This window comes from Dermacentor silvarum, chromosome 2 (assembly GCF_013339745.2).
Source record: "Dermacentor silvarum isolate Dsil-2018 chromosome 2, BIME_Dsil_1.4, whole genome shotgun sequence".
NCBI classification, from domain to species: domain Eukaryota; kingdom Metazoa; phylum Arthropoda; class Arachnida; order Ixodida; family Ixodidae; genus Dermacentor; species Dermacentor silvarum.
In genome coordinates this window covers 190,331,606-190,403,694 of record NC_051155.1, presented here as the reverse complement: position 1 = coordinate 190,403,694, position 72,089 = coordinate 190,331,606, and the positions used below count along the sequence as shown (strand labels likewise).

The 72,089-nt window shown below is 45.0% G+C and overlaps 2 protein-coding genes across 2 annotated transcripts; one reads left to right on the top strand and one right to left on the bottom strand.

Moving 5' to 3' along the window:
- Positions 1-13,162: 13,162 nt before the first annotated feature.
- On the bottom strand, positions 13,163-23,620 carry LOC119442338 (peptide-N(4)-(N-acetyl-beta-glucosaminyl)asparagine amidase). The gene is made up of 4 exons (XM_037707181.2): positions 23,498-23,620; positions 21,824-22,939; positions 17,004-17,199; positions 13,163-13,621 (listed from the first exon to the last, which is right to left on the bottom strand). The coding sequence occupies exons 2-4, from the start codon at positions 22,925-22,927 to the stop codon at positions 13,452-13,454; spliced, it is 1,470 nt and encodes a 489-aa protein (XP_037563109.1). The 5' UTR covers positions 22,928-22,939; positions 23,498-23,620; the 3' UTR covers positions 13,163-13,451.
- A 190-nt stretch (positions 23,621-23,810) lies between these two features.
- On the top strand, positions 23,811-55,358 carry LOC119442337 (actin-related protein 2/3 complex subunit 2-like). Its single transcript, XM_037707179.2, has 10 exons — positions 23,811-23,968; positions 25,539-25,632; positions 28,976-29,029; positions 30,478-30,523; positions 33,025-33,211; positions 39,598-39,691; positions 48,239-48,365; positions 50,509-50,609; positions 51,890-51,990; positions 54,847-55,358. The coding sequence occupies exons 1-10, from the start codon at positions 23,895-23,897 to the stop codon at positions 54,869-54,871; spliced, it is 903 nt and encodes a 300-aa protein (XP_037563107.1). The 5' UTR covers positions 23,811-23,894; the 3' UTR covers positions 54,872-55,358.
- The last annotated feature ends 16,731 nt before the right edge of the window (positions 55,359-72,089 follow it).

The following is a 72,089-nucleotide window of genomic DNA, read 5'->3' as shown; positions in this document are numbered from 1 at the left end:
CATGTTTCACGTACGTCACAGTACAGCACTCCAGCGGTGGTCCAAGGAGCGAGCTGTCCTGGAAGCTGCGGAACAGCACGTAGCCTTCGTGACCGCTTACGCCAGGAACCTTGGGACAAGCAACGCCGAAGAAATCGACCGCGCGGTTCAGGACGTCGTAGAAACGGAGCCGGAGATAGAAAAATTTCTCGCCGACTACACACGCGAACGGGAGCTCGCCAGCGACAGTTCCAAGCTGAAGAAAACAGAAACTGACGACGAGCGCTGGAGAAGCGCTGTTCACCGTAGCCTGGGACATTCCGCTTACAACGTCACCACAGGGGACATCGCATTTCATCTCCAGCCAAGGCCTCATAGCCGCGGTGGCCATTTTGCTGTCCAGAGACGCCAAAAGGGAGAAATATTATTCATCCATAGGCTGGACGGTCGCCAGAGAGCTGGGTCGCCTCGTCAGTGGCAGTTTTAGGGAACTCCACGGCATGATGGGCACCGACCTGCTGCTGTGGTGTTGGGACAGGATGGACAAGTTGACCAGCACCGCTCTCGTAGCGCCGTTCTACAGGAGCACGCCACTGGGCAGCGCAGCTGCATTATCGCGAGAGCTTTTCGACAAGTTTCGAATCAGCGTCTCTCTGGCCCTTAGCAAAAATTCGTGGATGGACAACCGGACAAAAAAAATTCGCGTCCTCGAAGGTAGCGGCCCTCTCACTCGCCTTCGGGTTTGCCAAGGGAATTGTTCCTCACGTTCCACGCCTTGACCAGCCGTCAAAAAGTAACGGAAACGAAACACTATTCGGAGCTTGGAAAAGAGCAGCCAGTATTTACCAATCGGTACGTTGTTGCATATCTCATTGCATGCTAAATCCACTAACAAATGCCGTTTTATTGCGGTAGCAATTATATGGACTCTTCAGTCACATTTCCGCCGTCGGCGTTGCCGGGGTATTCTGTATAAAGTCCGAATGCGATAACATCGTGGCCGTGCGCCCTATGCTGAGGGTGCGAGGATGAGCCTATGGTGGCTTGATGTTGCGCGCGCTAGGGAGGAAGGCGGGGAGGAAGCACGCCGTCTTCCCTCGCGCGCAAGGCGCCGGCGGGGGAGGGTGGGCTTCTACTCCGGTGGCAGCTGCGTTCGGTGCGACTGAGCGCGGCCGCGCGGTCCCTAACTAGAAAACAATCTGCGGTAGGTACAGAGTATAGATGCACCGAGGGCTTTTAGCTTCGTGGGCAGTGTTCTCGCGCGGCATAGTTCGCGTTGAAGCGACAGGCAGCACGGAGGTCAATTCGCTCGCTGCTGCGGCCGTTTTTCCTCACGCCAGCGTTTTCGCAGCGAGTATCAGCGGTCATCGAGTGAGATGTGTTCATGTTTGCCTGTGCCACCGCCGCCGCCTTGCACGCCTAGTCATGAGGTGGTTCAGAGCGTGTATATAGGTACATGGCCGAAGCGCGGCAGAGAGAAAAGGCGACCTGAGAAACTCGCCACAATGCCCTCTGGAACTCCCTGGGCGTCGCCACAATACCCTCTAGACAGCTGTAATTATCCATGACCCTCCGCAAAAGCATTGCAGAAACTTCAGCTCTTACCTTTGTACTATAACGTGCAACAGTCCAGAGGGCAGGTAGAATCAACTCACCACTCTAGTATTGCACTAACCCCTAATGAACTTGAACATTTGCCGTCAACATCGCAACCAATTGTCGTCAATAAACGCAAACAGCACAGAAAGCTTCGCTTACATCGATTCTCACAGTGCGTGGGATCCGCATAATTTTATATCGTAGTGCCAATCTGGGCGCCTCAGGATACGATCACCGCGTGCTCTACACTATAGACGTCATACATGCGTCCTGAACTGTAAACTGACGATAAGCTGCATACCGCTGGCCGCACTCGTCCTACTAGTGTTCCAACCCGTTCAATTAGCACTAATATTGGGGGCACTGCCATGCATCAACAAAGTCACGCACTTCATGTGCGGCGGCGAGTGCTTTTCCCTAACCAATTCGAGGGTCTCATGTGTGTACGGCTCTTTCTTTCCTGTGCTGTTCACATCCAGTTGTCCTTGGAGGCGAAGGCGAGCTTGCATTCCTACGAGCTGCTCATGAGCAACGCCTTCTTCCACGGCGACACGGCCACGGTGCGGCTGCAGCCAGCGCTGCTGCAGATGCCCCTGTACGCAGACACATTGCCTGTCAGCTTGCGGTACTCGGGCCTTGGATATGTCCTCGTGCACCAGATGATGCACGCCCTAAGCGACATCTTCCCCTTACTGGAAGAAGACTTGCGAGACCCAAATTTGCAGAGTCATCCATCAATTCAGTAAGTTGGCGTTAGTTGTTGAGGAGTAGAAAACGCACTTTCACGTAGTTTTAGGCGCACGTTGTGAAAATAAAACGCACTTTCACTTAGATTTAGGCGAACTATGAGAAAGTAAAACGCACTTTCACTTAGATTGAGGCGCACGTTGAGAAAGTAAAAACGCATTCTCACTTAAATTTAGGCGAACATTGAGAAAATAAGCCGAACTTTCACTTAGATTTAGGCCACGTTGAGGGACCACGGGTGGTCGGAATTAATCCAAATCCTTGCGCTGCGGAGTCCCTCGAGACACGCCGTGGAACAGCTTTGGGAAGTTGTACACCAGACCATGGGGCCAACTGAGATTTCACTGTTCAAAAACATGTGAAACGCACAAATGCTGGTACAGATAAATTTTAATGAAATGTGTTCCATTTGGGAGCTATAATAAGCTGAATGCCGTCTGTAGAAACAGAATTTTAATTTAAGGACTCAAAAGTTTTACACAAATTGACGAATATCAGCAACTTATGACTCGTTAGACAGATGTAACAGTCCCGTAAAATGCATCTGTTAAGGTATCTGAAGCGGTCCAAATGTGATACATGGATTTACAGTTTACGTGAAATTGTTGAAATAGTCCTACTCACAAATTAGTGGAATATTTCATAGCGGTGTACATTTTCATTTAGGCCATATTTTTTTTAATTGACGGCCTCAATTAAAAATATGCTTCCTGCACTAGGCGGATTCTTACTTTTTTTTTAATACATCGAAGCTAATCAAATTAGGCGCAGTGGATTCCGAGCAAAACGATTTCTCCATTGAAGTTAAGGAGTCGGTGAGCTTGAGCTAGAGCTTCTGCTTAGGCTGTAACAGTTGTTAGCTTTTGAGCATTGTCGGGGTTAGGGTTCCTTCAAGTCGCTTCTGTGGCTTTTTTTTTTCTAAACACTTCCATTCTTTATAAAAACGATAAAGAAAGAAAAAAAAGGAAAAGAAAGGCATGCCACTCTCACATGTTCTATGGCAATATTGTCCTCCCTGTTAGCTTGCGTTTTGTATCCACGGTTGCATCCGACACAGCGTAAAGGTATAATATAGGGAAATAGGGAGCTTGGAACAAATGCAAAACAGCAAATTACAGACAGAGCTTGGAATGCAGTTTGACTTGGGAGGCCGACATTCATTAATTTTAACTCACCCTGCAATCTGGCTAAAGCGATCCAAGAGAAGAAATATAAAGGGTGTTTCAGCGAACACATTGAAAAAATTTTAAAGGTTGTGTGTGACAGATAACACAACTCTTGTTCATGAGCTAGTCTACACAAAAATGCGGGAATTACTTGCACAAAAAATTGAAATGCTTAATCGACTAATTACCTTATGGCCCATATTGCAGTTTACGAATTCTAGCCGTGGAGTTCGCAAGGCGGGTCCACTTGGAACAAATTCTCAGGATGACACCAGTTTCGAGATATTAATTCCCTAACTTCGCGGGAAAATGCATTGGCGTTCCAGTTAATCTTGTGCTTCAATGCATAAAACGATGTTTTCTTAAATAATTGGAACGCCAATGCATTTATTCGCAAAGTTCGGGAATTGATATCTCGAAACTAGTGTCATCCTGAGAATTCGTTCCAAGTCGATCCGCCTTTGAATGCCACGACTAGAATTTGTAAATTGCAGTATAAGGTAATTATGTAAAAGCGTAATTAGTACATTATTGTTAATTAGTCGATTAGGCATTTCAATTTTCTGTGCAAGTAATGTCCGACTCTTCGAGTAGACCAGCTCATGAACTAGAATTGTGCTATCTGCCATAGGCAACTTTTAAAATTTTTTTGAAAGTTCGCTGAAACACCCTGTATACAGGGTCGTCAAAGCTCGGAAGCACCCTCTTCGCAGTACTCCATATGCTTGTCCACAGCCTAACGGAACCCTTTCAACTTTCGGTCATACTATCAGAAGCTTGTTCAACTGGGAGTGGGCTGCTTCTTACCGACCGTGAAGCACTACACATAGGTTCACCAACAGCCAGAATATCGCACTTCTGTAGGGCCGCGCCGCGACTTCCATGAAACGTAATTCCGGCCGCATTTTCAACGCGGCGTCGGCGCCTCCACTATTGCGCCGGATTTCGCGCACGCCGATGATCACGGCTGAAGCGCGTTCCTAATGGTCGCTGCAAAATAACACACACGCGCGCGCACACACACGCGCACACACGCACGCACACACGCGCGCGCCCGCAGTCGTAGTTTCGCCCGAAAGGCGAAGCATTGATTGCGATAGCAAATTATTAGGCGGCTATACGCAGTAAAGTTAGTAGTTTTATTAGCTGTACAAACTGCTGCTAACATTCGCTTACCAAATAAATTAACAAGCACGGTGCCACGCGCGCACAGGTAGACATGAACTCATCTCACTCAATGACCGCGAACACTCGCTGTTAGAACGCTGGCGTGATGAAGAGCGGCAGCAGCGGCGAGCGAATTCCCCGCCGTGCTGCCTCTCGCTTTAAAGCGAACTAGGCGAGCGAGAACACAGCGCCGGCGAAGCTATCAGCTGCTGCCTGGGATCGGCTAGCCCTCGAAACCACCGCAGATTACCTCCAAGACAGGACGCGTGCGGCCGTGCTCAACCGCGCCATTAGCAGCCGCGGCCGGAGTGGAATCCGAGGCGCGCGCTACCGTGCCCCCCTCCCCTCCCGCCCTTGCTCGCGCGAAAGTCGACACGTGCTCTCCCCGCGTTCCTCCCTTGCGCGCTCAAGAAGACGCCGCCGCACCAAGCCACCATCCTTCTCGGCTCACCCTCGCATGATTTCCCTCGCACCTACAGCACACGGCGTATGGCCGCGATCTTATCGCACTTGGAATTTATACAGAACATCACGGCGACGCCGACGGTGGAAATTCGCCTGGAGTGTCCGTATAACTGATATCGCAATAAAAAAAAGGAAAACGCAGGAGCAATGTGAAGCTTGACCTTAAATACAATGTGGCCATCGCGCGTAGCGAGACAGACGCACCGATAAAAAATGTCGCAGTTTCGCCGAAGCATCAATTGCGATAGCAAATTAGTAGAGAGCAATTCGGAGTAGGGATAGTAGTTTTATCGGCTGCATAAACTTGGACACATTCACTTACTAACTGAATTAACAAGCGTGGTGTCAGCGCGCACAAGCAAACATGAACAGATGATACTCGATGACCGCAGACAACCACTGTCAAAACGCTTGGCAGCAAGCGAAGCTTCGTGCGGTCTATCGCTTCAATGGAAACTGAGTGACCGAATGCACAGCCCATACAAAGGTCAGAGCCGTGTGGAGATCGCTTGCAAGATACGGTGCGCGCGACAACACCGGCAGCCCGTACCGGCGCAAACTTTAATAAAGAACCAAGCGCAAAGCGCAAAGTACATGAACGCATTTGTTGGCAGAGTAAGAGCCGCCCCCCCCCCCCCTTCCCTCCCACACTGCCTTCCCGCGCTTTGCTCCTTTCGCGTAGAAGATTGCGTCGCCAGTTCCCCTTGCGCCTGGTTGCAAGATACGCATTTGGTGCCGCAGCAAAGCGTCGCCCCCCCCCCTCCCTCCCTCCCTCTCATACCACCACGGCGTATCGCGCCACGGAAGTCGCGTTTACTTTCCGCCGTGCGTTCGTTCTCCGTGATAGCGCGCGTCCCACGCGCGCTCTCACTCGCACATACGGCGCGCGGCGACGATTTTATCGCCCTTGGACTTTATACGGAACCTCACGGCGACGGCGACGCCAACGGCAGAAATCTGCTTGAAGTGTCCATATAATTGTTATCGCAATAAAATGAGGACAAAATGGCGATGCATGTGGTTGGCAAAAACACCAAAGCTATCATTACGCAGTTCGCCAGACCTATAGCAGAGATAGTAAATGAGCTGTATGCAGAAAAAGTGCGCGCCGTATGTCATTGTGGTATGCGTTCTCTTCATATCGTGTAATTCGATAACGGGGTAGAATCCTCCCTTTCAGCTATAGGAAGCACGCAGAGAGGTACATTGACGCAAGGCCTTCTGGAGGAATATGATTCGGTTTATGACACTTTAATTTATCCTGTCCTTCCGCTCACTATATTGATATGATTCAAACTCGGGCATTGTATAAACACGTTGTGCTTCTTAACTGTGTGTTTAAGCATTGACCGTAAAGATTTATGCGACTTGCTCTCCCTGTAGGCATCATCTGTCATGGCTCTCTAGTGTATATAATGCTAGGCTTGTACCTAGGTTGGGATCCTAACGGAACTCGGTTGTTTTTCTGATATTTTCTTTCCGAGACTTGGGCTGGAAGAATCATACTACAACGTCACTCAAATACGGGTTGAGGAATCCGTACCGTTGTAAACGACAGCGACGGAACGCAGGGAACGCAACCGACGCGTCCAGTGCCTGCGGAGCTTCCATCGAGAAGCGTCGGCGACTCTGGGCGAAACCTTCAGCCGTCACAACTACTCGGACTGGTTCTGCGACTTCGCCACCGCGCCGCACCTCTTCGACGCGGTGTTCGGGCCGCCGGGGTCGGGGAACTCCGGGCGTCCGAGCCGCGCCCAGCAGGAGGAAAGGCTCGCAGGTATCGAAGAGCTGAGCGCCGAGCAGCTCTTCTTCGTGGGTCTCTGCTCGACGCTGTGCGCAAACCGCGACCCCGACAGCGGCCCTTCGCCAGCCGAGGCGAGGTGCAACGTGCCGCTCATGCACATGCCGCAGTTCGAGAGCGCCTTCCAATGTGCACCGGGGCTACCCATGACCCCGACCACGCGTTGTTCCTTCTGGTGACGCTTTCGCAGTGTTACAGAAGCCGCATAAGCGAATAGACGCTGTAGCGACTACATCGCGGTTACTCAGTTGGTACGTTTGCATTCCACTGACAGGGTTTGTTTTGTTGCCCGAACACGGAGCGCTGCAACCGCGGCGCTACTGTCGCAATGGTACCAGCCGCATGGGACCGTGGCACGCAAAATAGGATGTTCGCGCGTGCCAGATGTTGTACATCATCGTAAGGCTGCGTACCTTATTTCTATGTAATTTAGTCATACCTGTGATGTTGTGCACCTTATAAGCAAGTGTTTGCTGAATTTGTAATGCCCCTTCAGCTACGATGTTGGGCGAAATTGATTGCGGCATTATTTCGTGCTTTTCTAGGCGCGAAAGCTTTTTATGTTCGTGTCCGCACTTTCTCGACAATATCCTGCCGGGACAGGTGTTTGCTGTGGGCCAAGAGTACTCAAGTGGTAAAAAGTTACATCAGAAACAATTTTTATATGGTCTTTTATATAGCGCTTTAGTTTGTTCCATATTGCAATAAAATAGCGTTTCTAGGTTGGTGCTTGCTTTCAAATGCCCTTCGCGCGTTGGCCCCACCACCGTTTACGCCCTGAAAAGCGAGCTCCGCTGCACACATATAGTTCGCGAGGTGAAGCCCACAGTGCATGAACGAAATGGGTTTTTAATGACATACCGGGTGTTTCTATGTAGAATTGAAGTAATATTTAAAAATAGCCCTTTTTCAGAGATATGCCGTCACTGGCGGCGGCCGTGGGGACGGTTATAGGTGGTAGTTAGTCTCTAATTAACAAAATTTCATTAAGTAACTTTGAAACCTTTAGTTTCAGCGTGCTCCATGGTCGCCATCAATGACGACATGTTTCGAAGGAACCGTCCTTTTATTTCAAAACGGCTATTTTTAAATATTACTTAAAATCTTTCTAGAAATACCCGGTACAATCGACGCATCGTGGGTGCATACAATTCTCCTGGGCAGGTATTCTCGGAGGATCGCTTTCGGCGATACTATCACTTTCGTGTGACGTAGTACACGGTGCGTTGGATGACTCGACCGCTCTTTCTCAACCAGCCGATCAGCACGCACTGAAAGTAATATCTCCGAAAGTGATCGTCCGGGAATACGGCCCCAGGTTTTCCTTAATACTCACGAAACTACAACCAATCTACGCGTTAAGAAGCGTGGTTAGTTACTATTAACGTAGCAGTGTGAGTAACTCAGCGTATTTTAGTGAAATTGCAAGCACGTCACTCGTTTTCATAAAGTGTTTTCCTACACCTTTCCAAATCCTTCAGCTGTTGATCTTACCAGGCTACTGCTGTTCAGTGCAAATAAAGATTATCATTATTAATGTTGTCGACATAGCCAAACGAAAATTGGAACCACGAATCGCCAAGCTAGGGTTGGTGGTGCGATTTGAAATATTTCAAGGAATGGATGGATGGAAAAACTTCATTATGGTCTATTGGGTCGCGCTAGTTTCCAAGCCCGAAGCGGGCCGCTCCCACGTTGGGACCGAAAGGCCTAGCCTATCGGCCGCTTCGCGGGCCCGTTGGACTGCCCATTTCAAGGAATATATACTTTAAATTGCAACATATACTACGAGACGTCACATATCAGTTTAATTTACGGTATGTTAAATGCAAGCAAGTTGCAGGCGCAAGTTGGAATCAGCTAGTACAAGACATGGGGTAATGGGAGAAAGCAGGGAAAGGCCTTCGTCCTGCAGTGGGCATAAATATAGGCTGATGATGAAATGCAAGCAATGCTGAAGTATTCAATTAAATGTTTTCCAGCGATTGCTTGTTCAATCAGATGCAAAATTTGAAACAAGCACTCAAAACGAGAAGAAAACAACGGGAACTTGAGTAATCACTTGTGGTTTTGCTAATATTCAAAAATCTGCAGCATTCTTGGTGTTTTTCATGGGCAGTGCAATTATACCCAACGCGACACCAGCCTGTAACGAGTGGAGATGATGTACCTCTGTAATAATGAAAGATAATTTTTTCTCTAATATCGTAGACCTTTCTATCCAGTGTCCTTTTCATAGCACAGCTTTCATTCCTCTTGGTTGTGCGGTTCATGGGACGCAATGCGGCCTTCTCTGCGTTCAGCCTAATTAACTCATAAAGCTGATCTATTCTGGTATTTCGAGACCACTCAAGAGCTTTCAGATGATATATCGTGTTAAGTCACCAAAGCATTATTAAATGACACCGGTTATCCAATGTACGGGGTCAAGCGCAAGCACAAAATGCCTGCACTGTATGCCTGCATTATTTCAACCCATTTTATATCTTGTACATTTGCATTCACAAATCCACCTTATCCTATCACCACATTGGCTTATCTTCCAGCTTCGGCTGCCTCCCGTTCTTTACTTGTTGGTGCCATGCTTCGCGAGGATGTTGCAGCACTAGCTGTCTGGTGTCCTCTCCTCGCTGCGTGTTTTCCCTATTCAGATTGTGTTGCCCCGCTCGCCCTGGGCAGTTGGTCGACTAACCTTCCGATTCCCTATGAATGGTTTAATCGCAATCGAATTTTTTACGCGATTTATCGTTTGAGGTCACGAGTAAAATAAGACAAACGCCAATGCCCCAGCTTCGCTTGCTCAACGGCAAGAGAACGACAGACTGAGATTCAATGTTCTATAAGACAGCGTCAGTGGGTCTCTAAGGACAGAATTCACCCGTGTACGCTACACTTCGAGACAGCTGAGGAAAAATCCGACACCATGCGGGCACCTCTTTAATGCAGCTGGAATGACTGCTGGAATCAAAGAAGCTTTCACAACCGCGTGGGCCTACCATTGCGTGCAAGTGAGCTTAATTGCGATTGATACAGAAAACACTCGTTAACTCGAACTCTGCTATCTCAAAATATCGGTTAAGTCAAACTTTTTTTCCGGCCCTGGTGTCAACCCATTTGAATGTACCCCTTATTTCGAAAAGTTATTGAGCCCATACTTCGGATATCTCGAAATCTCGACTTCGAAACTACCCAGGAAAATGAGGCAGCGTCGCTTGCACTCGCTTGCAACGTCGAGGCAGCTCGCTAGCCGAGCCGGGCGCCGCGCGGTCCGCGCTCCCCGTTTATCTCTCCCTCTCCTTTCTGCCTATCACCGCTCGCGCGCGCTTGCTCAGCTGCTCGCTGCCATTTCGTGGTCTCACGCAGCAGAGGTGAGCTCGAAGCCGGTCTTGTTTTTAGAGCGCAGCGGGAGATGAAAGACGGCGATAGCGAAGCGAGCGCGAGGAGGATCCATTAGGCGGAACATTAGGCGGAAGGAGGGTCTGGTGAAAGCGTGAGAAACGTAGTGTCGCCACTGGGGCGACGACATGGCGCCAGAGTATTGCGCCATCGTCTGTTCACCGATGACATGCGGCAAGCGTGTCCAACGATACCATGTATGGAAACAAAGCGCTGCATGAGTGGTCTGAATGCGAAACGCGCGTCAACGTGCAGCCTCTCGCGATCGCCCGATTAGCGAGGCAGTCACGCCGCACTTCGCTCCGTTTGCAACGTGCCGTACGAGACAGATTGTCCGCGCCAGCCAATATATCGCGAAACGAAGACACATATAGAGCTGTGCTCAAATTTCGCGTGAGGAAGTATCGTAATCGTCGGTAAATTTGTTCCGCTCATTTAGGAACGCTGTCAGTGACGCATCAATGTGGTCATGGCGTATTGAAGTTCAGTTTCAGTTTTCGAAGTCAGTGACCGGGATCTATTACGATAAAGAAAGTAACAGGGTCAGCTTTTTTTAGGATTTCTGGAACCAATTATGCTAGGCTTCAAATATTGCATTAGAATAAATCGTCCCGACTCAGTGCCAAGCACGCCGTCTGTGCATAGTGCCAGTAATGCCGTTGCCCGTAGACGCCGACGTGTCTAGTGCCAACGCATGCGGAAGTGACCGAGAATATTACTGGCGGCATTTTGAAAAGGTTCCACGTGGTACATGTGCGACCAGCGGGCTTCTATTTTCGTATCTTGCTTATCTCGAAACTACGCTTATCTCGTACAGTTCTGGTGTTTTCAGCCTCGAGTTAATGGGTGTTTACTGCATGTCCGCTCACGCACGCTCACAGGCAAGTGTTGATTCAAATGACACAAATTAAGGATAACCAACTGTTCAAAAAAGATTTTCATTCTAAATTTTTATTGCAGTTTACACAAAGTAAGTTCTTGTGAGATAATCAGTTTGCAAAAAAAATGAATTTTGCTGTTGCACAATGCATGAGTGACTATATACATTACATGGGATGCAGCAGGTATTTGAGACAAACTCATGAGTGAAGCAAAATGCCGCTCCTCTTTTAGAAAAGCCAACAACTTGCAACCAGATCTGATACGTTGCAACCTCCTTTGTACTGAATTTCATGCAATGAATCTACTATTAGCTTTAATTACGGCCTCACTACAGCTCTGAAAGCCTCTAAAGGCCCTAGTAGCACACTTCCTATGAATGCTGGCCATCGTGCTCACAATAGCTGCCTTCAAGGACTAATTGTTGATACATAATAGTAAGTTCAGGTCCAGAAAATTAGGGGGCCACATGTTCAAAGTGACGTAGTCATGAAAATTTTCAGGCAGCCCCTCTTGCACTAATGAAGCTATGTGTGCCACCACAAAGTCTCATCAGATGATGTCTGTTGATCCCTGGGCAACTTGATCAATCTATGGTAAACACCGTTACGAGCACTTCAACATGTGCAACAATGTTAACTCGGAGATCCTCACGGAAGTAATGTGCCAGCATGATGTCAACACATTCTGCCACAATTCGAACAGTGCACTGTGCAATACCTTGATCTTTAGTAATAACTAATGACTTCCACAAACTTTTCTCAAACACTAGCAATTTTCACCATATTTTATTTGCTTCTGCCATCCAAGGATTTCTCAATACTGACCATCTCGATTCATAGGTGGCATGGCTGAGATAATTGAACAGAATGCCCTGGAATGTAACAGCTCAAGCTGTAAAATGCTGAAAATGTTTGCCAGCATGTTGCAAATCCGTGAACCAAATTTATATATATATCCTGAGGGGTAAGAAAAAATTTAACCTTCGTTACTGTATAATAATGGTATTTCACTAAATATATTTTTCTTTTCATATTTGAGCAGAAGTAACTATTATGCATTCTTTGTATCAACACACCTGCTAATGTAGCTGCAGATCTGCGACAATAAACTGTGACGCAGTGTGTCAGAACAGAACGATACAAAAACGAAACGAAACAATAGTTTCGACCGGAATGAAAACATAACCGAAACGTTATGTGTTTCGGAGTGAAACCAAAATATTTTTGATTAGTTTTCGGTTCAAGGGGAAAGTCAGCAATCCGAAACAACCAACGCCAGGCAACGTCGGAATGAGTGCGTATCTTAGGTGTCCACATAAGCATCTTAGGAAGGCATAGTGTGAGCGATAGCCGGTTGAGCACTCCACTAATCTAAGCCTGCTGCAGGCTCGGTGTACTAGCAGATCGGCATCGTAGCTAAAGCCAGGGCTTACGCGCTAAGAGCTTATTGTTTCGTTTTCTACGGGTTTCTTCTTCGTTTTCTCTTTGCTACCGAAGTTTTATCCTTTGTTTGTGTTATCGGAACAGCGGTCTCGAATTATGACGAGTACACTCGATGACATGCTGCTTCTGAGATCATGCTCAGTGCCTTGAAAACGGAATGGAAAAAAAATTATCCGTAACGGTTCATAACGGTTTTGGTTTGCATGCAGAAATTTTCGAACCGATAACGGTTTTGGTTTGCATGCAGAAATTTTCGAACCGTTATCGTTATGAACAGTTACAGATTATTTTTTTCATTCCGTTTTCCCTTCCGGAGCATAACCAAAACAGACCTTTTTTTAGTGGAATGAACCTCAAACCGGAACGAAAAACAATTAGTTCTAAGACCCTGCTATGAGGTAACATTGCTGATAATTCTGTACAAAACGATGGAGATAATTAACCGTCTTTTGTCATTTGAGTGGTGTTTTTTTTAAATAATGCCCATACTTAAGCAACTGCCAGAACAGTGAAGAGAGTTTTGAGGATTAAAACTTTTATTTGTGCAGCAATTTTCTCGAACTGCTATAAAAATGCATGTTTAATGACACGACTTGATGCAGTGCAAGTGCATTAGATATTCCACTCATGGTGTTCCACTGATAGAGATTGTGCTCATGGTGTAAAAGCCTAAGTACAACAAACATAAGATTTTGATTCAGCCCAGTAAACACAATTTGGTTTCTAATTTGAGCACCTCTTAACTCCTGAGGAGTTATTCATATATGCTTTGGAAATTGAAGACACTTGGTGTAGAGTTCTGTCTCTTCAGTCTGAAAGTGTCACAGCCATCTCTAAACTGTAGTGTTGGTTGTCTAATGATTCCCTGCACAACTGTGCATGTTGCCAGGCATTGGTTCCTTGGCCACCAGTGACTACTGCTTTCAAACACACAAACTTCGCTGTCTTCAGCGATGTTATAGAATGTACTCCATTGGCTGAAAAGAACAAGAAAAGATATGGATCAGTCGAAACAGTAATTAAAATTGATGAAAGGTCTCTTACACTGCCTACAAGTATAAAAACAGCTGCACATTTGTGCTTAATCTAATCCCTTTATATACCTCTGTGTCTACTGCATAGGCACAGAGATTTCATCACTCTTTGGATGCCCCTAATGTAGTGCAGGACCCCTATACAGGAACTATACAAGAAGATAGGCAATGAGAGCCCTCACCGCAGCTGTCACAAAACAAGTGCACCAGCAGATGACAAAGTTTGCTGGCACTCCTGTTCTACTGTATATTCTCATTTAAGACCCCCAACCCCCATTTTCGAGGTCAAAATGTTTTTATGTTCTGCCAAACATTTTATTTTGAATGCGTGGCTTTCGATATCAGTTTACGTGATCATTGAATGTTTTAAGGTTGCTGGAATATGTAAAACCATAGACGGCACCAAGGATGAGCATATTTTAGAGTGTGCTGATGAGGTAAGGGCACTAGTAAACGCCGGTGACAACCGGAGCAACATCGAGAGAGGGAGTGGCGAAGAATGAAGCAGAACTTGATGAGTATGTATTGAATTTTAAATATATACGTGTTTAGAATGTAACCGCTGTTTGCATTATTCTGTACATTGTTCACAACATTGTTCAAAGCTTTAGCATATAGTCGAAAGCCCAACTTGTGTAAGAGCAGTCGCCGACGTTTTTTTTTTTTTTTTTAAGTGCACGTCTTACACAAGCAAATACAGTATTAATCTGGTGTGAAGGGAACTGGCAGGCCACTGCTACCAAAGATGTTGCTCAACAGGTTATATATCAAATGCCACATCTGCTGCTCTTTAGCTTCTGTACTTTCTGCCAGGAGCAAGTTTATGTTGTAAAGATAAGCGTTAACCCTGTGTTGTTGCAGACCCTGCTGCGGCACTAACCAGCTCAACCATGCAGTGGCACTATACCTTTGTTTACTAGATGGCCTGGCAGGCATAGACATATGTAATGAATGGTGTGGTTTGACAGTCCAAAAATACAAAGCTGTGCAACACATGTGCGATGCAGCTCCTTTCATCATCTGGGCTTTGAGGTACAGATCATGCGTCGAATGTTGAAACAGCATCACTGGTACGTCTCATGGTATGAAGGCACTTACTTTTCAACTGGACCATAGACTCAACCAGACTGCGATTAGCTTTTTGAAAATATGTTTGCTCATATTGTGCAAGAAGGTTTGCCTTGTGCAAAAGTGTCACTTGATGAAAATGCTGTTGCTTTTACCTCAACTAGCACACTAGGCAGGCAAGCTACCAAGAAAAACTCTCCAGGAGCCCCATTTTGTAAAGATCCATTTCATTTTTCATACTTCTTTTCCCATCATCTGCCACACTGCTGCTGATGCAATGCAATAGTGACAATAATGCTGAATATTTATTCATGCATAATGTGAACCTTAAGTAGCCACAGCCAGATCACATGGCTTCAAAAGCTAGAGCTAAATAAGACATTTCTGTACCGAGAGCCAATAAATAGCACAGGTACGCATATAAAACCACTGGCAGTGCTGCAATGCTGAGTGGTCGTTCCCAGTGACAACCTAGCCAATGAAGAAGCAATGGGATGAAAAAAAAAAGGGCAGATTCGCCCAAGGGGTGACGCACAGAAAGTGACAGCAAGGTTTAGCGCTCTGCTCAAGCTTCTAGGTCTGTGTTCTAACAATATGTGGGGGTGACATGCTGGCGTAACGCCGCACACTGCTGCGCAGCAGCAGTGCCTCACAACGCTGCCACGATAAGGAACGCTGTCAGTGGCATTACAGACACCCCACCTCAATGGTACTGGAGACGAGACGAACAGAAAACCATTGGCGTTTGTCAGCATCCAATGAAACGATTGGAAAGCTCTAGCTTGACGTTTGCTGTCCGTTTCGCTCAGGCCAGTGTATGCACCACAGTGTGGTAGGCACACAGCTGATCGGCAGGCATGCTAGTTTGTGTGCACACAACATTCACGTCAGCAGCGAAAGGCAGAACGCTGCCCTGTCTCCCATGGGGAGCTTATTGAGTGGAGCAGGACTTGGCTAGGTCGTTCTTGCAGTCAAATGCATTGTGCATTGCTTGCATCTCTGGATAGCTTCTAAACCTCCACATACCAGTGGCACATGCACCATCCATACCTTGAGGCTTGATAGAAGGGTAGTAACAATGGTACCGCCAAAAATGCGCTTCAAGTGTCCTTTAATTGCTATGAAAATAAAATTTAGCAAGCCATTATTATGAAGCCTTGCTAAATTCAACAATGAGTTGCTCTCTATCTCTTACTTCGTGCCTGCCAACTGTGCAGTTGGCAGGCTTCGAGCCACACCACTATCTCAGTTTTCTTTTTTTTATCATAAATGTAATAATCATTTCAAATTCTACACTTATAAATAAGAGACCATCAGCCGCTTAGAATTCACAAGTATTGGTAAGCACAAGCTACACCTGCATGAAAATACTATATTTGCTGCTGCTTCTGAAATAATGTTTGTCTCAAAATTTCCAGGAAATAGACAATAAAGAAAAAAGATAAGATGCAACTTATCTAGGTAAGTTGGACACCAGCAGGTGAGAAATTGAGGCGATGGACAGCATACATGATAACAGATTCCACAAAACACTGCTTCAATTCATACACAACACAGGCCTCACAGCACACATATAATACACATATACACATCAAGAATTATGCCTTAACGGCAAGTCTTTATCGCAATAAAAAAAAAAAAAAGACAGCATTAAAGATTATGACATGGCATTGTAGTTTTTCGTTCTCTACACATGAATCTTTGCAGTGCTTGCCGGTCCGTCTGAATTTCGCCACCCGAGTTTCTCTTACATTGGGCGCAGCATGGCCCCAGACACAAGTATTGTTGAATTTTATATGGCGGCTACATAAATATCCAGCCTTCAGATGGACCGTAACGCGCATATTGTTTGTGCACTGCTGCGAATGTGCACTGCAACTGATACTGCACTAGCTATAGCTGTTTCCCATTTTGCACGAAGCTGTATATACCTAAATTTTTAGGAAGCTATAGGCTGACTAACAATGAACGCTGAATACCAGTTGTCACAGCCACTACAAAATACACTGAACATCAGCTCACAAATAGTCAGAATGCAACAAACTGTGCTTTGTAAGACAACGGTGCGTGAATGACAGAGTTATTAAACACACTGTGAACTCCAATTAGAAGAAAATTTGTGCTACACTCATTTACAAAAAGAGACATGAGCGTAGAAAACTTGGCTGTCACATTAAAAAGTGAATGCCTTGCATGCACCTTGTCTATAAACTGTTGGCAGGGTCTAGGGAAAACAACTGAAACTGATAATACTTACAGCCCTCAATGGGAATATTTTCCTCGTCTGTGGACACGGACCAGTTGACTGATCCATTCTCATACGTGGTTCCCACACACGTCAAGTCCAGCCTCTCCAGCGTCCTTCCAGGCAAGAGCTCAAGCCTCCAAGACAGCGACCCTTCTGGAGAGCCCTCCTGTCTTGCCAAGTAGCTCATCTTCCAGTCTTGTTCTACCTTGCAAACAGCACAACATCACTTGTCAGAAGAGAAACCTCCACCACAGAAATCTTTAATTTAATTTTGGGGTTTTACATACCAAAACCATGCTATGATTATGAGGCACGCTGTAGTGGGAGAGTACAGATTAATTTTGAGCACCTCAGGGGCTCTTCAATGTGCACCCAACGGTGTTATTGCAAAGGTGTTATTGCATTTCGCCCCCGTCGAAATGCGGCCATTGCAGCCAGCATACTATTCTGGGCCCTTGGGCTTAACAGCGCAACAACAAAGCCACTATGCCACCACAGCAGGTACGACAGAAATGATGCGCTTCTTGTTTCTTAACAGTACTAAAGAAAGTTCGCCCGAAGGTCACAACAGCTAGAAACAGCTTCCTATGTGCTGCTACATGCAGTGTGAATTATAATACAAGACACCTTCAGCAGCAAAAAGAATTTTGAATAAAGAAGAATGACAGAGCACCCATTGACACCTCAGGCCATTCTTTACCCCTCTTCCTAACTAACCCTTCTTTCCCCCCTTATGCTCATCTCCTCTGGGGTTCTCAAGTGGCGATTCTGAAATCAGCATGCCCTGACGTGATGAAACTCATTCACGCCAGACATCAATGCATTGTTTCAATGAAGACCTTCACCAGAAGCTATGTGTGGTGGTGACCCATCAATGGAGAAATTGAGCAAATTGCAGCACGGTGCATGGTATGCCGAGAGCCACAAAAAGAAAAGCTGAAAGTACCCCTGCCGAATTCAAAATGGAATGGGACAGCATTACCAAAGTGGCAGCGGTGTCCTGCCCAAAGTCTATTCACACAGGCATCCTATGCCCATCAATGACACATGGAGCCGTTGACCAACAGGGGAAGGATGCTATGTACACAACATGGCTTTACCTAGTCCCACCCCAGGCACCCAGGTTGCGCTGGCCGCACAGAGATTTGGGTGAAGGTATCTGGTAAACCTAGGCCGAGCCGCAGAGCTTTGGGAGTGCCAGTAACTAAAGCAACCAGAGCACCGCAGCCGCCAGGCAATACACTTCCATGCATAGCTGAGTAAGGAGTTTTCTAAAGGATATAACAACCATGCATTAAACCTCCTTTCACTTTACATTGATGCAAGTACCCACTAATACCAATGCAAAAGGCACTCAAAGGTAAGCAGCAGTACCGATACAAGGAAGCATGCTACATGAAGCTTCAGCAAACTGCAAACAGAGTTCCACCAAAATGGATCAGACTGTTCCTCCATTTTATTATAACTATTCCTACTCTACAGATGGAAGAAGTTCTGGGCTTTCAGCAGATCGCCTGTTAGGAATAACCAGATGCACTATTCAGAAGAACCCCAAGACCACTGGACAACACACTAACTACAAGTCTGGAATAACAAGGCACTTTGACAATAGGCATTATTGTACGTTCCCTGCAATTCAACTTTGAAGTTCAATCCTCGTTAATAAAAGACCCAGCAGCCAAGTGACAATTTAGTGGCCCATACATAGTTACCAAGAATGGCCAGCAAGAAATTATCAAGTCAGTCTACTACGAGATTCCTGGGAAGACGACTGAAGCTAGCTCCATTGGGAACAATGTTCTGTACTATTCCAGCAGGGCTTGAATCACAGGCCCCAGATAATTTTGAGAGCCACGAGGATGAAAACAAAGTGGGCGGCATGCTGTAAGTGAAGAGAAAGAGAATGAGAGCTATAATAAAAATTGAGGAATGTTTTGATATGTCTCTGTTAATTCTTTACAATATTCAAGTTTACTTCCACTCTGCTCTGCATTAAAAATGGGCAATTCCAAGTTTGGATCTGATTACAATGTCTGCATGTCTTTAAGTGGTAGCTTTCACATTCATTAGGTGCAATTTTCAGCTCTCTGCTAGCACAGGAGAGAGAGAAAAAAAGGTAAAGGAAATACAGGGACGTTAACCAGAGATTATCTCCGGTTGGCTACCCTGTACTGGGGGAGGGGTAGAGGGGAGGAGGAGCACAAAGCCCCTTTGTTACAACTGGGGCTCGGCAGTTTCAGTTTAAACTCAAGAAAAAAGAACGAAAAAGGTATGCCAATTTGTTTTTTTCTTTTCAGTAATTTGCTTTTCATCTAGAAGGGCCAGTAAAAGCAAATTTACCAGAGAGCTCTCATGGCAATTAGGCGCAGAGCTGTGTGCCTACACGCACTCCAATAAAAGGAGCCTGATGACATCAAGGTCACATGTCAGCCTGCCACCAAAACACAATTTTTTTATTATTTCCATGTTATTTGCATCCTTTAATCTTACAAGTTTTGTTCTTTTTCTGCAACAGCTCGAAAGACTAAGTCATATGTACCTGTACAAAGTCATTTTTTTCTGTATAAATTTTTTGGGCTCTGTACCTACATGGCTATGAATAAAGTCCCATTCTAATTTGTGCTCAAATTTCAAATGCACTCACTCCTAATTCCCACATAGTCACGTCACCATATGGCATTGTGCTCTTGCTAGACTCTTTCTCTAAAACTTTGTAATTTTGTGTATATTGGATCCAATCACAACATCGAAGAGCAGGATCTGCAGATATACAGCACATTTCAGCATCGACAAAGTATGTGAGCTGTATATTCACCCAAAATTTGTTTTTAAGATACGGTAAGTTCCAACACGAAAAAATTATGCATCGAAAAATGCAGGGAAAGTTCATTTGGAAGAATTATTTAAAAAAAAAAAACTTTTTGGGTAGACATAAAAACTAAAGATATGTTGAACTATACAACAATTAAAACTCAAAATGCTGAACCATAGCTATAACCAATACCATACTGGACCATTCATAAAACAGCAAGACAGCAACTGATCTTAGGACTAAACAGCAAGAAAAAAATTAAAAGAGGCAGCACATGTGTTGTCTATGGCCTTTAGTACATTACTTTTTTTCATGCTGTTTAGTCACTTTCATTTTCAATGACCCAAAGAATTTTACATTCACTTCACTGTATCCGACACCATCATTTCTTCTTCATTGGAAATGCAAAACAGAATTCTTGCCATATTCAAGAAAAGCAAAACATCCAGAAATATATTTAAAGCCAAGCGTCAACCAACCTAATGAAGCTGTATCCTTACATCGCAGCGAAATGCGCTACTTATCAAATGTATGAAGAAGTAGTAGTTTATTGATTTGAAAATGTAGAGAGGTCGGCCGGAATATGGAGCATCTGGCCTGCTACTCCACGTAAGGGAAGGTGAAGAAAGAGGGTCACAATGGGGGATGATAATGGGAGGAACTAGGTGAAAGGACACATTGCATAAATGTTATCAGAAGCGTGAGTCCACGCCCGTGTCACCTATGAAACGTGAAAAAGCACGCATTGCCTCTATTGTCTGCCAACTCTGTGGCCCTGCGCCTAGCAAGAGGTCCTCCGACAGTGGTATATTATATAAATGCCTCAAGGTGGCTGCCAGTGTGAGTCTTTCGCGCGCATACTCAGGGCACACCAAACAAATGTATGATAAACTGCAGACAACAATGGCATGTCATATATACATTTCTGTACCTTACTGCACATAGGAATTTTATATATATTGCAACTGAAAATGCAATAAAGAGTGGTTGTCAGTCAGCACCATGTACATCGTCTCTGCTTTCGCCCTGTCCTTCGTGCTGTTTTTAACCCCTTCATCATGAAGCAACTATCCAAAATTAGAACACCCGTACCATTTTGTGAAAACTCAAGGAAACCTCAGGCAGAAAACTGGAATTGGGCTTCACCCCAAGCCACCTAAGGCTTCTTTTCGAATTTGTATAGACGGCTCTAAACATATGTGAACTATAGGTGAACATTTAATTTGTTTTACATCACATGTGTAACACCACGGCAGCAAGATATCTTGCATTAATCTGTCTCCTATGACAATGCTTTCAAAAAAAAGCGAGTTGCATGACAAGCTTCCTTCTTTCTCATTCAACATTCCTGCTTTAAACTGGAGATAACGCTTGTTGTCTGTCATTCAGTGTTGGCCGAAGACATTTAGCTAGAATCTTTGTACTCGATACCGAAACTTGGCAAGAAAAATATTTTCTGCTATACTGCCTGTACGCAGCACTAGTCAGTAAAGAGTTATGAAAGTGGATGGTAGAGCCAACCCTCAAGTGAAGCTGTCACTGCACTTATAATGCATAGCATTTACTGAACAGAAATTTTCTAACAAGGCTTTCCTGGCTGCTATACAAATGCATTGAAGTGACGACGTTTCTCAAGTATCTCGCTTGTCACAGGAACCGGCTGAGTCCATTACGTATCTCACTTGTCACAGGAATCAGCTGAGAACATTACTGAAGTGCAATTTCTTCAGTCAAGAAGTGGTGGTCTGCTCTGCTCAGTAGATCTGAGGGCGAGCTTCGAGTTGAGGCCCATTTCTGCATAATGGGGTATCAGCATCTATGTACTCTGCATGCAACAGATAGTTTTAGTTTAGTTGTTCTTTTTTGGATAACAGACCCCTCATTGTTAAGCAGCTAAAAAAAGTCTAAAGAATGTTTAAGCCAGAGGCGTCAATCACACGCATATGATAAAGCTATAAAAACAAATTCACAGTGATTCAATTTTTTACCAAAGTGACTGCACTGAAGCATCTCTAACCTTCCTAAACATCTTCTCGATACTGAAGGCTCCTTTTTCCCAGCCTGAAATCTGGTTCGTTTCCACACCATCCTCCCAGATGGAGTACTTGTCCATTGCTGATGAGTACTTGAAAATAATGTTTCTGCACTTGCAGCTGATTGGCTTGTATGAAAAGGGCACCCAGTTTCCAAGCTCTCCCCTTTGTTGGCGCCATGCCAAAGCCCCTGACAATCTTCCCTGCAATTCATTCTCAGTTGCTTTCCTAGGTGTCAGGAACTCTGCCAGCTCCAGCACTCTTCTCAGCATCAACTCTTCCTTGCGTTTCTGATTGTATGTCTCTTGACATTGCCGGGTCAGTGCAAGCATAAGCTGAATGAGTTCCATTTCTGAGTAAGTTGTGCGCCTCGCTCGAACAGCTTCAAAGTTTGACGTGTAGCGCCAAGTGACGTCCTGTACTTCATCCTTGGAGAAGGCAAGAATGTAGGAGAGCTTCTTTCCCCAACCCGCCTCATAAACGAGGGGCGTGTCACAGAGAGCTTCGCATGAGTCACAGTGAAGCCAGCGCTGTTGGCTGTCTGAGTAGACTTCAGTCCAAACATGATCAGTCCAGTCGAGCACATACCGAGCATCAAAGGCCAGCGACCTGGCAAAAAATGTAAAGCAGTTGGCCCATTCTCCACAACGCCCCCTCCGCGTTTCCAGCAGCTTAGCAGGGTGGTTAAACCGAGGAAACCTTTCGTGGGTCCCGCATTTTGAACAGCTGTGTAGTTCCACACGCGACGCCCCGCCGGCTATTTCGTCAGCAGTAGGCTCTCCAGGTCCAGCATTTGTTGTGGTGCCACCGCAACGGCTGCACTTTAGTGTATCCACCCAAGAAAAGAAGGACTCCTTAAACCAATGCAACAGTTCCATTAATAAAAAGTCTCTGAACCCTGGGTCGCGCTTCTCTTTGGCAGGGGTATTGCGAGATGAGTAGTTAAGCATCGTGAGCTGTGCTCTGCGTGTAAGATCTGAAACGGGTATGCACGCCAACGCTTTCTCTTGCAGGTCACGCCTCTCGTATATTTGCACCCGTGAGAGATTTGTTTTTATCTTGGGGTACATGTCTTCGCCAACCTCCATGGCGATTGCCTCCTGAAAACAAAATATTGCGATCAGCATACGTTAAACCACGGTGTACATCGTGACACGTACGGTTCTGCCCACTAATCACTGACATACACGTCATCACAACCTTTCAATATCTTAACGAAGCTCCACGTGTCTGTAGAGAGCACAACTTTGAATACAAAGGACATTAAAGGCAAAGCTCTGCCACTTGATCGGACCGATTATAAGGCAGTTACTAGGCGTCTACACTAGTGAAATCGTGTAATAGCGTTCACAGGCGGGTATATTGAGCGACAACCGGGTACAACCTACCAGTTAGGTAGCCTTGGCGTTCCGGCTGAATAGGCTGGAAGCAGCACTTTTAAATTATGCAGGCAAACAAATGCTACAAGAGCAAATAAAGTGCAGTGCCTCAGGACCCAAACAGCCAAACAGCATCCCAACTCAAATTTATATTTTTGGTTTCGCGTTGCACATGTGCTAAGGGCGGACGTTTTATTGCGTAAAATCATAGAATAAAGGTAAAATGACGTTTGCGGCACCTTTAGTTGAAACGACATAACATTGGAAAACCATATTTACCAGTTTTATGCAGGTGATCTTCTCAAAAAGAACTGTTGTAGTGGCTCAGTTATTTACAGAAGCTTCTAAATAACAAACAGCGCGATGCGTTCACCACTCGCTGACGACTCTCCCCCGAATACGCGAATAGCGTTTCCTAACTTGATATTTTGCTTTGTTGTTGTTGTTGTTGGATGTGCTAAACACGTACCTCTTTGGGACACAGTATCATATTCGTATTAAAAAACAATAATTGATTGCAAAAATATTATGTTTATGTTTTCGTTTGATTTTACGCAACAAACTTGAATTTATACGAGACTAGCGGAGGCTTTATCGTCACGTTCTCGCGTCCGGCCGGTGGGTTTCCGGTGTAGTTGTTCGGGGTGTTGTGTGAAGTTTATATTTACCGGTTAAGATGATATTATTGGAAATCAACAACAGAATAATAGAAGAAACATTACGGCTAAAGTTCAAAAATGCCCAGTCAGCGTGAGTACCTTGAACTTGACTCTTCGAGAATTCAATTCACTTCTATCTGAACGCGGCAGGGTACTTCGCCGATCGTCCATTTCTGATAAGAGTTTAAAAATGCAGTGTTTTAATCATTCACATCGACTGGTTCAGTTCCATGTAGTTTTCTACGTCATGTGACAGGTTTTCGTCACTTTTTTACTGGCTAATGGCTTTTTTTATTCTAATCTATAACGTTGCACCTGGCAATGACAGCATGCACCTGTGCGCTTCCTGCCCTACCCACTTAGCGACGTGAATCATTTGCTTTCTTTAAATTGTGTCACGTTGTTGCGAAACCGCCTCCGATCGTTTCTCTCCAGAGTTTCGGTCATTGTTTCGTTTTACCTTTGCCTGTAAAATAGTTGCTCGACTGCTTCGGTCACAAATTAGCACTGAGGAAGAAAGTTAACGCTTAGCGAAACAATATCTCTGGTATGATTGGAAGTTCGCCTGCATTCTAACGTCGGGGCGAGCACGCCAAGTTACTATGCTTAGCGACTTGTTGATCGTCACCAGCACCAAGCGAAGTGCGACGCGAGAACTGTCGCACTAGGCGCGAGCGTGCTGGTTATAGAAAAAAGTCCGCACACCTTTCCGAGTGTTCAACGAGAACAGTTCAGAGTGTTGAACTGCTGTTGCAAAGCACTTCGGACAAATAGCTATTTGCATCACGCCGCACGATAACGGTATATATAAATTGCACATTTTGAACATGATGTGAAAGTGCTTTCTGTCGTACCCCCCCCCCCCCCCTCCCCTATCTTTATCAGTTTCATAAATGCATTCATCCGCGTAATTTGTTTGATAATGCCAAAAACTAACAGTGCTGACACGGAGTAATAAAACAGATTATCCTTCCGTTGAGAATATACATCAGTTGCAAGTACACAATGTTTCTAATCTTGTCATCCGCAGAAATTAAAGTGTGTAAAAAAAAAGTGCATTTATCTCTTTGTGCCATTGTTACGTAAGTGCACTTTGACAAGGTCAAGATTGCTTTTAGAATTTTCACCATTTGTCTGAATGTGTAGTCAGCCACAAGCTCATCGAGGTGAGAGGCAGCCACCAGTAGGTCACACCGCCTGTCTCAGCAGTCGAATAAATTATGAACACAGTCAAGCGTGTCAGCTTCTTGGGCGTATCTTAAACTGATGACTCAGCAGGCCGATCACTCGCCCAATGGTGGAGAAAGACAGGCCTCCCTACGGGCATTCTGCATGGTCGTGGTTGCCACATTATGTAATGAGTGCTTATGCTTTCTTTCTATTGTTAATGCTGCCTTCCGAGTCTGAATAAAGTTACTACTGTACGCAGCAACTATGTCCCACTGACTGATTGGAGCAAAATTTCTTGTGTAGTGTGAAACAAGTAGAGCTTTAATAGCAGGAATAAATGTTTTCACCACTGCCTGTTTGCTTAGTATTATTCTGTATTTCTTTTTCTCACAGAAAGACAGGGTGTCTGAATAAGCAGAAATTTATGTGCTTGAGTAAATGCACACTCCCCATTTCACTGCTTCTAATATGTTGTGTTCTCTATACTCCAGCAACAAGCCAGAGGCTGTTGATGTCAAAATTGCCGACTTCGATGGAGTTCTGTACCATATATCCAACCCAAATGGTGACAAGACAAAGATAAGGGTGAGTTGCTGCACTGTTTTGTCCTGTGCCAGGCAGTTTCTGAACAGCGTTTCTTTTCGTCTAAGTTTTGTCTACTGAAATTTTTAAGTGTTTAATATTTGTGTTGGAGAGCATTCTGGTAGGTTTCTGCAGAGAGTGTAAGGTACTACCAAATCAAATTTTTTTTAAAATTTACCTTTGGTGTGCCTTGATGCCTCACATCATTTTTCATGCATGCAGGTTATGTTTTGATGAAAGAGAGAGTGAAAGGTTAATGAAGGAATGAGCATGATGAAGCTGTATCACATTGAGTCGACACCTCTGCTGTGCTACTGGGAGAAGAAATCGTCAAAAGAAAAGCATATTTGGAATGCAGCTGCTTTAGTACTTCATCTAGTTCCTTGAGGAAAACAATATCTTCTGACCTCCTTTATTCACTTTTTGCCATTTAAATCCATGAGAAAAAATATTTACATAAGCATATGCATAATGTTGTGCAAAGCACTTCTATTGATTAAGCTAATGTCACATCCACACTGTACCTATTTTTGGAATTTCATTGCAGTTAACTGCATTGATTTTGCTTAAATGAGCCCTTTAAACGAGCCCTGAACCACTTTTTAAAAATTGTGGGGTTTTTACATGCCAGAACCACGATCTGATTATGAGGCACGCCGTTAAGGGGGACTCCGAAATTTGGACCACCTGGGGTTCTTTAATGTGCACCTAAATCTAAGTAGACGGGTGTTTTCGCATTTCGCCCCTATCGAAATGCGGCCGCCGTGGCCAGGATTCGATTCCGCGACCTCGTGCTCAGCAGACCAACAGCATAGCCACTGAGCAACCACGGCGGGTCTGAACTGTTTTTATGGAAGTCGAGAAATGCGTTTGGTTAAAATAGACTACTTTAGAAATTCTTTGCCGCGAAAAGTACTTCAGTGCATTCTAAAGAAGTGGAGTTATTGGCAATCAAAGGTCTCATATGATCCCGTTCTCTGTGCTCTCCATCCTTCTTCAATGCCTTGCACTACGAAGGCTTGCTGCAGTCTAAAGGAATCTTATATGCAACATCGCATACACTTTAGACTGTGGCAAGGTATACATCTGCCAAACTGGCCATTGTATAAATGATTGCCTACAAGAGCATGCATTATCAATCAACAGTGGGGCAGGCTCGCATTTGCCTTATCACTGCAAAGCATGCACGTGTAAACCTTTGTTGGAAAACACATGCATATTACGGAAAAGTAAGGATACGGTGGCACGGGAACTAGCAGGGGTGATGTATATAATAAGGTTTGGTGACCAGTGTATCAGCGTTCCATCGTTGTGACGATTTTATCGCCATTGGACTTTCTACGAAACTTCATGGCGACGGCGACAGAAATCCACTTGGAGTGTCCACATAATTGCTATCGTAATAAAATTAATTGTGAGTGTGCGCCAGTAGGTGTCTTTTATTCTGTCGTCCTTGTCTTATCTCTTGAGCCTAAAACCACTTTTACTGAATGTCACCGTGTCACGCAGTTCAAATCTGTCCATATAATTGTTATCGCAATAAAATTAATTGTGAGTGTGTACCAGTAGGTGTCTTTTATTCTGTCATCCGTGTGTTATTTCTTGCGCCTAAAACAATTTTTACTGAATGTCACCGTGGCATGCAGTTCAAATCTGATTTTGGATGTTAACGTAGATGCCATTACTTTCGATTTCGACGCCTACGACGCGCCAAACATAGTCAAACGCTGAGGTTGACCTCAGCAAACCACAATGCACTCAGCCAGGAGACTCGTTGCAGCACCCCGCGGCAGCCACAGTATCTATGCTACGTAGCAGACCGCAGCTACATGCAAGTGGATATGCACAAGCATTTGCTTTGTGCACGTCAGGGCTTGAGTGCATGCTCGCGCTCATATGCTGCAGTCTTGCCATGCTACATGGTGCAGACCGGCTTTGTCCTACACCATCTTGACTGACGGATGGTAGCCACTTCCAACTTGTACATTTTAAAGTGCTATCACACTCAATACGAAGCGAAGTCTGCCAGACATCAAACCAGGAGTGAGTGCGCGCTGGCAAGCATGCGTGTGGCCTGACCTTAAGTTTCGCATGGTTCGAGGCTAGTTGAGTGTTCGAAACTAGTCGAAATTAGTGAGACCTGACGGGGGCTACGACACCGATAAGCCGGGTGGCTAAAGTTGAATTCCTACACGGGCGGCTGCGGCCAAGCGTGAGCAGACGATAGTTGGCTTCTTCAGGAAGTACGTAATTCTTATCAAAATTCAAATGCAGATTTTCGCTTACTTCAGCCTGTTTATTAAACTGCGTCAGTAAATATACGCAGTAACAGTAGGAAGAAGCGCACTGATCCAGACTCCTTTCTTGATTGATGTCAGCTATTGGCCAATAGCAGCCACATATGGGAATCTGTATATTACGAAATAAAGCATCAAGAAAAGAGTGAGGAGCAGGCTTTTGTTAAAAAGAGCACGTTTGAAAGAAAAAAAAAAAAGATGACTTCGCAATCTGCTTGCAAGCCCACGCGCTGCCCACAACTGCAAAATTTGACTCAGATGTTCACAGCAGCGTATGCTATCTGCAAACTGTGTTTTTTCACCAAGCCCAAGGGGTAGTTCAGGACCTCTTTAAACGCTTATTGCCTCAGTGACTGTAATGCTTTTCTGCCAAGCAGAAGCTCATAGGTACAGTTCCTAGACACAGCAGCTGCATTTGGAGAACAGGGAAGTGTACAAAGGCTAACACTGTGTTTTTAAAACTTATCAGAGAACTGTCAGTGGTGAAGTTAATCCGTAATTTTTCGCTGCACTATTTTCATAGCTTGTGTATAGGGAATTTATATTCCATTTTCACCCTAAAATAACCAACTTTCCTATTTTGTCAATAACTCTACTTTACATGCTGCAGAATATGCAGCTCCTCATTATAAATGAGTACAGTTACTTTGACTCACTAATTATATGCAGCATTAGTAAATCTGAGAGGGCTAAATGCAGCTGCATTCATGAGTAGGTGACAGTGGTCGTGCATATAGAAAGCTAGACAGTGCAGAAACAAAGATATAAAGACAAATTCTTATGCTGTTGGATTTCAAGACCCAAATCTATACTTTGTCTGCCAATAGCAATGACTTTCCTTACTTAGATTCAGACTCCGTAAATTTAGAAATGTACTCCTGCCAAACTTACTAACATTAGAACATATAGGTAGCTTAAAAAAAAAAATAAACTTCCTTGCAAGTATAAAAAAACAGGTATATGTTGCCCTCATCCTCTCCTGTGCCACAGAAATAATCACGTTTGTAATTTCTGTCACAGAGATCTAAATGTCATTCTGTCTTTCACAGGTCAGCATTTCATTGAAATTCTACAAGGAACTCCAAGAACATGGTGCAGATGAGGTAACAGATCATCTCATTGCATCCGATTTTTTTACTTCAATTTTCTTATATTATGACTACAGGGCTTCATATCTTGTTGATCGACATATGATAGCCTCATTGGTAACATCTCCGGCTAAGAGCAATAACCTTAGCATCACAGATATGCTTGTCAAGCAACTGTAAGTGTGAATGAATATTTATACACACTGTACTCTTAAAAAGTGCTTGCAGATTATTGTAGACGTGTCAACAAGGTCATTTTGTTGAGCATACTCTTTTATTTTGGCATGGTAAGTTTGCAGGTTTATTGTTGTTCATTAAGTCATTCAATGACTTGCGTATATGATATAGGTACAGCACCATGTCTATTCAGTTACAACCTAATAATTCAGAAAGGGCCCTTCCCGTAGAAGCATGCTGCAACTGCCCATTCTCCATTTGTACTAGGATAAATTGTTTGGTTATGGATAGCACAGGCGTAAAGAGGAAGTGCCTCGATGGTTCAGCGGCAGGGAGTGCATTGCAGTTTGTCTGCTGAAGTTCATGTTTCAGTCTTGCATGGTAGTATAAATCCAAAGGCTGTGTTCATCCCGCCACAGATATGGACATTTCCTGTACTATCATGACAGAATGAAACTTGGAACAGTGGAGCACATGCCTTTCGGTACATGCCTAACCACACCAATTGTAACCTGCTGCACATGCATAGTTAAGGGGTTCACGTCCTGCTGTCATCTTGTCAACTGTTGCTCACCTTATCAGTATTTCGATGTCATGCCTGCAGAGCGCTACAAGTTTTTGCTCTCCTGCAGAGCTCGGCAGTAGATGCGAGTGAGCAGTTCTTGCTATTCGTGCAAGACTGCGCATCCACCGACAGGCACTGCAGGAAAGTAGAGGCTTTGAGCACTCTTTAGGCAAGATATAAAAACACTACTAAGATGAGCAATGGTTGAAAAGATCACAGCACAATGCGAAGTCGCAAGCCCCATAACTTAACGGTGCATGTGCTGTAGTTTATTGTGGGTGCAGTTGGACAGTCAAGCATGTACTGAAAGCCAAGTGCTCTGCTGTTTGCTGTTTATTCCATCATGATAGTATCTCACAAACAAACAGCAATTACGTGGGTGGAAAGAAGTAAAGGGAGAACCATAAGGACGTAAATGGCTGGCACATGTGTACATGTTGCCTTTGAGGTCCATCTGCTGTTAAGTTCTTAGGTTGTGACTGACTGTACTGTATTCATGTTTCTCACAAACAGGGCAGAAAGCACTGATGAGCAAAGTAATGGGATAATTTCAGATAATAATGCCTTCTACACTTTAAAGTTAACAGTGTATTTTCAGTTTTAGAGGAAACCACATGTTTCAGAATTTACTGTAGTGCTTATTTTGTCACCATTCTTCAGTTATGTTGTAAAGTGCTATGAATATCCAACTGGAGCCTTTTTCTATCTTTTCTACTTCTAGCTCTTGAAACGAGAATATGGTCCCTTGCTGACGACAACTGAAGATGGTATGTGTTGCTCCTGCTGTGTCTACATGGATTTGCTCAGTTTTAGACTTACCACAGCACATGTGCATCTCTCATAGTGGGACTTTGTTGTGCTTTGTATGATACTTTTGTATTTCTTAGTAACGTTGGTAACCACAGGTCATCAAAATGAAAACTTTCTCAGACTCAATAGTTGCCAAGATCAACTAGACTCGCTACAACTCAAACTCACCAAAATCGGGCCCTGCCAAGCTTTCGGGGACACAGCATGCAAGCTCACTCATACTCATGGTTTCATTGTGCCATACTCACTTAGGCTCACTCATGTTCACAAGATCACCAACTCGCTGTTGATATATTACTGGGTTAATCATTGCATCAGCAATGCACCATCTATACCAGCAGCATGTTCTTAAGGCATATAAATGAAAGGGCGTTAATAGCATGTGCTCATCATAGAGAAACATTAACACACCAAATGTAAAGAGCGCACTCAGTGCCAACGAGTGTAGAAACATGTATAAGACCTTTGCTGATATTCACATTTCACTTAAAATATGCCAGCACAAGTTAATTTATAAACTGGCATCTTATGTTTGTAAAATTTGATTTAATTGACAAAATTTTTTAGTCTGGTGTTTTCACTTGGGCTTACTCATTCCAAAGAATGCCACTCATTGTATAGTCGGACTCTTGATATCACATGCATTACAATTACAAATACATTTCATTCAAACTTAGTCAGATCCATACTAGCTCTGACTGGGACTTGTTCAGACACATACCTGTGCCCTCTCCTACTCTGTTCAATTCACTTGGACTCATGATTGGCTGTAACTTCAAATGAGTCTGTTCACGAGTGAGTTTGTCGACTTAACGTTAACAAAAGTTTACAGTGTGTGGGATTTCAGAACATGCTCTATTTCTATAAAGGCCAGCACTCATTGTAGTTGCAGTTTGCCTAGTATTTGTGACGAAACACAGTCTGCAGACACAGTTGCTTTTACAAACTGCATGCCCAAAATGCTAAACAAGTACACTTTTCCACATAATTGTTTCACACTCCACAAACTTAGACGAAAATAGTGCAGCCTTAATGCTTTTGTGTTGGTCACATTGTGAAACTATGGTACGTATAGCATAGAATGCAAGTGCTGCAACGGCACCAGCCGCTTCGTATGGTCTCATTCTCAAATTGCAGCAGAAAAAAACATGGCTTTAAATTTAAGTTTCAGTGCTTCTTTTAACACTTGGTATTCTGTGGCATCTGCTACCAAGCAACGTTGTTTCATATGAGTTCACATATGTGTTAAAACCATATAAGTTTGTTGGGCCATCATATTGGATCTCGTTATATATTCACCCTGGCTGTGCAACTAGAAACCTCTTTCCTACTGACGCGTAGCACAAGTTTGTACACATTAAAGTTTGATACAGTATTAATGTATTGAATTGTATGAGAGCTTCGTTGTACCGCACTGCAACTTCCTGTGGCAATCTTTAAGAAGAGTGCATTTGTCACAGCAATCTCGTGTGTCTCTGACTTTATGTGACAAGTGTAGTGCTTATGACATGCTGCTGCCTCTATAGCTTTTGGAGCTGTTGGTTCAAAAGCAGAGCTGTCTCTTTATTTTATCATTGCTGTAAGGTGGCAGAAAGTGTGCCAGAAGGCTTTTAAGGAATAAATCCTTTAGTTCAGCATCATCAGTCACTTTGTTGCTAGGATGTCTTCAGGGTTTGTATAAGAATGGAGTACTGGGTGAGTTGAAACAGGTTCAGGATTTACAGCGCAAAAAAGACAAAGACAAGGGAAAAAGTAGAGACAACACACGGGCTACATGCAGGTACGGAATAACGACTATGTTGTGCTTTTCCGAAGCAGGGGCAGTAATGTCAGAGTTCTATCGTGTGGCAGCTATCAGTGCTCCTGTCACCCCTACTTTTTCCTTGTCTTCGTCTTTTTTATGCTGTACATCATGAATCTGCAGGGCTTCTTACATAAAATAGAACAGTAGCATAGTGCTGCACATTAACCCCTTCCATGCCACGCTATTATCCCGAATTCTGGTCAAATTATTTTTAAAGACCACAATTGTCAATATGTTTTAACTCCTCAAAAAGGATAAATTTGCTTCTGCTTGTGCTGTCCCATGGATTGTGTGCTGCCAGTCTACAAAAAGCATGACTAAGCACTGAGACAAAACTAATCTTACCAATGGCATTGCTAGAAAATGTAAAGTACCACTGATGAGCTGAGCTCGTCTTTGGTAGTTTTTACCAGAAACACATGGATGAACCCAGCTCATCCAAGGCACAGAAGGGGTTAATATCTTTGTAATTATTGCAGCCCTCTTTACATACAGTTGAAGCACTGCAAAGACCAGTGCATAACCATATACAAATCAGATCATTTATGGCATAATTTTTACTTTGCATTACATAATGTTCTCTACAAAACTTTGTAAAAGTAAGATTTCTGACTTTTCTACATTCTGACTTAGTCCTTTTTACTTCCTCTGTAGGTTACAATGTGTCACTGTTGTTTGATCTGGAAAACCTTCCTGAGAACACAGAGGAGACTGCACGCAAGGCCAGCCACCTCAAGAGGAACTGCTTTGCGTCTGTCTTCGAGAAGTACTTTGACTTCCAGGAGCGTGGCGAGATTGGAGACAAGAGGGCCGTTATTCCCTACAGGGACGATGAAACCATGTAGGCACATTTTTGTTGACTTCATTGGGTTAAGGTTGTGTATGGTATACAGATAGTCTATAGTAGAGCATAGTGGAGTCACTTCATTGAAGTCAAAAAGCAGTCTGAGGCCGTGGTGCATTGACATGAATGGTTGACTTGTGTGTCCCAAAGCTACAGCTCGGATGCAGCTGTGAGGAATACCATAATGGATGATCCCAAATGAATTCCAACGGATTAACATGTACTGAAGTTTTACTGCATCACATTTGTACAATCTGTTTTCATCAGAGTGTCGCCACTGCAGCAAGCAATCAAACCTGCTGCTTTGCGCTTAGCAACAAAACATAGCAGCAACTGAGCCAAATCTGTAGCAAAGCATTGAATTGAAGCACTCCTTGTACTTTGTCTTTGTAACAGTTTCTAAGCACAATAAGCAAGCTTGCCTAGTTTGAATTACATCTTCATGAACGTCTGAGTCACATATCACTCCTCTGCACAAACTGGAGCACCTACAATTTATCTCAACATCGTTCTTGCCTCCTTGACTAGAGTTAGTACCAGCCCCCTTGCCTTCGTTCATCAGCTTTGGTAAACGTAAGAGAACAAGTGGCTTCTATGGGTGGGGCTTGTCGGTGTTCTGAATGCCATCATATGCACAATATTAAAAGAAATTTGGAAAACAAAAAGCGGGCACAAGTTGACCATGTGAATGCAGCAGATTGCTTCCTTAGATAGGCTGGCGCCATTTGAAGTTTGTGAGAAGAAAAGAACTAAAAGCAAAAAGACCGCATTAATTTGCCACTAAGTGGAGTATTGCAAGCATTTTCCTGTGCCGCCAAAGCTGCTCACCTTCACCACCGCAGTGACAAAACAGTGAAAGCCTTGTGGGCAACCAAAGACATTTGATTGTTGATAGCTCATTTTAAAATGCTTTCAAGAAATTCTTCCAGAAGGAGATTCATAAGACTCTGTCATTTTATATGCAAGACAGCTTGTAGATTTGTTGGGGCCCCTTTAATGGCCTTTGATAGATCTCACTAAAGTCTGCATAAAAATAGAGGTGCAGGAGAACGTGCTTTTTTCTGGAGTGTCCAGGTTTCATTTGTGAAGCAAGGCCTTATTCAATGGTTAGTCCTGCTAAATATTGTGGTCAGTGTGTCTTACTTTCTCTTTTCCTCATTTGTTTTCCCAACTAGGCAAGGCAACAATTTGTCTGGGCTGGGAAAAGATAGCTTGAAAATGAAGGAATGCATAAAAGTGCCAAACTTTATTTCCAAATTTTTAAGTCTTAATTCGTGCAAGTTTTGCCAAGTGCATGAGGTAAAATCTTCTCATAGATCTGCAGTTGGAAGAAGCTACATTTTGAACACCATCCCTTTAGTTATCGATAATGATTTCATGCCCGCCTTTCTAGTTCTGCTACTTGTGTGCCTGCTGCTGTGAATTACTAGGTAACTAGTTAGGAATTCTACGGCCTAGCATGAAGACGCAGCTTCAGTTTTCAGTCAAAGTAGCCACATTCCGATGCAGGCAGATAGCAATAGCATCTGGACATCAAGATTGCAGTGCAGCTTGTAGAATATTGTGTTGTTTTCTGCCTGCATGATAAGCCCTGCTTGTCATGGTATGTTTATTAATTCACAGTGTCCTGGAGGCATTTGCTCCTGACTTGTAGCTCTGTGCTTGTTGAAGCTACTGCACAGTAAGAGAAAGCTTTCGCACAACTTCTGAAAAATAACTCATAATTGTTTGCACCATCTTTGCATAATGTGTGACGAATTGTGTCTTCACCTGATAGTCCTCCCACTTTTCCATGTTGCAAGAAAGATTAGACTGCTGACGGACAGCTTTGTGGAATTGGTTAGAAAGCACAAGTGAAGAGATATTTATTGACATTTACTCAGAGAAATTTACTGAAGAAAAGCTCTATTCACAGACAATAATTGCTTAAGGGAATTCATGCTAAGTAAAATTATACAACTATACTTTATCTTACAATCTACTCACTGTGCGGGAAAAGCTATGGGGCATGCAAAGGCATCGCATAGTCCACAACAGAGTGTAATTCCGTGCTTCGGCATTGATTATATATTGCAGATACGTACTGTCAGATACATACTGATACATACATACGTTTAGTGTATGCAAACTGTACATAAATGTTTGTACATTTTTTAACATTGTAAATAACTACTTCTAGTACTTGCCATTTTTGCATAAAAGTGACATTGGTCTGAGATGCATCATTAAAATCGTCCCTCACAAGTGTGACCAATTGTCAATCACATCGAATATTTGTGGTAACATTTTCACCAATGAACAGTGAAACGTCACGAAGAAGTGTATAGTTCATTGATTACTCGCAGTTAGCTTAATTTAAGAAAAATGGCAGTTCACCGACTTATTTGTGCTGACGCATACAGTTAAACCTGAATATAACGAAATTGACAAATTCGCAAAAAACTTCTTTATAAAGAGGATTTCAGTTATATGCAGGTTCGGCACGAAAATTTGAAAATGAAACGCTTACCATATTTACTCGATTCTAACGCGCCCTTAATTGTAACGCGCACTCGTTTTCCAGTTTTCGTCGAAGCACTCATCCTTGGAATTTCACACCAGGTACCGGATGCGTGGACGCGTGTCGTTTCGCACAAGCGCGAGGCATCGGAAACGAAGAGCGAGCGTCACGATGGCGTCGTAGCGTCGTATAGTGTTACAGTAGAACCCCGCTGTTACGTTCCCGGGGGCTGCGTTTTCCAGCTGTTACGTCGTTTTCGGCCGGTCCCGGCACAGCTCCCATAGAACCCAATGCATTGGTAACCCCGCTGTTGCGTCGCAACTGTGGGACTGTTCCCGCATCATACGTTGCGAACTGCCACCCCACACCGGCCCGAGCGGCCATTTTGACTTTTCATGTCGCTTGGCTTGGTGGCTTAACGATGGCATTGGCCGCCCAAAGTGCCGGGGGCGACAACTATGACATATTTTCGGTTTCCACCAGCAAAAGTATGACCCTCGAGATCCGTAGTTGCTATATAAAGATAGTGTCTATGACGCGTTGTGGCCCTAAAATTGGTTTTGGCTCATAGATGTTCCGTATAAAGTCCAAGGGCGATAACGCAGTCGCCGTGCGCTGTATGTTGTACGTGCGAGTGAAAACGTGTGAGGGGAGCCGACGACCGTGTCTAAATCTCGCGTACGCGCAAGAAGAGCAGGCAGGAAGCGCGCCTTCTTCCGTTGCGCTCGAGGCACCAGCGAGGGGGGAGGGATAGTGGGGCGGCGTTGTTCTGTACTCTGGCATCAACTGCGCGGCGGCGCGCGGTCGCGCGGGCCATATCTTGACAGCGATCTGCGTTGGGGCATAGTCTAGCAGTGTAGGTGCGTTGGGGGCTCGTAGCTTTGTGCGTGCTGTGTGTTCTCGGCGCTCAGTTTGCGTTGAAGCGATAGACAACAGCACGAAGGTCACTTCGCTCGCTTCTCCAGCGGCGCTTCCACACGCCGCCAGCGTTTGACAGCGCGTGTCCGCGCTCATCGAGTGAGATGTGTCACAGCGTGTACCAGCGCGTCGGCAACATCAACTGGAAAAGGAGAGAGTGCCGGTTTGGCAGGCTAGGCCAGCTGCAGCAAGCGGCAGGATCAGGTTTGAGTGAAGGGAGGGGGAAAGGTCACGACCGCGGCGGCAAGATCGCTGGGTCGAGGGATGCAGGTCCGCCTCGCACACATGCGCTCACTTCGCGTTCCGTCGCGGCGAAGAAGGTGCTTCCGGTTGCTGCTCGCGCAAAAATGACAAAATTTTGGGCGAAATCTCTAGGTTGTCGGAGGGGAAAATTCGTTATATCGAGGGGGTCTCTCGCTGCCACTTCGTTACATAGAGGTCTCAAATACATGTGCTTCTATGGAGTAACGGCGGGGAATAGAAAAACTTTGTTATATCCAGGAATTCGTTATATGGAGGTTCGTTATAAGCAGGTTTAACTGTAGTACCAGCTTTGTGTTGTGCTTCAGTTGTTAATTTGTTCTGTCGCTTTTGTTGTAATAGCATTTGCCTTATGTCCTTCTTGTTACATGACGTATGCATAACATTGCTCACAGCAAGAAGTGTTGCTTCTGGTGGTGTCGTTCTTGGTGCAGCTTTCGTGGACTTCATTCTGATGCACAGAGCAGTGCTAATTACTCAGAACAAAGTGTTTGCTCCTGACGGGACAGCAATACTCCGCCACGTATTGCCACAATTGCTTTGTGTGACTACCTCACGAAATTTACTTCAGCCTGGAACCGTAGCGCACACTAAGTGAAAAATGCTTGACAGGGTGCAGGGTGTTGTAATGCAGGCAATGTGCAGTATGTGGTGGTGGCAGTTAATTATGCAGGGTTCGTTAACTGAGCATAGTCGGACCTTATTATAACGAAGTCGCATCAGATATGAAAATATCTTCGTTATATCTGATATTCATTATAAGCAGAAGATACCAGCAGAAAAAGAAATTGCGATCAGGTCTATGCCAAAGAAAAGCAACCAGGGTGCCTCTAACAAGCTGAAGATTTTGATGACCCGTCAGCATCTTGCCATGCTGATACAAGCCACAGGAACAACAATAAGTTACATACACCTACTCTGCACTGCCATGGATGCGCAATCGCGCTATAGGTATTACAGTTAAACCTGGATATAACGAAATTGATAAATTCCCGAAAAACTTTGTTATAAAGAGGATTTCGTTATATGCAGGTTCGGCACGAAAATTCGAAAAAGAAACGCTTACCGTATTTACTCGATTGTAACGCACCGATTGTAACGCACCCATTTCCCGTGACCAAAAGAGAGGGGAAAAAATCCTTCACAGTAACGCGCACCTCATGCTTTCATACAGAAATACAACTATCGCTCAAGATTTTCTCCCAATACACTTAAGTTGCGATGAACAAAAAAGTCCCAGTTTCGCCCGAAAAGCGAAGCATCGATTGCGACAGCAAGTTAGCAGACAGATTTACGAAGTAAGGATAGTAGTTTTATCGGCCGTATAAACTTGTAAACATTCGCTGTTTAACTAAATTGGTAGACCAATCCCTAAGCACACGTACTACCGCACATGGTCGAAGCTATGGAAGCTAGGCTCGAAGTGGCGTATGAGGCGGCCATATTGAAATGCCGATGGCTATATGGTAGCGCAAATTTAGGGTCGTACTAGATTGTAACGCGCAGGCAATTTTTGGACCCGTTTTATCGGGTCCTAGTGTCAGGTTAGTGAAGCGCAGAGGCTTACGCAGTAACAAAAGAGTGGCGCTGCCAGCGCGTTGAGAAAAAAAAAATTTTTTTGTTTTTTTTCTTCAGCAACATCAACTGGTAAATGAGAGCGCCGCTGTCTGCCGCTTAGCGCTTCACAAGCACTTGAGAGTGGTCTTTTTGCACACCTGAATGATAATTTTTCGCTGCAGAACGTATCATACGACCGCAGTTTGCCGCAATGCTGAACATTGCCACCGAATAATCGTATTTTTCGGGAACATATTAACCGGAACGTATTAACACATTCCTCTATGGGGTTATGTTTATTTTTCGCGATTGCGAACGTAGGAGCCGGGAAAACGTCTTAAGCGGGAACGTATCAGCGAGGTTCTACTGTATTGAGAATTTTGTTGTATTGAAGTTTGTTATATCAAGGTTTAACTGTACTATTGGGAACTAGGCAGCCAGATTTAGGGTAGCATGGCCGCAGAGATTCAGATTCTTGGGTTGTGCAGTCCCTTTAGGAAGAAGCAAATGCATTGCTTAGGAGTGGTACCTTATGTCCTGGTGTACAGAAAGCCCGACTGTTGACTCTGCCACCTAAAGTGGGTTTAACAAAGGCCATCATCGGCTTTTCAGGCTTTTCACCTATGATGGCCCCTACTTGCTGAAGAAATTTGACTACCTGAGTGATGTCTGATCACTGGCAATACTTTATTCTCATTGTCACAGATGAGAATATGCCACGAGCTCTCATCTTGCCTCGAAAATAAATGATGTTGCCTCATTCAGGAAGGTAGTGATCTCCAAATCACTGTGGGGGTGGGTAATGTGACGACGACTGCTTGTGGTTTCATTTCCTGTGTCAAACTGGAAGCTGCTACCCTGAATATAAATGTGCTATATAGGTAGCAGACAGGCTGGACAAGGACAAAATTAAGGACCTGACCGACAGAATGAAAATGTGAATGTCTATGGTGATCCGAAGCTGTGTCCTAACTCATGCACCTTGTGTATCAGGGCATTTGTCAGGAACCACTCGTGTTTGCAACATTCAACTTATAGGCGGTGGTGTTAGAGGTGTACTGATTCTAGATCAAATTGATGCACTTACAGAGTCCTTCTCTCAGCTGAACATCCAGAATCTAATACTCATGGCCATATTTGCTTCCAGGTATGTTGAGGCAAAGCCAGACAGGGTCACTGTAGTCTTCAGCACCATGTTCAAAGATGATGGCGACATTGTTCTCGGAAAGGTATTCATGCAGGTAAGGCCACCGTGCACATTTCTTTTAAGATGCTTGTTTACTCAATTTTTGAGAACACGAGAATTCTAAGTTGGTGCAACATGCTTGCATTTAACCCTTTGCGATCAGAAATGTTGAGCAGCTTCGCAGTCATGCTGATCTGAAACTGTTTTGAGCATTGCACACATCACAAAGAAATTCAGTAAAATCATGTTCATTCAGATATTACGGGACCACAACAAATTTTAGAATTACCAAATATAAGAACTGTCGAACGAGCAAAAAAAAATTACGAAATGCCTACTATTATTGTATCAGTGTGGCATTATTTAGCAAAGAAACTTATTACCCTTGCTCATATTTTCCATAATATCTGCACCGAAATTGCAATTTTTTTTAATCTAATGACAATGATAAGCACTTGCTGTGGCGAGGGCCCCATGGCCTTCTTTGCAGTGGGGAAGCAGTGTGACATGCATCTTCATCCTAGTAGATGTGCTTTTCACATACCTGCCAACTGTCCCGAACTTTTCATTACGTTTACGAATTTGGGATCGTTCTACGATTTTAGAAAATAAATTCTGTTTGCAAAAAAGTTTCTCTCGTCGGACTCCTACTGCAGTCACCAACCGATCACTTGGACTCGATGGTGAACTCCAAAAAAGTCAGAAATAATCGTGTGTACAAAACACCAGTGTCATCAGAAAATAAGTGACTTTGTTCCACAAGTGGCCAAAAAAAGTGTCATATTCTCGGCTCGTCACTTTCAGAGATATCTTCAATTTCGCGTGACTAGTGCAAGACGCATCAGCGTCTACGAGTGACAGCATTCTTGGCACAGTGCCAAGCATGCTGTCTTATCACAATGACGGAAATGCGGTCAGCCTTTGACGTGTCCGCTACTAGTCACACTGAACTAAAGCTATCTTTCAATTTTATTGTCCGAGAATGCGGCCCAAGTTTGTCAACACATTGCTGCACACACATATACTTGCCCTTGGCCTAGACAGTGCATGGCTGCGATTTTGTAGTGATGCCTTCTCTTATGCTATTCTTTTCCACGCTTTTCGCACTTCATTCATCAGGGGTCAGAGCGACGCTCCGCTCGCGTTATCAACGGGATCAGCTGGCCATAAATAGAGGATGATAACAGTTTCATAGCATCGAGGGGAAGGCATCGCTACAAAATTGTGGCCCGTATCTGGACCATTGTCGTGCTGTGGCTACAGAGAAGCATAAGTACAGACAACGTATCCACTGAATCTTCCTCTGGCAACATAAGAAAAGTCGACAGCACTGTGATAGCCGAAGAATTGCGTATTTCTTTCATAACCATCGTCAACGCAGACATTGAGGGCAGGGTTAGCGCCACTTCAATTTGCTTGAAGGAGTCACCCGGGACCGTGTTGCTAGTTGCAGTCGAACCCACTTGTAACAGTACCAGTTCTAACAGTACAGTTAAACCTGCTTATAACAAACCTCCATATAACGAATTCCTGGATATAACGAAGTTTTTCTATTCCCCGCCGTTACTCCATAGAAGCACATGTATTTGAGACCTCTACGTAACGAAGTGGCAGTGGGAGACCCCCTCGATATAACGAATTTTCCCCTCCGACAACCTAGAGATTTCGCCCCAAATTTTGTCATTTTTGCGCGAGCAGCAACCGGAAGCACCTTCTCCACCGCGACGGAATGCGAAATGAGCGCACGTGTGCGTGCGTGCGTGTATGACGCGGGCCTGCATCCCTCGACCCGGCGATCTTGCCGCCGCGGGCGTGACCTTTCCCCCTCCCGTCATTCAAACCTGATCCTGCCGCTTGCTGCTGCTGGCCTAGCCCGCCAAGCCGGCACTCTCTCCTTTTCCAGTTGATGTTGCCGACGTGCTGGTACACGCTGTGGCACATCACACTCGATGAGCGCGGACACGCGCTGTCAAACGCTGTCAAACGCTGGTGGTTTGTGGAAGCGCCGCTGGAGAAGCGAGCGAAGTGACCTTCGTGGTGTTGTCTATCGCTTCAACGCAAACTGAGCGCCGAGAACACACAGCACCTACACTGCCTAGACTCTGCCCCAACGCAGATCGCTTTCAAGATACGGCCCGCGCGACCGCGCGCCGCCGCGCAATACGCAGTTGATGCCAGAGTACAGTACAGCGCCGCCCCGCTATCCCTCCCACCTCGCTCCCTCGCTGGTGCCTCGAGCGCAACGGAAGAAGGCGCGCTTCCTCCCTGCTTTTCTTGCGCGCGCGAGATTTAGACGCGGTCGTCGGCTCCCCTGGCACGTTTTCACTCGCACATACAGCATACGGCGCGTGGCGACTGCGTTATCGTCCTTGGACCTTATACGGAATATCTGTGAGCCAAAACCAATTTTAGGGCCACAACGCATCATATACACCATCTTTATATAGCAAATACGGATCTCAAGGGCCATACTTTTGCTGGCGGAAACCGAAAATACGTCATAGTTGTCGCCCCCGGCACTTTGGGCAGCCAATGTCATCGTCAAGCTACCAAGCCAAGCGACATGAAAAGTCAAAATGGCCGCTCGGGCCGGCGCGGGGTGGCAGTTCGCAACGTATGATGCGGGAACGGTCCCGCAGTTGCGACGCAACAGCGAGGTTACCATTGCATTGGGTTCTATGGGAGCTGTGCCGGGACCGGCCGAAAACGACGTAACAGCCGGGAAAATGACGTAACAGCGGGGTTCTACTGCAACACTATACGACGCTACGACGCCATCGTGACGCTCGCTCTTCATTTCCGATGCCTCGCGCTTGTGCGAAACGACGCGCGTCCACGCATCGGGTACCTGGCGTGAAATTCCAAGGATAAGTGCCTTGACAAAAACGGAAAACGGGTGCGCGTTACAATTAAGGGCACGTTAGAATCGAGTAAATATGGTAAGCGTTTCTTTTTCGAATTTTCGTGCCGAACCTGCATATAACGAAATCCTCTTTATAAAGAAGTTTTTTGCGAATTTGTCAATTTCGTTATATCCAGGTTTAACTGTATATCGGATATGACAATGACCAGTTGTGGCACCATGACCTTTTGTGTGTGTCTATGGTAAAATAAACAGCTTGCTGCAAGGTTCCCATGCCGTGTTATCGGTTATAACGATTAAATTTGGCTACTGGGTGTCTGTGATGAAATGAAAAGGAACACGGAATCCTGGAAAAGAAAACAATAAATGCCAGCACCGCACCTGCTTGTGTGCTGTGCATGCAGCTCACCTTTGTCGTAGTGCCACTCTCACGTGCATCTCTCCTGTCCCCCTTGCACTTGCACCCCTGGATAGAAGAGAGATTAGAGGGGGAGATAGGCGCATGGAGGCTGGCGATGCAGCAAAGGCAAAGGCGTGCACAGCACGCTAGATAATGCAGCAGCTGGAGCTTTTTTTTTCCTACAGGATGTCGCATTTCTGTTTCGTTCGACGCAGGCACCCGATAGTGTGATTTAATTGTTATTACCAAGAACGCAGCACAGCATGAGAGCATTGTAGTAAGCCGTTTATTTTACCATAGCACACAGAAAAGTTCACGGTGCCTGCTCATTGTTACAACTGAGTATTGTTAAAACTGGTAATTCGACTGTACTTCTTTCTGTCTAATTAAAATGTGTTGATCTTTGTCCCCTCTGTCTTTTTTGTGTAACCCTGTTATAACAGTTATCGGTTATTACAATGGAAATTTTCTTGGCACTTGAACATTGTTATATTATAAACACTACTGTAGCACGTAAATTAACAAACACCGGATGTGCGGAACAGACCTCGCACCATAAATCACGCAAATCACAAATGCTGTCTTTCCTATTTAGTGGCTTGGCTTGGCTTGTCCTGCAGTTCGGGTGTGGTTGGCGACTACTAGATCAACTCGGCTTCGCTAGTTATGGTTTCAAGGAGGTGCCGGCGACAGGGCCAACGCTCGATGTAGACAATAATTTGATATGTCCAGGTTTGATAAATCCAGGATCGACTGCTTGTCAACATAGACAGTAGTCACAGAAGTCCTGCGGGCATGAAGGTTCAATAGGCAAAATACAAAAATAAATATGCTCGGTGTTCCTACCATTTCATAGAGTCAGTAATGGCTCTATGCACCATTCCTGTATGAGCGATAATTGTGGCAAAGCTTACTCTGCCATGTTTGGTTTGGTTTGGCACTAGTGTCACTTCACACATTTCACATTGCACATTTGTGGCCCTTGGGACATAATCTGCATTAGTGATAGTCCACTTGACCACATAGATATTTTGGGACTGGTGTTTTCAAGTTTCACTGGTTGCACCATTTCCTCTCAATGTTTACTGAGTTCTGTTTATTCACTGCTGGCAATACGCATTTATTTCATTGTTGTTTTCTAAATCGCTTTGGAATTTTTAGTAAGCCTTGTTCTTGCCGTGGCATTTTATGGAACTGATACATCATTAATTATCAATAACCTCGACCATGTGGCATAGGCATGTATTTCTTCGCTCTTTTTTTTTTTCTGTATTAAAGGAGCCCTGAAGCACTTTTTAAGTAAGCGTGGAATCACTTAACTATTAAATTATGTTGCCTCATGAATCTCCTGCCACAAAAATTTTTCAGATCCTTCAAGCACCAAGTGAAGTTAGGCATAGTTATCGGATCGATCAGCGGCTTTCTCTATCCTTCCATTTACACTAGCGCCCTGGAAGCTACACAGGGGAGATGGCAAGGGGGTGTAAGGGAGCAATGTCGCGCTGGCCTTGCCCAAAGGTTGAACAGGAGACAACTCGTGGCGGGTGCAGTACCTGCGCTACACTTTCCATCTCGGAAGCCACGCGCAGCAAACACAGGAACGCGCAACTGTCGTGTTTAAACTGGCATTGCAAAGATGAAAAGGTTTTTCCGTCTTTTTGAGAACACAAATGAGCAGTAATTGTATTCAGAATGTTCCTGTGATCACGAAATCAACCAGCTGTGGGTCCAGCTGCTTGCAATGACGCTGCCTGGTGATATATTGCAGAAGTGAGAGCACGCGCTGTTCCACTGCTTTTGACACGAGATTGTATATTCCCTGCTGCATGCAGTGCAATAAAATTTGGCTCACATGCTCACAGATGTTCTGGTATTAACAGATTCAACAGAGCCCATGTCACAATGACTGTCAAGAGTAATGCATTTAGCATTGAATCAATATAGCGACACAACATATTTCCATCGTCTAAACGAGTTATGCAGAAGACATGTACTGCAGCGGGACTCCTCTTTCGCACTTTCCTATTAGGGTGCCTAGATGCCAAACCCGGCTTTCATGGTGGAGACACGGTCTCCGCCAGCGCAAAAATTGGCTCTCATCTCCGCCGCGCCGCCTTGGAAGTGTCTACGAAAGCCGTCTTGATTTTAGCAAAATTGTCAGCATAATTGCCTGGAAAAAGTGAGTAATAAGTCGGAATTTGGTAAAAGAAAGTGTTTGGTTTCATGATATATTTGCAAAAACGTCTTAAATACAAAATTAGGCACTTAAGCGGAAGGTTTATTCAGGTGTTTATCCAGGTATATGTGAACAGAAAAGTCATTCGTCTCAGCAACCACTTCGCGAATTTTGATGAAGTTTGTTGCATGTAAAGGTAAACTCTGCCGACTGTATGAAATACATAGACTCACACGCAGACGCAAACGCATGCACGCAGAAACATGAGCACATGCTCACATAATTACACTGACAAACACGCACATAGACAGATCTATGTACAAACATGCAGAGAGAGACACACATGCACGCACATAAACAAGCACGTGTACATGCAATCGTATGCACATGCGCGAACGTGCACATACACACTGCGTATTTGTACACTCACCAACATGCACACACAAACGCAAGTGCACATGCACGCATGCTCACATGCACCCATACGCACTCACATACATGCTCACTCACAGACGCACGCATACACTAAGCTAGCCCAAACCCACTGAAGAAAGTTATCCGGCAAGCAGCAGCAGCAGCACACAATTGCGCCAGCGAGAACAGATATGTTGCCGGTACTTTGGAAAAGCAATACGGACTGGGTAAAAGGGTGTCTCCACCCTGAATGGTGGCACTGGCATCGAGGCACCCTATTCCCTAAGAACATTCAGGCGCCATCTAGCACCGTCACCGCGAAGCCTGCGCATGGTCTCCACAATGCATAGGCGCACCAGTGCATGGCGAATTCTCAGAAACGCGTCATATGGCGACCGGGCTCCTCTCTCGTACTTATTTCTGGACACGCTGCACCATCCAGTGGAGTTCACGCGTACACTCTGATATAAGAAGCATGGCGCGCAGGTGCCTGCGACCACTCGCTTGCATTGTTCGAATGATTCCTTCGCTAGCCGCACACCCAGTGGCACATACTCAGTGAACCAAGTTGGTGAGAGGTTCACTGAAGAGGGGCACATGCCCAGTGCATTTGTTGCACAGCCTGTTAAAGGCCGGGTGGCTGTCCTTGAGGAACCCTTGTGACTGTCGGTTCAATTCCACTCAACGGAGAAATTAAGGGATATTATTTGTTTTTTACATTGTGTGCACGTACAGTAAAATCTCGGTGATACGAATCTCGCGGGGTCGTGAAATATTCGTATCATCAAAACATGCACAAAATCAAGAAAACATAATTATTTTTAGCAGAAAAAATTCCTAGTAGTGGAACCCTGTTGATACGTTCCTCGCTGCTGTGTTTTCCCGGCTGCTACGTCGCGTTCTTGCGGTCCCGACATAAATCCTTCATTGACTTTCGTGTATTAAGTTGCCCTTGATGCGTCGCCAATCTGTAATTTTCTGTATCTTACATTGTTTTTGAATGTGGCGGTCACGTAAATGTAGCGGTGTAGCCAACTTGTACGTTGCAACAAGCGACCGGCACGGTGCGGCCGCCGTATCAGCCGCCGTATCTTGAAAGCGATCTGCGACGTGTGCAAGGTGCGCGCCCGCCTCATCTTCAAAACGATCTGCGATGTTGACAAAGTCCGCCTAGTGCCTGATAGCTTAGTAAGCGCTGTGCTTTCGGCGTTTAGTTCGCTTTAATGTGAGAGACAGCGTAAAGGTCAAATCGCTCGCTGCTGCCGCGCTTCCTTACTTCAGTGTTATGACAGTGAGTTTCTGCACTCATCGAGCGAGATGTGTTCGTGTTTACCTGTGCGCACGTGACACTGTGCTTGTTATTTAATTAGTAAGCGAATGTTTACAAGTTTATACAGCCGATAAAGCTACTATCCTTACTTCGTACAGCTGTCTAGAAATTTGATATCGCTATCATTGCTTCACCGTTGGGGCGAAACTACGATTTTTTTTTTTTTTTCGCCCTTGAAAAGCGTATCAATGGGGATTTACTATCTGTGTGCATTTTCTTGTTCAAATCATCAACGATCGCCTTCTGGAAGGCGTGGAAGTGCGCGCGCGTGATCTCACGAATGTTTTCGCACGCCACTGAATGCCTCAGCACGTCAAGTGCAGTGAGCGTTTTGGCCGTCGTGGCTGCTGCTGCGGTCGCGTTGCTGCAGCGGTTCTCGTCTTCTTTCTCGCTGGTCAAAGCATCAGCTAGGCTGTGATGTGGTCCGGCCTGCTCGACGGGGGATCCAATGAGAGATTGTGCAGCCGTGTGACGTAGCCGGTTGCTTGGCGACTATGGATCCTGCTGTGCCAGCTTGTCTGTGCCGGTCGCACCGCTGGCTCGGCCACCACTATTGCTCAGACGTTCGTATGATCCACAGCAGCGCGACAACGCGTTCGTAACAGCTGATGTTTTTCGTATTGTGAGCAATGTATTTTGCCCGGGGAATGTTACGAATTCGTATTACAACGAAATTCCTACCAGCAGTGATCGTATTACCAGGGTTTTACTGTAGTTACCCAAGTTGGCTAAAGACACTCATTGAAGAGCACCACACACCTGCTGGCACATAACCAGTAACCCAAGTTTGCATCAAAGAGGTTCATTGAAGACCAGCACAGACCGAGTAGCACATACCCAGTGCTCCAAGTCAGCATCAATGATTTTCTTTGAACAGCGGTACCTACTCAGTCCCCTATCTACTGCGACCCATGTCGGCATGAAAGACATTCGTTGAAGGGCGACTCATATTACACATTGCCACATACTCGGCGACCCATGTTGTACTGTTTGTTTTCGAACCCCGTTTTCTCATGACAGCAACCCAATGCGCTACCAATTTGGCCACGAACTACCCACTGACACAAGTAGGCAGTAAAATGGAATAGATACAAACATGCATAGACACTTTGCGCCTGGAAAGTGCGTGAAGTGCCCGAAGAATGGCATTAAAAGTGTTTCAGGGCCCGTTTAGGAGTTGTACAGTGCCTTTAGAGTTATTAACTTAGTAAGCACTTTGATGGTGACTAGTTGGTGAGATGTAGTCAGCATCAACACGCACTGCTTGAAATGCAGTGTTAACAAAGTGGTGTAGTCCATGTCCTTTGTTTCTATTGTGATGTGTCTCCCTCACAGTGCGTGTGGGTGCTGATTGCGCCTTTCCAATGTTTGTGTGCTTTCCTCAGTGATGTCATGGTGGTGTCTCTCCTTGTGTACTAGGAATTCAAAGAAGGTCGCAAAGCAAGCCACACAGCGCCACAAGTGCTCTTCAGCCACCGTGAGCCTCCAAAAGAACTAGAGAACACGGATGCTCGTGTTGGCAACAGCATCGGTTACATCACATTTGGTGAGTAGCTTCTCTTGTTAGGCTTACGCTTGTGGCGACAGACAATTCCACACAACTTTCATGCATTACAGCTAATGCCACTTCTACTCAATGCCATTACCGAGTTAAATGGACTTTGGCAAATGCAGTCATAGGACCAGGGGACTCCTGTACATGCTGCGGCGATGCTAACCTTCATTAAAAGAGAGCTGATTTTTTAGTTGTGCGGCCAGTAAAATAAGAAGAAAGATTAATCTGGTTTGAAAAGGAAAGTATAGTTAAATACCTATAAGCAAGTTGCCCTTGATTTAATGCATACCTGGTTTCAGCGGTGTGTTCGGACTAGTATTATTTCTGCAAAATGGTGTTTTTCCAGCTTTATTTGGGAAAGATACAAAAGATCTGTAATTAAAATTCAAATACAGTACATTCTGTGCTGTTGACCTTATTGAGAGGCCAACTACAGTTGATAGTGTTATCAAAGCTGATGGTGTGGTGACTCACAGTCCAGGCACAGTGTGAGAAGCAGTTGCATTGTTAAATACTGGTACAGACCCATAGATTGTTTTTTATCTTGTTCCTTCCAGTTATCATCACTATCTGCTTGTCGTTCTGAATTATATTCATTTTGAGATATATTATCTTTGCGAATGATAAGCTCTATACATATGAAAACCTGGTTGTCCATTGAAATGTGCTTACCAGTCATAACTCTGATATCACTCTTGGCTAGATCTTCTTTTTTTTTTCATGTATTTTGTTGCCATTGCTGACACAATTACCGCAGCTGATGCGACCGCAGCTGATGATTGCGCACTTCTGAAGACACGTGGCCAACACGTCATGCACTGTGATAAAGGCTAGAATAAAGGCTATAAAGGCACAAGTAAGCACTAAGTGTCCTGGCATTCTTGTCGTTCCCCGTAGGGTTCTTGCTAACGACTATGGGGATGGAGCCTCATTTCGGTTGGATGCTAGCGCCGCTTTTCTTTAAGTGTCGCACATTTGTGGCACTCTGCGCTTACCGTGCTCCAGGAGCCGTGTGAATTAACTGGTGTGCATTAACGTCCGAATTAATGAGAGTTTGATGTGAATACATGTATGCGCCTGCTGGGACCAGAGGACGAGTTGGAATTACCCACTTTTCCAAATTGACGAGGGTCGAATTACCAAGGTTTTACTGTGCCCCTATACTATCTTTGGCTTCATTGCCTGTTGGCCTTGAATCGTTCTTGTATTTTGAGTCAAATGTTCTGTTCGAACCCTGCGAATGTATATTTATAACAAATATCAAATATAACGAAGGCATTTTCGGGCTGGATGCGACTTCCTTGCAACGTGGTTCAACTGTGGTTCGTTTTTGTTGATCTCGTTGAGTTTGCTTTCATGCAACGGATGAGCATCGTTTCATGAATGGGCTGTGCCGTTATCTATATCAGTTTGAAGAATCAGATAAGGTATGTGTGCGCTGTCCTGTACGTAATCACTGGCCATTCCTGTGATTTGGAACCCAGTCTTCTTCACCAGCAGGCTTCAGGAAGGCGGATTTGGTTTTTTAGTAGAACACGTACCTTTTGCACTTCCACCAGAGTGACTGTCAAGTATAGTTAAAATGTGACAAGCAGTGGCAAAAATAGCTAGTGGCCTAAAGAAAAAAGGCAGCATATGAGGGAAGGAAATAAATACGAAGTAAGGGAGCATTCAAAATATTTAGTGGCTGTTCATCCGCTGAAAATTTGCATCAACAGTACCCCTATTCACTGTGATGGCAATTTCAACGGGCTCAGCACTGAGTATAGGTGGGTGGACGTCAAAATCAGAACTGACGTTAGTTAGTTGTCTTATGCAATCACATTTGCAGGAAGCAATATCTGCATGCATGCTGTGTTGCTACAATAGCTTCTGCAGCCATGTGACTGTGTCACCCCTCATTCAAATGCCAGGGCATCAAAACTTTTGTTGCACCCGCTAAATGCATGTCAAAGTAAGAAATGGCCACTTAATATTTGGCGAAATGATTATTATCCCAATCCTTCTATCAGCCATGTCCTGTAGCGTGTGGGCCTGTTGCTTTTCACAATTTTCATCTACATTTGCTCAGGCATTTCATGTCCTACGACGCCCTCAGCCTGACTTGCAATTTCATCTTTTCTTCCCCGTTCAGTGCTCTTCCCAAGGCACACAAACCGCCAAGCAAGGGACAACACAATAAACTTGATTCACATCTTCCGTGACTACCTGCACTATCACATCAAGTGTTCCAAGGTAAGCCATGGGTGCTCAAGATTGTGAAACATTGTCGGCTTGTACTTAGGGCCTTACGAGGGCCTTCGTAAGTCCTGTGTACACCCAGCACTTTTATGAAAGCGGACGTGGGCACCGTGACCTTTGATCGCTAGCAGCAACTACGGGTGCCGTTTTGAGCTTTCTTTACTCGACTGTAGCTGTGGCTTGATGTCACACACCCCGTGAACGAGGCACCAACGCCGGGCGAAATTCCAAAGCCGAAAATAGCCCCACGAAAGCAAGGACAATTGATAAGGGGCCCTCTAGTACGCCAGCGAACGCCGGTTGTGGTGCAAAGCCCGAGTCAGAGCCCAGAGTTGTCAAAACACAACACAACAAAATATATTTTTCAAATAAGGCAGTTACATACACACTTCGGCTACGTACATCACAATGCAATTCGGATGGGTGTTAACAAAACACTGGAAAATAATTAACGACAAGCGCTAAGAGTCCAACAGTACAGAATGAATAGAAGCACAAAGTGTCCACTCGGATTCACCCGTAATGGTCTTGAGACGGACAATCTAAGCGTAGCTCGAGGTAAATCTTGAAGTAACTTCTTCCAGTAATGCAGACGCTCGAGGAACTCGTCGACTAGCTTGCCTTCTTCCACACACGCTCAGTCTTCACATCTCATCTCTTCACCGGCACAGTGAAGAGTGCTGCCTTAAGTTGCAGCCACCTAGGTGCACTGTGCTGTGGTGAATACATAAGCATGTTATTCACGTATTCTGCCTTTTGTCTTTCATGGAGAAGGCAGCAAGGAAGACAAGAAATGCAAAGTCTCCGTCGCTAAATCGTGACCTATATTGATGCATCTTCTTTGAATCTTCTGATTTGGTATTTGCTTTCTCTCTAGATTGCCTTCATCATTAGCAGCAGACATTTACAATCAAAGCTGCATCAGAAATGCTTAGAAGCATTTTCTTGTTTCTTGTAAGGTAGCATTGTAATAAAATTGGTACATACAGAATCATAAGTGTATGGCACACGCACGCGCGTGCACGCACACACATGCACGCACACATTGGAAATGGGGAACAAGAACATTGCACTCATTATATCTCCGTTCGTATTAGATCCTTTTCAAAAATATTTTCAGTAGTATAGTCTTTGAAAAGCATTGCAGTCGCTCCAGCATGTTGCACAATTCGAAGAAAAGGTGTTCATCGCCCCTTTAGCCGCCAAAGGCAGTGGAGAATCAGTTGCTTGAAGTCTCTACGCTGCCTGATTCACCTATCTGGATATTCCTGCAGGCCTACATACACTCCCGGATGCGTACCAAGACATCTGACTTCCTCAAGGTGCTCAATCGTGCGAGACCAGAACCAAAATCTGTAGAGAAGAAGACAATCACGTGAGCATTGCACAGTTCTTTCTTTCATGAAGCTCTTTTTGGGGCTGTTTGTTGAAGGGAAGGCCGCCATAATATATATAATAAGCATGAAAGGGAAAAATTGTCATCCACCCGAATGTAGCGTGAAGCTACAAAGGAAACCCCTACGGGCTTCTCGGAAAGAGCGAACCCTTTCCCTTTCATGATACTTCCTCCACCTTGTGGGATTCCGCAGAACTGATTTGCCATATAATAAGCATAAGTACACATTCTTCTGCTCCTGCTTCTGAATCCTAGGAAAGGACGTAGGAAATTCCAAGCATTTGCCTTCGCTGAGTGATTTTTTTAGACACTTGATGACAAGGGTTGTGCAAATAGTAATTTTTCAGACCGAATTGAGTCAAATATTGATTATTTTTGAATAGATAATGTTTGTTTTATCCATTAATATAAAACGGTGTTCATATACTAGTATCGATAATAGTAGCACTTTTTTTTTCATAACATTGAATGTTATGAGGCGTTGTTTATCAGTAATTGAAATAGAGCATTCGGAACAATAAGCGGTTTGCTCACATACATTGCATTCTTCGGCGAGTGCTAATGATTGCAGCTTCAAAAGAAAAGTATGGCTCCCTGAGCGATATGTAATGTGCTCTACTACAGTAAAAGCTTGTTAATTCACAACTCGTTAATTCGAAATTTTGAATAATTTCGAAGTAGCCGCCGTGGTCCGTCCAACAATGTATTGAAAGCAATTTGTAACGCATCCCGCTAATTCACACTGAAATTCGCACCGCCGCCACCGATAATTCGAACTCCGTGCCATCAGGAATGGGGAGAGTGCTAGTGCGCAGGAGCATGTTCGTGACGCTGGTATCGCCGCACGGGCTGCAAAACGTTGCTCTTTCCATCTTAGGTGCCCGTTCCCGTGGCAAGCGCTTTTAAACGTGCCCATGCCGCTTCGCTGACGGCCGCAGACAGCCATTCAAAGTGGCGCGCGGGTTAGGGATCGTCCTGCGCATGCTTCAAAGAGAGCAGCCTACGGCATGCTCGTCCAAATATCGAGGGGACGGCATTTCACCAGGGGCAGCGCAAGCTGAAATGCCACTTAACACGCTTTCGGCTGCTCTCTTCAGAACATTTGCAGAACGATCCTCGACCCGCGCGCCGCTTTGAACGGCTGTCTGCGACCGTTGGTGAAGCGGCATGGACACCCTTTTTCTTCGCGCAATGCATTGTAGATCGGCGTCGGCGGCGCGAAGAACGCGTGGGCACGTCGGACCACGTTGGCCACGTCTGGTTTCATGGGCCTGGCCACTGCGTCAAACTATAGACGCTGTTGCTCTCGCCAACGTGATGCAGCATGTGCGCGCGCTCACGACACGTCGGACTATATTCGCCCCTCAACCGAGCTCCTTTTTCTCTCACTTTCGTTAGTTCGAATTTTCGTAGCATCCCCGTGGAATACGAATTAACAAGCTTTTACTGTATGTAACTTCTCATGTTTTAATTTTACTATGCTATGATGAAAATATCACTTTTTCTCCACTTTTATATTTCATTGGGCACACTAGAGAATTTAAATTATTCCAAAACTATTAAAAAATATTGGCATTTATGATTAAACTATTAGTAAAATATTTGTATTTATGAATATTGATTATTTGATTAGTTCAAAACATTGAAATATTTGCACACCCCCACAGATGACAATTATGATGTTTGAGTGCAACATGGCTGATATTTTGGACATTTTTTGTGTGTATTGCATCATCCTTTGTCTGAAGGAAGTTAATGCAATTCTGTTTAGCACATGATGGGGCAATTTATTGCTGTGACTTTTTAGGCTGTAATAACTGCACATGGGACGTTTGTTTTTTGGGCTTTGCTTCAGCGTGTAGCTTAACTACAGAGTTGAGCAGCAAAGCGATTCTTGCTCAAAGCTCACTGAGACTATAACTCTCAATTTGTGATAAGGCAGCACGATCATCAAGCAAGTCACATGTAGGAGTTAGTGATCCTGCAATGAGGTTGTGTGGGAATTCATACTTACTATAAGGATGTACTTTGTGCAACCATGACATTTTGCTATCATTATGCACTAGTTGTGCGAACTTTGCAGCTCATAAAAGCAAGGGTGGTAGCTTGTTATCTGTTACATCATCAGTCCAACTCATAGTCAGTGGTGATTAAGTCAGAAAATATGCACAATGTTTCCTCAGCTATTGACACCTTATCAGAGACATTGTTCCAATCTGTGGATCTTGGAGGACCAGCTTATAATCATGATAACCAAAGTGGCCATTTACTCTGCAAGATTGTCTGCACACATCACAGCAGACCTAATCAGTATTCGAACAATAGTTACTGAAGAAGTGTGAATTGAAACATCACTTACTGAAGAATGCTGAGCAGGTCTAAAGTTAAAATTACAGTCGAAGCCCTCTACAACGAACTCCTCTACAATGATATGACCAGAATAACAAAGAAATAATTCTGTCCCAGTTCTATTGTGAGCTGTGCGGTGCGCGACCTTTACAACAAACTAACCTGCATAACAAATTATTTCGGATGCCCCAAGCACTTTGTTTTAAATGCGTTCGACTGTATGTCATATGGTACATTTACAAAACAACGGCATTCTACATAATGAAAATCAAGTGTTCTATTTTGTTGCGGTGCATCGTGTACATTATCATGCTATCAGTTTCTTTCAATGAACTATCATGAGCTATCAGTGAACTCAGCAGTGCAACATTCAGTATATAAGACTGCATGCTGCTAAGGTTAGACTACAGCACCACGCTCTGTTTGCAAATACAGCTTCATATGTACTGCCATAGGTGTGTATGTTTCTCTTCTTTTTCATTACAGGGGACGAACGTTCACACGCAACTAGCAATGACAAGCTGTTATCGACACTGAAGGTCTCAAAAAGAGACCGCATTTGTTTAACCTTGGCACACAAGAAGCAATTGGCCCAATGGTTTTTAATTTATATGCCACAAACGCTTACCAGCCTTGTTGTGTTTGTCAGATGCAGATTTATAGTTATGTATTTCTTTTTATTTTTCTATTATTCCCTCACACTTTTTTTTCCCTCCTCCCTTGTTACACATTCATTTTGTCACACTTGTGGGAATAAATTTTGTGATGATTAAAAGTAGGGAAGACGGTTACACACAAGTGAATGACACCACACATATGCATTATGATATTCCTTAGCTGCTTAAAAATGAGGCTAGGCGCGCCTTTGTTTTGTATATCGAGCACTGATTTCTAGGGTTATAGAAATCTTCTTGAATCATTGTTTGCAGCAGTTTGCGGGGACAAACGCTGTGTGCTGTAAATATCGAGGTGATGATGATTAAACTAAGTTCTTTATATGCTTTTCTTCTGTGTTAATACGCTGTGCTGAATTTATGAAAATAAAAAGGGCAAGATGTGCATCGTTTGTGCCACAATTAGGAGGGATGCATAATTAGTACTATTATTGTGCTTGTTATAACTTAAATTGAAGGCCCGCAAAGTAGAGCGTTTCTGTAATTATTGTCTGGCTTATGTGTTATGCCACTTGTGTCCTGAAAAACAGACGAGATTTGGAGGTTATTCTTGTTTGACTGTATGATGTACGGTTGCGCAGCAAAGTGGTACACACAGGGACACTAACAGGAAATCGAGACAAACACGGACCCTTGTGCACCAATTTTTGTTTGAATGCTAACTACTGTGTGGACGAGGTACACTTGAAAATGTAAGATTAGTTTCAGAACAATCAATAGCGTGTTTCTGAGAATGTCGTACTGTATTGTCCACACCAGATTGCAGATGTCTGTTGTTGGGCTGCACAACATAAGGCCCGTGAGTAAACTTTTACCACCATGCAGGCCGAGTTTAGACTTCTGTGGTGTGCTGGGGCTGCAATCAGAGCATGCCCATATGATGAGACTTCAGGTAAAAAACACAAAAATGGCGACACATAGATAAACCGACACACATCTAAGTGTTGTCGTTCTTGCACCTTTTGCCACAGGACGTAATACCAACATGCCTAAATTTCCATCCAGACGTATGATGAGCAGTTTTGTCACCGAGCACAATACACGACATCAACTGTTGGCAGTATCAGGCACATTAAGCCAAAAATGATGTGGAAGTGTAGGATCTCATGTCAGCTGTAGATGAGAAAGGCACATGACCTCCGAGCATATTCGCCAAGTTAGCAATACTAAGTGATTACTTGCGCAGCGTCCTTAATTGAATTGAACATGTGCTTTCCCAATAAGTTTTGATAGAGTGATCCCGGATGGGATAGTGCCTGCAAACGCTTGCTTTTGTTTGGTGTATTCACCTCACTTTACAATCTTCACAAATATTTACTCGCATTGCGGTGCATCGGAAGTAAGCACCAGTCATAGTTATTTACGTCTACTAACATTGTCACCAATGATGTAATTTGAGGCTTTCTACTAGGCCGATACAAACAGGATGCTGCTCTTCATCGACGCATTTTAGGAGCATGTGGTAAAGTGACCTAGGCTTGGCGGGTCGATTTCTTGAGACGATACTATGGCCTGGCTCATATAAGTATTAGGATGCAGACGCACCTACTTCTCGTCTATTCTAATGGCAAATGCCACATTTTCTGTCCTTATCGTACTTGTAACCGAAATGAGAATAGAACCTTTTGAATAACTTGTAGCATCAGATTTGTTTTTTTGTTTTTTTTCCTTTTCTATTCCAATATTGACATTCATGTGCGTGAAGAAATCACCAGAACATGTCGAGAACCATTTACCAGAATTCCAGCAGTGTCATTAAGAAATAAGAAACGAAGCAACTACGTCCTTCACGGTGCTTTCTCAGTGACTCCGAAAGACTGCAACTATACAGTGCAGCTAAAGCTACGTCGGCCTGCAGTGTTCATCGGAGCTAAAAGGCATACAGAAAGAGCAGGCCCCTCCTTTTGCTTTATAGGAACATTGATAAAAGCAAATGTGAAAACATAGCTAATATTGTCTTAAAATTGGCTTCTTTCTTCGGAAGCGCTTGTGTCTGTGAGCTGACGTTTGTCTTGATGACTGAACAACAGCTGCCTTCAATCTTCAAGGACCGACGTGACAGTGTAAGACTGGCTGAGAACAGCAGTGAATGACACCAAATAGACTGCCTTTTCCAAAAGCAAAAGATGCAGCGTTTCCCACTAAAGTGCGGCCCTTATGGTTCCCAGCGAAGTTACTTTCGCTGGTTTTTAGTGGCATATTATCTAATAACACGGCCTGTAGTGTCATTAACTGACTTCATTGCCGGTTCTAAGCCAGTGTTGGAAACTTATGTTGAAAGGAACATTGTTAATGTTAGGCTTCATTGAAGCATACTGTGTGTTCTGTTATGCTTGGCTGCTCATTGGTACAACTGTGCTAGTAGATGTGTGCTTGTGCAGTGGTCTTTGGACTACAAGCACACCTAGGAAATAATGTAAGTATGGCAGACTGATGTTTGTTTACAGGTATACATGCACTTTTGGCTCTAAAATTTTAGAGTGCCCCTCTTTTTATGAGCTTTAGCACACGAGCCTAGTGAAGAACTCCTGCTAAATAGGGCAACCAGATTTGCTTTTATAAATAGATTAGAGCTTGTTTTTATTCAGTCGCTTAGAATATTCTTCACTCACTTGTCATGGTTTTTGTTGCTTGTTGGGATTCATGCTTTCTTAATCAAAAAGATCTTAATTTTGTTAGTTATCTCACCTTAACCCTTTCAGGTGCAAATTAATTCTGTTGATTGAAAACAGTAATTACTTTCACCGCATTTCTTGCATCTTCAGAATCGTAAAAACCATACAGCTACAGAATAGATAAAGAATTTTACATTCTTTAGCGAGTTTAAGTTCACAGAATATGGACACCATGTGAAAACTCACTACCAGTGTTGCCACAATTTTTTCAAGCTTGTCACTAAAATGAGGTGAAAAAGTCGCCAAACTTTGGTTAAGTTTTGTTGCAAGGTCGTTAAAATTGTTGCTAAAGCTTTTGAGTAAATTTTTGGTAACGTAGCATTTTGGAAAGCTACAATGTATGCTATCATGGTACTATTCATATACCAAAACGTTTCACGTTTGTCTAGGGTCCGTGTGAGTGAGGAATAAAAAGTTAATTTACCAGCAGTGTGTAGTGGGCTTTTACTTTACTACTATATTTAAAATTAAATTATGGGGTTTTACGTGCCAAAACCACGATCTGATTATGAGGCACACCGTAGTGGGGGACTCCGGAAATTTGGACCACCTGGGGTTCTTTAACGTGCACCTAAATCTAAGTACACGGGTGCTTTCGCATTTCGCCCCCATCGAAATGCGGCCGCCGTGGCCGGGATTCGATTTACGTAACGGACAATGACAGCTGAAATTCCACGTTCACCCTCAGATTTTGATGCCCCAAATGCAGCATGATTCAAAAGAACACAGGCAATCTGATTTTCTTAGCACGCAAAGGCACTTGGCCCTCAATATCTCTGAAAATTTTGTAGTTCTCGACGCTGCTGAAAAGATAGAAAAATTCTGCAAGACCCACATGGTCACATGTTAATATCGTGATGACAATTGCGTGAACTTTATGCAGGTCAAGTACTACACTTCTGCCCCCTTTGTGTACCAGAAGGCTATTTACAGTACTGATTTGTCCAGAACACATGCGATAAAGTACCACTGTGTTCAGGCTCATGTGAACAAACCCAGCCACTCCTATGTAAGCACCCTTGTACAGTTGGCCTATTTTATTCATCTGATGCGTTCTAAACCTCCCAATAAAATTTGTAAATGTCCATCAGTCAAACATACCTAGTGAAAGTGCAGAACCAGAGGTGTTAAGACCCATACAAACCGGTTATAAAAAACAAAAATATATATGTATTTGGCGAGCACGGTGAATCCTGCGAAGGCAACTATTGCTTCATCATGGTCACAGAGCACGAGCATCATACAGCCAATTTCAGCCACTAACATATAGCTATTGAATAAAGTACGTTGTAGAAGGCTATTTTCAAAGCAACTATCCTAACTTCGAAGGTGCTAAAATGTCGCCAATTGTTCTGTCACGTCGCCAAAATAAGTCCGCTAAACTTTGTCAAAAGTTTGTCACTAAACAGACAAGAATCTCGCTAAATTTAGCGACAAAATCACCAAAATGGCAACACTGCTCACTACTGGAACATCAGATATGAGAACATCAATTATTTCTTGTCTAGCATGCTTGAAAAGCGCCTATCCAGCCATGTGAAAATTATACCTGGTGCAAAACATCGTAAAAAACCATGAAAGAAGTTAACGCACTACATGCAGCATACTGACACCAAGCAAAAACACCCATCTACATTCCCACATCCTACTTGACGATTCTGCACATGTTTTTCAATCTTGCAGCACACAATCAGAAGTGTCTCAGAATGTATGCGGCACATTTGCGATGTATGCGCTAGCAGGCTGTTTACTCTCCCCCTTCTTTAACGCCACATTCACTCCACTGCTTTCTTGTTCATGCCTGCAAGCTTACTGTAAGAACTCTTTCCCACACCTTAAAGTCGAGTCCATAGCAATTCATTACCAGTTTCATTGTAGCATTCGCTGTCAATAACTATGGTTCTGGATGCTGCAGCAGCAGGTCAGGCTTGTCATCGCTCAGTTACATTCGTGCATGGCACTAGTCACTTACGCACACATGTCATAGAAAAAGCATCATCAGGTTCGGGGCAGTTGACAAAAACAGTGTCACTGAAACAGCTGGAGCACACCTGTAAAAATACATACAGTGCAACGTTTATTACACTCGCAATTCTTACCATTTGCTAGATAACACTAGCACAGGACAGGGATGGAAGAAATACACAACAAAATGTGCTAGCAATTGATATCATTCTTGATAAAATTTAATATATTCACTGAATGCAACGAAAGCAGAAACTTAAAATAGAGCATAAAATTGCAATGCAACTGTAGCTGCTGTTGTGTGAATGATAGAAGCTCCACCTACTTCTTTTGTACATTAATCATAGTAGCACTTTTTTATTTCCATCTTGTTGAAGCATGAATGTCAGCCACCAGTGCATGGCTGCTCTTGAAGACAAGATTTGTGTGGTAGTTTGTGTGGCCCATGATGTACTAGCCCCAATCATCAATCACGCTTGGTCTTATTTGACTGCTTTACATGGAGTGTCTTACTTGTTTTACTGTGGTTGTTTTTGGTTTTTCGTAATTTTGTTCTTTATTTTTTTTTTAGCTTTTTTTTTTCTTTTTGGCTGCACTTCTTGAAATTATAGCGCCAATTTTGCATGGCTCAACATTATTTGTTGCTGGAAAAGATTCATTGGTAAAGATGTTTTCACTAAAGCTGTGTGACATGCCTAAGGGCTGCAGCAGTAATGAGGGTGGGTGTATGTTTTGCTGGCTGGCTAGGCTGCATCACTGCTTTATTGGCTTTATGTCTCGCCCATCATCGGCACCTCCTGCACACCAAGAGGGCAATACAGATCTGCAACGCCTCTGTAAGTAGAATGTGTGGGCTGTTCACCTCCCCAACTAGTGGATGAATGCGACTTCTTTTTTCTGCACCAGGCAGGTGACTGGCGTGACCACCCCACCCATCTTTTCGCGCTCCCAGCTTTGGCTGAACCCTTCCGCACTTCCGACGCATCCGCAGCTGAGCCTTCGTGCTGGGCGACTACTCGGTGCCTCACCAGGCAGCCGAGGAAGACGACCTCGTGCCTTCTGTCGCGTCGTCGTTGCTCGGCTCGTTCTCACGCATTCCATCCGGGCCATAGGAGCCGAGAGCGGGTGGGAACAGCGCTCGCATTGTGGGCGCGCGGCGCGTCCTTCCCGGCGCGGAACGAAACCCAACACCGGCGGCGTGTCTTCTTGCGCGCAATGTCCCCCAACGAGCGACAGCGCTGTCGCCTTGTTAGGGACGCTGATGTATGCGAGCGCAGCGTGCGGAACATGTTTCCCACTGGGCTTCTGGCACACAGCAATGAGCTGCAATAATGGCGTCGGATTCCACCGAGTGTCAAACTATGGCCGTTGCAGCTCTGTTACCGTACGATGTGCCATATGTGTCACTTTTAGGAGGCGTTGAAGGATAAGGATCTTCATGGGCACGCGCGAAATTCCGCAGCCCAGCTTGCTCCGACGACGTTTCTTCGTTTAAACCCGGAACTTGATGCAAGAAAGAACTAACTCATAGCCCCTTGGTGCCGAAAATTACCCTCCACTGACAAGGCGTAAAGCGAAACTGAAATGAGGTAAACCGCAAGCTCATCGGGGCAGCTTGCGCTGGGCGGAGCTACCAAGGTAAATCGACCTTGGAGCTACTGTCAAAAAACTGAGATAAAGAACATTTGCGTGCTTGCTCGGACAATGTTTTATATAAACCAGTCTACGGGCATATAAAACATCATCCATGGCTGCTCCGCAGCCTTTCGGAGCAAGATATACTGTGGAAAGTGAATTCCAGCAATGGTCAGGGACGGCGGGTGGCAATTGCTTGTGGTGGGCTTACTGAAAACGAAATACCCTTTAACTGGGTAAACTTGGCAAACGCGTAGTGGAAAATATACGATCATTCCCGGTCATGGGACATCAAAACGTTGCTTAAAAGATAGTCGGACAAGTTCCCCGACAGCTTGTTATAGCATTACCCTAAGTATTGAGTTCATGAGTATTTGTGAATTGCAGTTTTACAATAAATAGCAAAGCGATCACTCTTACCTTGAGCGAAGGCTATGCAAAATAACGCTGTGTCTCGTCTATTTCAACATTTGTTACAGCTAAGTATGTGTTGGAAAAATGAATAAGGCAGAAGAGAATAAAGACTGATGGTGCCCGCACCCTGAAGTTCCCGTAACAGCTCGCCGTTTTGTAATGGATTTTTACAGTATTCACTCGGGTCTAGTTAACCAGTAAAGAAATGATCTGTCGCATTGTAAATAAACCATGAATACTGATCCTACGAAGTTTCGAAAACTTTTCCTGAGTAAAGATGGGCCCAAATTTGAGGGATCACTTTAAAATCCTAGAGAAAGAGACAGCTCTTTTATGTATCTTGGAGATATTTGCCTGGGGGCATGCCTAGCATATGCTACTCCAGATTGGTATGACGAAAAAAAAAATGGAATTATGTGCACAGTGTACGTCACAGATGCACAAAACACTCAACAAACTAAAGTATCTCATTGAGACAGGTGTCTCTAAGGAAGGCTAAATGTGCCTTCGTTAGAGTCCGTGGCGTCGCTCTGATGGATGGGCGGTGAGGCTGTGGCGCGAAATTCAAAATAGGGAAGTTTGTCCTTCGTTCTCTCCCGTAATAATCAACCCTTTCCCGCCAAATGAATCAGGTTTTGAAAGAATAATTTACCAGTATGAACTGATTTGGCGTCGCCGTTTAGTGTCCCCTTTAAATATCTTCGTAACACTGGAGTAGAAAAGCCTAACATCTGTAGTCATGCATCTAGTGATAGCAGTGTGCGAAACAGCTACCCGATGCCAATGTTAAGTCGGCCCGCTTGTGCTCTCACAAATCGCCGCGAGGACTGAACTCGACATGGCTGCAGTTCGCTAATCAAGCGTGCAAGGAGGAGAAGCGACCGCAGCAGGGTCCGACGCTCCCCCCTCCTTCGCCGGTGGTCGTTTGCCGATGGGCGGAACGGCACGTGGCAGCTGCACCGAGTCCCTTTGTTGGCCGCGGCGCGTGCGCTCCCACCGCGCGGGTCGGCTCTTCGTTTATGGCCGCGACCCGTCGCGCGCTGTTTGGACACGGGGGCGCAGATGGGACCGCGGCGTGCATGCACTGACAGGTACGATAGCCACGATCCACGTTGACGCTTGCGGCCGCCAGCTATATACGCGGTGTAATGGCACTGTCATTGCCATGCTTGCCTCTAATCAGCAAAGTGCACGGAGTTCAAGGGACATTAAAGACGAAAATCAATTTAGGCTGGCATTCTTTCGACACCATATCTCTACTTACACTGTGAATGAAAAGTTTTATTAAATTATTACCACTAAACAACGCGAAGGCTAAGCTTTCATTTCTTAAACTTCGCGCCGATATTCAGTGATGAGATGAGAGTGTGACGTCATGTATTTTAACGTAGCTTCTCGTACTTGAGTCGTTTTTGAGTAGGAAGAGTTGTTGAAACTTGCCTGGTTGAGTCTTTGGTTCTGTAATTACCCCTTGCGTGCAAGTTGTCCTTGTAGATGTTTATGACAGGGAGTTCAGTGAAAAGCGGTAGTTACAGACTGCAGGCAAGTACCAATTTCGATAAAGTATCACGTATTGCTTATGTTCGCTTTTGCGATCATCTTCCCGCTTGCTCAACGTGTTTCCTTCTCACGAAAGGGAACGCTGCACGGAAGAAGGTGTACGCAATACAGTGGCCGTTCCGAAAGCGTTCAGGGTAAGGTGAAGGTTGCGGTTATTCCGCAGATACATATAATATCGTACGGACTGAACAAAGATGTCACTTGTGTTGGATTTAAAGTTGCCTTCTATGCACAGGAAAAGATCAGCCACATTCGAAGGCTCTCTGACTCTTTTCGTGGAAATCAACATGGTTGCCAAAAAAAGCTTCACTGCAGAGCCCATTCGTATCATGCACTGACGGCGTGATTTACGGCGTTTTCCCGTCTTGCAGATTGGAATTCACTGGACAGACAGGAAGATGCATTAAATGATCGCCTGAGAAAACATAAGCAAGATTTGATGCATTAATGAGACGGCCACATGCCTGCGCGCTGTGACAATTGTGGGTGGTTACCGCTTTTCAAAGAGGTACAGCTTTCACCAACGTGCTAAGATTATAAATCTAAAAACGGTGGCTTCCACAACGACGAATACACACGTCAGATTAAAAGGCAAAATGTATAATATAAGAAAGTGATAAATGTTTCAGCGGGACATCTGCTTTGTTGTCGCGAAAAGAATAAGAAATAGAATTTCTAAATACTGCGGAAAGAGAGGCACGTGACGTCTGATCTTCAATAAACGTAGGCTGGTGGTAGAGCTTCCGTGCGTGCCTGTGTATCTTCACTATCCACGTCTTTGAGCTCATCGGTGCGTATTTCTAACTCGGCCAATAATCGATGGCAAGCCGTTGGGTGATCGATGCATGCGCGGGACGTTCAAGATCATGTCAGAGTTAACATTTGCGCCTTCAGTTTCTTGTCCACTCCATGCGTGGTTCGAGACCTCAGACTACGGGCGCAAACCGCAAGGGCGAAAAAAAATTGCAGTTCCGCCCGGAAGGCGAAGCATCGATTGCGATAACAAATTAGTGGACAGCTATATACGAAGTAAGGATAGTAGATTTATCGGCCGTTTAAACTTATAAACATAGGCATACTAACTAAATGAACAAGCATGGTGTCACGCGCGCACAAGTAAACATGAGCACATCTCACTCGATGACCGCGGAAACTCGCTGTCAAAGCGCTGGAGTAAGGAAGCGCGGCAGCAGAAGCGAGCGAATGGACCTTCGTGCTGCGTCTTGCATTAACGCAAACTGAGCCGCGAAAACACAGCTCACAGCGGACTGTGTCCCCGACGCAGGTGGCTTTCAATATACAGTGGCCCGGGCGGGTGCAAACGGCCGCAAGGCTCCGGGGAGAGAAGAGGGGGGGGGTTCTACTACGGGCGGCTCCGGTGGCCGCGCGCGCGGGCAGTTGTATTTTGAAAGCCATCTGCATCGGGGACAGAGTCCGCCGTGCTCTGTGTTTTCGCAGCTGCCCGGAGTACAACGGCGATTTTATCAGCCGTGGACTTTATACGGAACCTCACGGCGACGCCGACGGCAGAAATGCGCCTGGAGTGTCCAATAATTGCTATTGAAATAAAACGCGGTAAACGCACTTTAAAGTATATAACATTGGTTTGGGCAGCGAACACCAATACAAGCACCCGTAGAGTACTTCGATGTGGTGCATTGTCGTCAATAGATGCTCGTCACATCACTACATTCCGACCATATTTGTTTCTTGTAACATCCATAGGGAGTAATTTCAGGGCCACTAATTGCGGCCAGATGTAGATTGATGGAGAATATATAACAGGAGCTTTGGTGAGCGCGACGGGAGTAAGGAAGCGTAAACACTGACTGGGCGCTCTTCGCGAATATGAAATAGCGTATGAGAAGAAATAGCGTATTAAGAACCAAAGTATGGTGGACCGGGACGGTGCCGAAAGTTTCTTAACATGCATTCAGTAAATCTTTCTTCGGATATGCGCGTTACAGTGTGTCTTTAAAAAAGACGATTGAAAAAGATGCAACTGTAAGTAATGACTTCCTCGCTCATTACCCAAGTTTTACGTTAGCGCTCGTATCTTCACATCTTGGACCTGTCAGGCTTTCGGCGAAGAAGCGAGTCGAGTAGCACGCGTCACCGGCGCCGTTCGGGGCGACCGGACGTGTGGTTGCAAGCTGCAGCATTTTTTTTTTTTTTTTTTTTTTGGGGGGGGGGGGGGGGGGGGGCATCAGTTCCGGCCTCGTCAGCTCGACGGGTAAGAGGCGGCACGTAGTACACCCAGCGCTGAGCGGCGCGCCTGGCAAACGGTGACAAGTGTGTCTTCCTGACGGGGTGTTGTTCTTCGCGCTCCCGCGCCGGCAGCGCTGCTGCACCGTTATTTATGGCCGGTTTTGGCGGCCGGCAGGGCGGCTGTAAACCGGGAGGTCGCGGCCGCCGACGCGAGGATTGTCTAGCCACCGCCGTCTGTCGATGCCACAGGGAGCCGTTGTCGTTGGTGCGCTGCGGTCGTTCTTGCCTGCTTTGACTTGTTTTTGCATCTGGAGGTTGCACCGTTTTCACGAAATACGTGCGGCGGGAACACGCCCACCGCCAGGAGATATACTGCCGCTGCGCGGACCAGTAGCTGCAGGAAGGGACCACACATGGCTCTAGGCTTGAATGCGGTTACGGGTACAAAAACCCTTCTTGTGTTGCCATGATTCTCTTCGCTCCAGTTAGTACAAATACAGTTCATTTAACTCCCCAGCTGCTATCGCATCTAATTTTATATAGTACAGAACGTGGCGCTTACAGTGCGCATATGAAGTCCCCTCGAGCCATTCAGTTCTTTCACCGACCTTCCTTGGCGCCTTCATTATCTGTATCCCGGTATGCACTGGGCACCGGGGATTTCATGACAGGCGCATCGGAACCGCTCGCTAGGCGGATGGCAGTGCGGAGGGACACTGCGTTTTACCCGACACTTCTGTCAGAGCTTCCCCAGAGGTTGCAGGAAGAGTGCGAGGAGAGAAAGTCGTGGCAGGCTCCATGTCGACTTGCCGCACGACGCCTCGCGCACTACTTCCCCCATAGCTTCCCATGTGTATCTCGTTTTCCAGCGTTGCGCCCATGTCAAACTCCAGCCTGTACGACGCAGAGGTATAAGAGCGTGCGTATGGTTAGTCTGGCTGCCAGGAGACACCGTATAACGTAAGCAAAGCCTGAGACATCGACAAACTGCAACGTTTAAGCAGGGAACGGAGTAGAGCGTGCGTAGAACGCACTTGATTTGTTTTCATCGACTGGCCGTGGTACTATATAACAATGATCATTCCTCAGTCGTAACTTCATAGGTTGCGACACTGCCTGTGCTCAAAAATGTGCGGAGCTTCAAACATTGCTGCTCTAGTAGTGTACGCAACTTTTCACTTTTCACTACACGCTCACTTTGAAATCTGCAGCCTTAACTCGATCGAAATGTTAAAAGGCTGCTACATATATTTGAACCACTCATCTGTGAGCTGAGCTGTTCCTAAAACTTCATATTTCCCTGAAGATGTGTCGCGCTGCTATACCTGAGGGGAGGGGTTGAGGAAACATTCACCTGTCTCGTAATTGGCGTGAAACTTGAGAAAGCGCTGTTCCTATAGTCTCCAAATACAATCTTCGATTTCCTCTCGTGTGCGAACATTACTTGAATTTTGAGCTTTGGGGGCCGCGGGCACCTCACGACTAGCTTCCTCGACACACGTTCTCATCGGTGCAATTTTCTGACACCTGGTATCGTGTGCGTAACTTCTAGAGCACGTATACGCATTCCAAGGCTACCCGCCGTGGTTGCTTAGTGGCCATGGTGTTAGGCTGCTAAGCATGAGGTCGCGGGATCGAATCCCGGCCACGGCGGCCGCATTCCGATGGGGGCGAAATGCGAAAAGCACCCCTGTACTTCGATTTAGATGCACTTTAAAGAGCCCCAGGTGGTCCAAATTATTCCGGAGTCCCCCACATCGGCGTGCCTCATAATCAGATTGTGGTTTTGGCACGTAAAATCCCATAATTAATTAATTTTGGGGCTGCAAAGAATTAATTGGCTGAATAAATGTTTACTTGGAGAAGATGGGCGGAGGCCTATTGGCAGAAAAGGAGATAAAAGGGTAGACCGAGAAGAGTAAAGACACTCGGAGTGCGTTTTCACATTCGCCTGATAAGAGCATGCTGCTTACTCCTTGTCAATGTTTTATTATATTCTTTTTTAAATTTCGATTCCTGCAACAGGCAGCTGCATATTACGCCGAGTTTGAATAAACCTTCAGCCCAGAGAGGGCTCCACGCTTGTCCCTTTCTCTGGGGTGCTGCGTGTCCTTTCGCGCTGTGCGAATGGCGTCCGTATACTTGTTGGTCAGAACTGTACAGTCTGCGTAATCATACCAGGCCTTGCGCGCCGGCAATGGACGAAACAACGGCCTGCCTATCTCCCACGCACTTATAGCCTCTTCACAAAGACTATACACATGCAAAGCTGTAGACGCAGCCGCATCATGCGCGGCTTCCGGCACTTGCTGCACGCTGGCTTCCCTACTAGGTGTTAAAAATAGTAAATATACAAGAACATTTTGTAGGAATATTTATCTTCAGACCCCTGCGGCTCTGTTATTTGGCTCCTGTATAGCGTCATAGCCTTCTGGCGCAAGAAGTCTGGAGCGTTCTTTTTTTTTTTTTTTTTCTTTTTCTCTATACGTGCCAACGCAAGGCCGAGAAAGGTGGTGCTCGGACGTGGCTTCTCGTGCCGACCAATGAGGCGGCTAACAACGGCTGCCGCCCGGCAATCCCCTTACCCTCCCTCCCCCTTCTTCCTGGCTCCTATATCGAACCCCGAATTTATTGCATCGACAGCTGGAGAAGCTCACGCGGGCACAGCACGCGCGCCTTCATCGACTCGATCCCTGAGCGCTCGGCCAGCGCTGCTTGCGCGCGCGTCACACGCCTCGCTGTCTTTTCTTTCTACGTGACTTGTTTTTCTTTTTTGCCAGGCCTCCTGTCGCTGCATTTTTTCTCCTCTCTCCCCCGCCCCGTTTCACTAAAGCACGTGTAGTGTCCTGTAATAGCACATTTCTTTTTCTTTTTTTTTTTCTTTTTTGTGATTGCCACCCTCTCTTTCACCCTCACTCTCTTATTGTTACGCACCCGATCGAGGCTCGTCAACGCCGTCTATTGATGTCCGAACTGCAGGATCTCGTAAAGCAGACTAATGATAAGATATATGGGGCTTGGCAGGTCCTTATAAATGGTATTTTTATTTATGATTTTGTAGTTTTCTATACTACTGAGCGGTGACGACCCAGAAGGGACTCTCTCTCTCTCTCTCTTTAACCTACAGCGCATTATACAATACAACGTCCGGCTTGCTCTCCACTGCCTAACAATGGCGCTCCACTTGACTCGCCCTCTGTGCCTTCACTCACATCCCTACTCTGGACACTGGTGCTGTGCCGCCTGAATTGTGCACCGCACATTCAGAATTGGCAACGGACGGAGGGACAACTACTGAGCGACGATTTACCAGCGTGAATCGCAAAGTTTACGTCATGTATGCGGGATTTCCAATTTGATAAAAAATTTGACGTTGCGAGAAATTTCAAGAGGAGGCAGATACAATTAGATAAGATACTAAAGTACTAATACTAAGATACTAAGGCAGATACAAATCATCTGCTTTGTGTTCGCTTATTATGCCTACAATAACAAAAAATAGAGAAACCGCTGCTTGCCTCTTCAAATTCCTCGAAAAGGAGGAGGAGGGGGGTAGTGGATCAACGGGCGGATCTAACGCCGAGTAGCATAAACCAATCTTGAAAGCTATGCTTTTGCTAACTGAATGCGCCGAAAGCAATTGCAGTGCCGGAAACACGTCATGGACGCCATGTTTTGAACACCATCCGCATCACTAACAGCAATGTTCGAGATTATTGTACAGGGGCCACGCATCAAAGCGTCAAATGTGAAGGAACGAAGGCTTGCGATAAAAACTAGAAACTGAACTGAACGATACGCCTGCAAAGAAGCAAACAGCAATATTTTTTTCTTTTGCTTTGTTCGGATGAAAAACAAAGTGAGAGCTTTAAAAATATTGTCGTCAATTTCCTACAAATACCAAGTGGTAGATGACTGAATGAGAGCAACATAGGCGTCCAGATTCAGATCACTGCAAATGATGCCATGAAGTTATCACAGGCACGAGCGATTTTCATATTTATACTATACAAATATTTCCTGACAAAGCATTCTGCCATTTAATATATACGACAGAATCGCATTAGACTTCAAATTAGCGAGCAAGGATTGCAGAATAACTTACATGTCAATTATTAGGCATAGGGCCTCTACAGACCTTCTCTGGGTGAAATAATTCAATGGAAACCACCTTTTCAATCGTAAAAGTGCAGTAGTTCAAATAATTCGACTCACCTGAAGGCTGCGCGCTGTCACCCGTTCATGCTGTAACATCCAAATGGGCTGCTAAACGGTGTGAGGAGGGATTTTCTGACGTGTGCTTTCTTTTAGCGTTTTTGAAAGCAGCATGCATAGGTGCTATGAAGAACACCTCAGTCAATTAATAATAAGATAAACTTTATTGGAATGGAAAAGATATTAATGAGGGGTACTTCTGATTAATTTCGACTAAATGGGGCCCTTAAACGCGCGCCCATATCTCCGTCAACAATTTCACTATACAAGACGCTGTTTTACACGAGCGTTCGTGCATTCCGTCTCTATCGGAATGCGGCTACCGCGATTGAGAATCGAGTCCGTGACTTCATGCTTACCTGCAGAGCACCTTAACAATTGAACCACCGCGGCGAGTCTTCTGTTGCTTATGGTTGTTCGAATTTGTAGCTTTCCACTGATGTCTTCAGGTTAGTCGACATGAGCTGTTTCTTCATGCCATCGGAGTGCCATGACGCAAATCTGTCCAGACTCGCTTGCACGGAAAAGAAGTTTGCGCGGCGCGCGGTCAGACAGGCAGCTTGAGACATCGATGTTGTAGCCAAGAGGGTGAATGCTGTGTTACGTACTTTTCTGGTGCCTTTAAAATGAAAATTAACCCAAAATACCCACTTTAAGGCTCCGAAAACTGGGACGGCGCCTCTGCTTAGCGATGCACGCTTGTCAACATGAGTTCCATTCATTTCCTTCTTTTATTGAGCACACTCTGTTTTATGTGCACAGCGAATGGGATGCAGACCCGGCGGTCAAATTTACGATAATAAAGGCCACGACCCGAGCTTTCTTTCTTGTCTCTCTCCCGCTTTTTTTTTTTCCGGGGCCCTGTTTTGCAATTTTAAGCCGTATCTCCTGCGCCGAGGAAGCCAGCGCACTCGACTGCGCCCGTCGGCACGTGTTTGCATTCAACGCGGCGGCGGCGGCTTCCCGTCCTTGCAACGGTCGGCGCATGGCAGTGAAGCGTGCTCCCTCACCCTGCGCTCGTGCACTGACTGTACACGAGCCACTCCAAGTGGAACGCCCTACACGGCTCAGGGAAAATTGCGGCTTATTGAATTTCTTTCTCTGCTTTCTTTTTATCCAGTTTTCCTTTCTTTCTTTCTTCAAGGATTCACGGTGTTTTTGCTCAGAACATTATGCAAGCTTCGCAGTATTGCGCAAGAATTTTTTTTTTTCGGGATTCGATGCTGTCGGTTTTGCTGAGTCACGGAATTCAAGCTTAGGTACACGCTGGCGGTACGACGTAAATTAGGCTGAGCCCGAACTATTTCACATTTGTTCCATCTTCCCACGCGTGGGCTGCATGTATTCTCCTGATTGCCTCTTCGCTCTAAATGTGTTCATCACGGCATCCTCCGTCCGAAGTGCCGGGATAGTCAGGATGGACGTCGATATCTGGTAAAACAGTGGAGCCAAACTGCGAAGAAACGATTTCTGCAACATTTGCATGGTCGAAGAGTATCGAGTGAGGAGCGCTAAGAGGGCGAAGTATAAGGGAAAGATGCAGTACATCAACAGACAGCGATAAAAGTTAAATTAAATTATGGGGTTTTACGTGCCAAAACCAGTTATGATTATGAGGCACGCCGTAGTGGGGGACTCCGGAAATTTGGACCACCTGGGGTTCTTTAACGTGCACCTAAATCTAAGTACACGGGTGTTTTCGCATTTCGCCCCCATCGAAATGCGGCCGCCGTGGCCGGGATTCGATCCCGCGACCTCGTGCTCAGCAGCCCAACACCATAGCCACTGAGCAACCACGGCGGGTAGCGATAAAAGTTATGCACCTGAATCCAGCGCACGTGCTAGAATCAAGCAAAGCTTTCGTGATGTGGTCAATGAAATTCTATACAACTAAATGTAATCTAGTTATTTTATTCTTCTGTAAATTTCTTTCTCACGATCAGAGTTCCCTGTGGGTAATTGACCTAGATAAACGTACTCCTTTACAGACTCTAGAGGCTGACTGGCGATACTGAATTCTTGTTTCCTTGCCAGGCTATTTAACATTATCTTTGTCTTCTCCATATTAATCTTCAATCCCCACTCTTACACTTTCTCGATTAAGGTCCTCAATCATTTGCTGTAATTCGTCCCCATTGTTGCTGAATAGGACAATGTCATCTGCAAACCGAACGGTTGCTGAGATATTCGCCGGTGATCCTCACTCCTAAGCCTTCCCAGTCCAAGAGCTTGAATACTTCTTCTAAGCATGCAGTGAATAGCATTGGAGAGGTTGTGTCTCTTTGCCTGACCCCTTTCTTGATAGGTAACTTTCTACTTTTCTTTGTGGAGAACTAAGGTTGCTGTGCAATCCTTGTAGATATTTGCCAAGATATTCACGTAT

Bases quoted from the DNA above. Each gene is read 5' to 3' on its own strand.
- LOC119442338 (XM_037707181.2), bottom strand. From the start codon at position 22,927: ATGGAGGTTGGCGAAGACATGTACCCCAAGATAAAAACAAATCTCTCA. The intron at 17,200-21,823 runs GTTAGAGATGCT...GCTGTTTGCAAG, and splicing joins TCGAGAAGATGTTTAGGAAG to GTAGAACAAGACTGGAAGAT. The intron at 13,622-17,003 runs GTAAGTATTATC...TGTTCTTTTCAG, and splicing joins AAATATTCCCATTGAGGGCT to CCAATGGAGTACATTCTATA.
- LOC119442337 (XM_037707179.2), top strand. From the start codon at position 23,895: ATGATATTATTGGAAATCAACAACAGAATAATAGAAGAAACATTACGG. The intron at 25,633-28,975 runs GTGAGTTGCTGC...TGTCTTTCACAG, and splicing joins GTGACAAGACAAAGATAAGG to GTCAGCATTTCATTGAAATT. The intron at 29,030-30,477 runs GTAACAGATCAT...TTCTACTTCTAG, and splicing joins AAGAACATGGTGCAGATGAG to CTCTTGAAACGAGAATATGG.